Below are 60,948 nucleotides of genomic sequence, written 5' to 3'. Positions count from 1 at the left end.
TCTCCCCTATTGAAAATCTTGCAAACCATTCTTTCCAGAACTCATCCACAGCTCATCCTACCTTTTCATGGATCATGGCAATCCCATATTTCATAATTTTTGTGCAATGCCTGAGCATGTGGAATAGTTGATGACTAGTTTAGATAGATTGTAACCCCCATATTTAGTTCAAGATTTTTCTGTGAAGACGGGTACACCTGATATTTGTATAAATACATATCCTGCCTTAAGTGGCTCCTGGCCATTGCATACCACGAAAAGCTTCAACTGCCCATTTCCTCTATTAAAGGGACAAGACATTTTCCTCCAAAACTGTTGGCGACCCGAACTTCAGGCCATTTTGTTAGATGCTTGAAGAGGATTTACAGGCAGCAGAAACATATGCACAGGTGAGGAAAAGGGGGAAATGAGTTGCAATATCATGAAATGCAAGACTGAGTTTTTAGCATTTCTATGCTACTTATAATTATACAGGATAAGCACAGTGACCACTGACAACATATTTAAATTAAGCAGTGTTATGCCTACAGTAGCTGAGAAACAGTCTACTTTGTTTAATACCTGGCTGATACCTCAAACCACTGGAAAATTCTGTCCCAGCAATTTCTCTCCAGTTTTTCCATTTGAAGTTTCTCAAGGTTATCCTACTATATAAAAGGCTAACTATGTCCATGACAACTCACTATCTGCAATGGTGCACCTCAGGAGGGCACTGATGTGGAGGGAAGCCAAGATGAGGCAGCCAGACATCCAGAGACTGTGCCATGACAGGAAGTCCAGGCTGGGACCAGGAATGGAGCAGGCAGCAATGCCTGCCCCATGCCTTCAATCCAGGTGTGATCAGGAGCAGAGCAGGTGGCAATGCCTACTCCTTGTTTTCATCCAGCTGCGATCAGGAACAGAGTGGGGGAAATGCCCGCCCCTCATTTTCACTCAGGTGGGATCAGGAGTGGAGCACGTGGCAATGCCCACCCCCCACCTTCACCCGGCTGGGATCAGGTGTGGAGCAGGAGGCGATGCCCATCCCCCCTCACTTGGACAGGGACAGGATCAGGTGCAGAGGAGGTGGCCATGCCCACCCCCACCCCTGCCTTCATCCACTGAGATCAGTGATGAAGGAGGAGAGAATGCCTGCCCACCCTCCCCTTTATATAGCCCATTGTATTTTTTCTCACAATGGGCTTTGTTGCTAGTGATTCTGTAAGTATACTAGTCTGTAAGGTTTCACCAAATTATTTTTTGCTAAAACAGACTAGGATGACTATCCTATTTGTTAATTTCACTATATAGTGATTATGTCATAAAATGAAATCTAAAAGTTAAAGAGTATTTCTTAAAGAGGAGTTTGCAAAGCCTTTATACATATAAACATCTCTAACAATGTTATTTATGGAACATAAAACAAATTATATGCAGAATAGCAACAAAAACAAGTTGTGTGAAATTTTAAAAAAGGAGGTCTGCCAAATTATTGTATTTGGAATACTGCTCCAAACACTGATATGTTTTCACTTTATCTGACAACATTGACTGTCTGACATCATTTTCGACTGCTGCAGATACAGTCTATTGCTTGGAACACTTGGGACATTTAAATACACCACGAGGAGCTTGAGTTATCTCAAGGCAAGACAGATGGTACCAGTCCTGACATACTCCCTGACAAAGAACCATCGTGTCGTTTTCGGGTTTCTTACCTAAGTTACCCATCAAGCACAGAGACCAAGATGAAGAGTAATACTGTTGTACAGCTGAAGTTAGAAATTCAATTGTGGATGAAGATCCACAATTTCTTGCTTCGTTCTCTGACGTTTTTCCTGTGTGAAACTCGATGGTTGAAGAAATGGTTTCTGTCTAAGCAGTTCGGTGGCAATCCATTGCCGTACAGGAATCATGTCTTCTGGGAATGGGACTGCTGAACCACTGCACAATATGTGTACAAACAGACAAACAAAAATCCCACAGTTGAACGAATCCTTCTGGACAGGTATGTCACGTGGTGCATGAATAATCCATTCCGACCAATCAATTGCTGATGCTGCCTACATCTCGATACATGTTTGAAGCATGTCAGTATAGTCGGTGGAAAGGCCTTGGTTGGAATCCAGATATAGGATGATCTTCCACTTAAAGAAAACCATCATCAGTATCCAGTGACAGTCCAGAACATTTGTGGGAACGAGCCAGATGTCCTTTGCCATAACATGAGAATGTATACCAAAGTTATGCACATTTGTGGTATATCCATGCAATTCCATGGAACGCACAATAAATGGACTGAATACACTCACATCAACATCTGTGGAGGTCACCGTCGCCAGGGTAGTCCTAGTGAGTAGGAAGCCCTCAATGACGGTGTCAACAAGCCAGTTATTGTTCCAGAGAGATTTCATGTCCTCAACATTGATGAACGTTCTTTGTATATATGTGTTTCTCATGCATGGATAACTCTTTACGGAGTCCCATGGAACAAACTGGCATATTTGCATGTCTTGATTTGCTTTTTGTGGGGTGCTTGAAAAATGTGGGCCTTCTGGTTCAAATTCAAGAACCAAGGAGGATGTTTCCTTTCCTTTGACTGCCACTTCATTCTCATTTGCCCCCTTAGGTGTGACATCAATTGCCTCATTACCACTCATGAGAATGGAATCTGATGCTGCCAGTATGGTCAGCTCATCTGTTTGCCTTGGTTTCTTTCTTCCAGATTTTCCTTTCCTGGCACTCATCCTGAGTTTCTTTAAAGAGTACATCACCTTTTTTGGATGTAGACTGTTCCCTATAGCAATTTCTATTGCCATTATATGGTGGCCTGTTCTGGAACTACTGCAAGTGCATGTTTCTTTTGGGAATAGCTTCACTACATATTTCTTCTCACGTAATCCTCTGACAATGAAGCAGCCAAATTGTGCTTGCAGAAATATGTGATTCTGTTTTACTATTAAATTAGCTAGTATTTCAATTGTCTTAGATTTATGGTCAACTCTTTGTGATACAGTCTCTTGTTCTGTCTGCATCTTTCCTTGCTTTATAAGATACACAATTTCATCTAAAGGAATACAGTCTCCTGGAAAAGTCATATAAGTGCCCCCCCCCCCAAATAGCTCCATTTCACATATCATGGGAAACAACAGAAGTGTTGTGGAGCAACAAGTGTGTGTGCGGGGGGGGGGGCCTTCATGGCCTGAGAAGCCATTCCTCCTTGCAGGAAGCACTACAGAGAACACTCTGGTATGAGCAGCTGCTGAACTTGCGTGGTGGCAATTTCAGAAGGTTTTGTTCTGATGAGGGGAGCTCCCTGCAGATATGCAAGCACTAGGTCATGGAAGGGCTTTGTCTGTGATAACCAGCACCCTGTACTGTCCATGGAAACTAATCAATGGGATTTCAGAATAGGGGCCATATGGATAATCTGCCTCACAGTGAACCCGTGGCCTTCAGTACCAGCTAGAGTTTCAGAGCAGTCTTTGATTTCAACTTGTTTGCTTCCACCGCAGCAGCCAGACACTAGATCATGACTGCAACAGCAGCAGCAGATGGTCTCCATAAAGAAATTAAATGGCCTGCTATAAGAAAGCTAAATAGATGCCTAGGGCTTCTAAATGTATGCCTATATCTGAACCAGGCCTGACCAGAATCAGCCAGAACACTCTGACAATATAGGCTTTGTTTTGTACACTTCTGTATCTACTTTGAGGTTTCATAAACTTTGATGTCTAAGAAAAGACATTTCAAAAATTTTTCATCAAGCTGGAATCACAATGGGGAATAAAGTACATATACTGACTGAAGAATATTCCTCATGAGTTCTAAGATGGGAAATAAGGTTTTCACCCACAAAGAATGCTACTTACAGTCTAAGCAATTATATGGTTTCTCCCGTTTGTGTGGATTCTTCGATGGGAAACAAGACTTGAGCTGCGATGGAAGCTCTTTCCACACACTAAACATCTGTATGGTTTCTCTCCTGTGTGGATTCTTTGATGGGAAGTAAGGTGTGCACTCTGACTGAAACTTTGTCCACACTGTGAACATTGATATGGTTTGTCCCCTGTGTGAATTCTGTAATGGGAAGTCAGGTTTCCACTCTGACTGAAACACTTCCCACACACTGAGCACTGATATGGCTTTTCCCCCGTGTGGCTTCTTTGATGCTGAATAAGCTTGTCCTTTCTTCTGAAGTTCTTTCCACACTCTGAGCAATGATATGGCTTCCCTCCCGTGTGGATTCTTTGATGGGAAATGAGGTTTGAACAAGCATTAAAACTTTTTCCACATTCTGAGCATTGATATGGTTTGTCCCCTGTGTGGATTCTGTGATGGGAAGCAAGACTTGAGGTCTGCCTGAAGCTTTTCCCACACTCTGAGCACTGATATGGTTTTTCCCCTGTGTGGATTCTGCGATGTGAAGCAAGGCTTGAACAGTCACTAAAGTTCTTTTCACACTCTGAGCATTTGTACGGTTTGTCCCCTGTGTGGATTCTTTGATGGGAAGTAAGGCTTGAACGGTCACTAAAATTCTTCCCACACTCTGAGCATTTGTACGGTTTGTCCCCTGTGTGGATTCTGTGATGGGAGGTAAGGCTTGAGCTGTGCCTAAAGCTCTTCCCACACTCTGAGCATTGATACGGTTTTTCCCCTGTGTGGCTTCTTTTATGTTGTATAAGGTTGTCCTTCCTTTTGAAACCCTTTCCACACTGTGAACATAAATGTGGTTTCTCCTGTGTGTCTAATATTTCCTGTAAGGGAAGGTTTTTGCTCGCCTTAAACCTTGTGATCCACTCTAACTCTTCAGATGGTTTGTTTCCTTTATTAATTTGTTCTGGGATTGGAATTTCCTGAAAATCAGCACCTTCAGAAACAATGGATTTCTTGCTCCACTTTGATTTTCCTTCATTTCCTTTTCTCTGCTCTTCTCCCCTTCTCTGGTATTCCCACCCTGTACAAACGAACAAAGAAAACAAGGTGAGGGAGAAGTAGAGCCTCTTTGGTAAAAGGAAAACAGCAATCTAATGCCAGAATGTGGCCTCTCCCTGTGCAGCATCTGTACAAATTGCTGATGATGGCCACAGAATGGGAAACAAAATGTTGCCGTCATGTATGCCTGGCTGTATATCTACCATTTGTGTGTGTTTGGGACTATGTGTTGTCCTATACTGTACATTATACTGATCTTCTGAGAGAGTGTATATGCTGAACTGAAATGTACTCAGCAAGGGAGGGTTATCTCTTATCTGTTGAAGGTATTTACTTTCACTTCTACAGCAAATGTCCTTGACTGCAAGCCAGTGCCAACTCACAATGGGTCTTTTCTCAGAGACTGAAAACGATTTCATTCTCTACTACGTCTAGTCTAAACTAATCAGTTCCCATGTAACTCTTTGGGGTTTTTGAGCCAGAATGTTAACTGTCCTGAGGGCGGGAAGTGTCCCTATAATTAGCACTGCTCTTTTTTGAATGGGCACTTCTGCCAATGCATTAGCATAGATCACTTGGGTTGTATAGATCTCTAATAAAAGTTACTTCAACCAATGCACCTTAGTGCTTGCGGTGAGGGACTTGGGGATCTACCTGCCAAGGGCAGTTGCCTTCAATCTGTCCAGGTCAGTCTTGTCTCCTCTGACTGGCTGTGGCTCTCCAAGGCCTCGGGCAGAGGTCTTTCACCTCCTACCTGATCCTATTAACTGGAGAAGCCGGGGACTGAACCAAGGACCTTTTGCATGCAAAGCAGAGGCTCCACCCCAGTTCAGCACCAGCCCAGAAGGAACATCTCTCTCAGACCATCTCAATTCCTCCAAAAGCAAGACAGGAGGCAGCCTGTGACAGCCAAATCTGAAAACTCCCAATGCCGCTTCAGTCAAGGGGTACTACAGGGGGCTCTGTGTCTCTGCGAAGAGACCCCCCCACCCCCGGCAAATGTCAGGCTGGAGCTGATGAGTGCGTAAGAGCTGAAGGTCATGTTATTATTCTAAATGCATTACCCTATTAACTCCTGTTGGAATATCAGAAATTCAGCTCAATTAAGAGAGAAAGGCAAAGGAAACGGATCTGCTACTTGTGACCTCCCTGTGCTACATTGAGAGTGACTGTCCAGTGCATCAGTTCCTACTCTACGGACAGAGTAGCTAAATTCTGTGCAGCTGCCAGTGTCTACCAAGGTACAGCACTGATTTAGTGACCCATATTTGTTACTTTTAAAATATTCCCTAGGTCATGATTGTGCATACATTTTAACAACAATTCTGTTTATGTATGTTTTATTCTGTTGGCCTTTGAGTATAAAATAAAATCTATCGGCCGGCTCTCCATAGCAAGGCACGGAAAAGAGGGAGCCGTACCGAGGGAGGCCAGATTCCTGCAATTCTCCACCAGGACTTCCTTGTGCAGAGCCCTTTGGCCCGGATCCAGCAGAGCCCACTCCTCCTGGGTGAATGAGACAGACACCTCCTCGAGAGTCACCAGCCCCTGAAAGAGAGAAATGTTTTCTCCTCACAGATCAAGTCACAAACCAAAAAGAGAATGAGGTGAACACATGAAGCTGCCTTACGCTGACTCAGACCGTTGGTCCTTCAAAGTCCAATGGAGGATCTACAGCTTCATCTGTGTCATCCCTAGTGAGCCATTTCAACAGAATGGGGAAAGACGGGGTCCTCCTGGATTCAGGAGACTGGCAGAAGATAAAGGCCCCTGGGATGCCCCCCCCCCGCAAATTCCCCAACCTACCTGACTTAGTGGTTCAGAAGATGCTTCCAGGCCCCCACAAAGGCTTGAAGGTCCAGAGCCACCTGCTTGTGTCCTTCCACCACCTATGAAAAAAGCAAGGAAGGTGAGAAGAGACTGATCCTGCTAACTTGCCTGGCTTTGATTCTTACATTTCAAAGGCTAGAGAACTGCATACTTCAGAGAGCCCATTCTTGTGTCAGAAGGTCTTTGTTGTTTAAGGTGATCTGGACAGGTATCTGACAAAGGGAGCTTTGACTCACGAAAGTTCATGCTCTGGAAATCTTGTGAGTTTTTAAGGTGCTACTCGATTTGAATCTTGCTCTTCTACCGGAGACCAACACGGCTAACCACCTGAAACCGGAAGGCCTTTCTGCACATCCATTTATTGGCTATATATAGATCTCAGATGGTGCACATAAAGTCCTTGTGTTACACCATACACACACAGATACGCAAGAATTGAGAAATAGGATAAAACTAAGAGGCACAAGATGGCTTGCTCTTTAAAACAAATAAGAAGACAAGTTTGTTTCAGGAAGAGCACATGACTCAGCCGAAGGTAATGCTGAACTAGGAGTTGGGGAAGGTCTGCACAGGACATTTATTCTATTTTATTTATTTATTTACATCATTTACATTTTGCCTTTCTTACTGAGACTTAAAGTGGATTGCATAGTGTGAGCCAGTACAGTCAATACCAAAGACACTTCAATAAACAATGTAGTAGGGTACAGTCATGCAAATTTGCAAAGATTTAAAAACCAGCAGAAATCCAATACAGAGTTGAAGAAATGTTGAAGCAGAGCATAAGCAATGCCATGACTAGCATATTAAACAACATAGAAATACCTAGTAGGATAGCAATAATAGTGTAGCAATAATAGCGAAGTCTATGTTTTCTCAGTATTTATAGAATTTCATGCCTCCGGAAAAACCTCTCTCAGGCAGCCTGACCACCATGCAGCCCTCTGCTGCAGCTTTGCTACACCTCAGGCCGACCCGAAAAGCTACTGGCCTCTAGTCAAACCTGTGTTCCGTAGCATGGGACCCTTCTTTTTAACTCGTCCATAACACTAAAAGATTCTGGGACTCCCCAAGGTTCCATCCTGTCCCCCATGCAATTGAATCTATGTAAACCCCCAGCTGGTTTTGTTTCCTAGATACTGATGACACCCAGCTCTATATCCCTTTATCCAAATCTCTATGGAGATCTTGAACAGGTGCTGGACTGCCCTGGTTAAATGGCTCAGGGTGAACAATTTGAGATAAGATGGAGGTAATGCTAAAGGCTGAGGTCTTGATGTTTATGACTCACCCCACTTTCGATGGGGTCCAGGTGACACTCTGATTCCGTTCAGAGCCAAGGACTTATACTGGACTCAGCATTACTCCTGGAGAATCTAACTAAAGCAGTTTCAAATAAAGCTTTCAAGCAACTTCATTTAGCCTAGCAGTTGGCCTGCCTTGACTCAGCTGATCTGGCCCTGTAGATCCATGCCATGGATAGACTACTGTAATGAACTCTACTTGGCTCTTCCCTTGAAGTCAGCTTGAAAACTCCAGTTGATACAGAAACACCACAGCTTGATGAGTAATGGGTGCCTGGCAGAACATGTATTTCACACCCATCCTGCAGTCACCGCATTGGCTACTGATCGCTTACCAGGCTCAGTTCGAGGTATTAGTCATCACCCACAAAGCCCTTCATGGTCTAGAACCCACATACCTGCATGACCACCTCTGTTCTGGTAATCGGACAGAAGAGTCCAGACAGTTCTCTTCATATGAGTGCAGGGAGTGAGTGCTGCATTGCCTTGTTCCTTTGTCATCCCTGCACTGCTCACATTACGTCAGCCTGGGCACTTGGCTGTTCACACGCTCATTTAATTTTCTTTTCCTATGACTATTGCACTGTTCTTTGGAAGCCTACTGTGTGATTATGGTTTTTTTTCTTTTTTCCCTTATTTTTCTGTATTCTGTGATCCACCTTAACATCTAAGTCAGAAAGTTGTACTATAAATATACCGTATGAAAATTACCTGTTACACAGGTAATAGAGCTGTAGTATAATGAAATGACTGAGAAAGATGCTCTGAGAAAAAGATAGGGACTGAGGACTGTAATACTGTGTACTGTCTGTTAATGTAAATATGCTCTTACTAAGTAATTGTTGCATCATTTCATGTGTTATGCTTAAATACTTGTTTTTGTTTCAGTTTTCTGTGCTACATACCCTATTGCAGTTTACTGGATATACTATCTTGTTGATTGCATTTGACTTATCCTATCAAAATCAAAAAGAGTCCAGTAGCACCTTTAAGACTAACCAATTTTATTGTAGCATAAGCTTTCGAGAATCACGTTCTGACATTAGAAATGGAAACGTCCAGAAACGAGTGGGAGAACACTTCAATCTACCCAGACATTCCATTAAAGACTTAAAGGTCACTGTAGTTCAACAGAAACCTTTCAAAAACACAATCCAACGGGAAGCTGCTGAATTGGAATTCATATGCAAATTTGACTCTGTCAAGCTGGGACTGAATAGGGACTATGAATGGTTATCTCATTATCACAGGTAACTGATTTCCTTTACAGAGGCGGGGTCAGGGGGAGTCCAGTGGCACCTGGCGTGGGATTTCGAGGACCACGGTTCTCTTTGTCAGATGCATCTGGCGGGGAGGACTGTGGTTATTGAGGGCTTGTGCTGCAGTGCTGCTGAACTCTTTTTGATTTTGCTACTACAGACTAACACGGCAAACTCCTTTGAACCTTACACAAGCAAACTGATCCCCACACCGAAAGGAGCTGTCTGCATCTCCATATCAAAGGAGTTGTTCACATCCCCTCTCTCCTCCTCCCCCCTTCCTCTATATCTGACCAGTTTCTTCTTACCCTCCATGCATCTGACGAAGAGAACGTGATTCTCGAAAGCTTATGCTACAATAAAATTGGTTAGTCTTAAAGGTGCTACTGGACTCTTTTTGATTTTGCTACTACAGACTAACACGGCTAACTCCTCTGACTTATCCTATGTAATCCATATTAAATCTCAGTGAGAAAAGTGGACTATAAATAGTGTGAACAAACAAATAAAGGAAGTTAAAACATTTTCAAGGCAGCTTTAGGAGAGATCTGATTCCGAGGCAGAATTTAAATTCATGATCTTCTTAGACTATCCCCTTCTCTCTCTAACCCAATTCCTCAGTTTACCAAACCGAGTTTCTTTAGACTAACAACCTTCTCGTATCAGTTCTAAACTATCTTCCAGTACAGAGTTCCTATTGGCTGATTCAGAGCAGTGCCCTGATTGGCTTCTGTGTCTTGGGGTACATTTCCATTCTCTGCCTATCAGAGGTTCGTACACAAATATTTTAAATAACGAGTTAAGTGAATGCTTTCATCCCCCTTTGCTTGAGATCAAGCAGAAAGGGGCAACAGAAATCCTTACCCGGCAAGTTGGCATCTCCATCATTCTCCCATGTGGTCCCCCAAAAGAACAGCCTCTGTCCTGGATCGGATGATGCCTTCTCAGCTCCAGGGAAATCATTAACTCCTTTGGACAGCCTCTGAAACTGCAGACAAGGGGACAGGAATAAGAATAGGAAGTGGGCAGGCAAACACCTGGGAAGGGACAGAGGAGGGGATATTTCTAGACTGATTTCTTGAAACGTTTGGGTGCTTGAAGAGGAAGGATTTTTTGAATAGTCTTTTGAGTATTCTGCTCTTTGGAAGTCTCAGGATCAAAGACCCTCACCTGTCCTCCTTGCTTCGCATCCTCTGCCTGGCTCAGGAGGAAGCCTTCTGCCAGGGCCACCGCCTGGGAGCTGCTCTCCGGCTCGCATTCCCTGACCCAGCTCTCCATCTCTGGGGGCAGGACAGCCAGGAACTGCTCCAGGATCACCAGGTCCAGGATCTTATTCTTGGTGTGCCTTTCTGGCTTCAGCCACTGGCAGCAAAGCTGGTGGAGTTGGCTGCAAACTTGTCGGGGGCCTTCAGCGTCCTGGTAGCGGAAGTGCCTGAGGCACTGGCACTCTAAATCCCAGCTGGTCATGTCTTTGGCCAGAATCTTTCCCAGGGATCTTTCCTAGAATTCCTCTCTGCTCCCAGCCTGGATGGTCACAGAGCCACTTTCTGCTTCTGGCCCAGCTGAGCTTTGCTTTCCCATCTGAGCCCTGAATCCAATAAGGTCAGAGGATCTCCTTGCTTTGCTGCTATGTCCTTTTCAGAAGGTCACAGCGGGAAAAACAGGTGGAGCTCCTAACCCTGCAAAGCCAAGAAAATGCTTTGTTAGCAAAGGCAGGAGAACCATGAGGTATCATGCTCTCTCCACTGTGACTTTTCTCTCTCTTCCTTTTAAGACATCTTACAGAAAAGGCTATCACCATGTCCTGAGACACTTGGGTGGATATGGCCATCTTCCAAGCAGACGTCCTCCAGTATGAGCAGCTCTTCCTCTAATGGAAGAGCTGCTTCAATCAGGGGAAGGTTCCTCACAGGCCAAAAGTAAAGGTCATGGATAATTTTCTTTTTATAAACGAAGGAATATACATCCTTTGCTCAGTGGAGTGGTAGCATATGGGTAGAATCCACTCCACTGAATTCTGTAAATTTATTTTGTCAAACGCTTTCACGGCCGGAGAACAATGGTTGTTGTGGATTTTCTGGGCTCTATAGCCATAGTCTTGGCATTGTAGTTCCTGACGTTTCTCCAGCAGCTGTGGCTGGCATCTTCAGAGGTGTAGCACCAAAAGACAAAGATCTCTCATTTTCACAGTATGGAAAAGATGTTGGCAGGTCATTTATATCTACTCAGGAAGGTGGGGTTGGGCTGAGTCATCCTGTAAGAGTTTCCTATGGTGTGGAATGCTAATGGAGGGCACGAATATATGGACTCCCTAAAATTCATAAGGATTCAGTCCCACTCCGACCCATCGTGAGTGCCATTGGTTCACCAACATATGAATTAGCTAAACATCTGGCCAAACTTCTACAGGACCACATTGGAAAAACCATGTCTTACATCAAAGATTCAGCACATTTCATCAACAAAATCAGTTCTCTGAAACTCAGTCCACAGGACATACTCGTCAGTTTTGATGTTGTATCCCTGTTCACCAAGGTTCTGGTAAAAGACACAATTGCACTTGTGAATCAGATTTTTCCAGAGGATGTAACAGCCTTATTCCACCATTGTCTGACAACCAGTTACTTCCAGTGGGATAACGAATTCTATGAACAGATGGATGGGGTGGCCATGGGAAGCCCTCTCAGCCCAGTTATAGCAAACTTCTACATGGAACATTTTGAAAAAAAGCTTTAGAATCAGCACCCCACAAACCTACAGTCTGGTTCTGGTTTGTGGATGATACCTTTATCATTTGGAGCCATGGGGAGGAAGAATTGATGGAGTTTTTAAACCACCTTAATAATATCCACCTGAACATACAATTCACCATGGAGAAAGAAAACGAGGGTAAACTTCCATTTCTAAATACCTTGGTCATCCACAAAGCAAACTTTCAGTTAGGTCACAAGGTCTGCAGGAAACCAACTCACACAGATCGGTACTTACACAAAAACTCCAATCACCACCCTCGACAGAAAAGAGGAATAATAAAAACATTAGTAGACCGGATATGTGAACCGCACTTTCTCAACGAGGAAATTAATCATCTAAACCATGCACTTCAAGCAAATGGCTACTCCAGAAATGAAATCAGAAGAGCGAGTAAACCAAGGATAAATCAAACAACTAAGGAAAAACAGTCTCCTACAGGAATAGTGTTTTTGCCATATATCAAAGGAATCACTGATCAGCTTATGAAAAAGCACAGCCTACAAACAGTATTCAGACCCACCAGAAAAATACAACAGATGCTACGTTCAGCAAAAGACAGTAGACACCCCCTCACTTCTGCAGGAGTATACCCTGCAGCTGTGGACAAGTTTACATCGGGACCACAAAGCGTAGCATCCAGACAAGAATAAAAGAACATAAAAGACACTGCAGACTTGGCCATCCAGAAAAATCAACAGTGGCTGAACATAGCCTAACTCAAACAGAACACAGTATCCTATTCCAGGATACTAAAATACTTGACAACACTTCCAATTACTTTGTCAGATTGCACAGGGAAGCCATTGAAATTCATAAGCATAAGCACAATTACAACAGGAAAGAAGAGACTTATAACAACAACAACAACAACAATAACAATAATAATAACAATAATAATTGATTTATATACCGCCCTTCAGGACAACTTAATGCCCACTCAGAGTGGTTTACAAAGTGTTATTATTATTACCCCACAACAATCACCCTGTGAGGTGGGTGGGGCTGACACAGCTCCAGAGAACTGTGACTCACCCAAGGTCACCCAGCTGGCTTCGTGGAGGAGTGGGGAATCAAACCCGGTTCTCCACATTAGAGTCCCATGCTCTTAACCACTACACCAAACTGGCTCTTAACAATGAATAGAGCATGGTTTCCAGTCCTGAAAAACACCAGGCTAACAAAACACTCTATACCCAACAATAGCCCTGCAGAGAAGATTAGCATATCAAGCACCAATCCATATGCAAAAGAACCTCCTCAGGACACAGTGAAGCCTCCCTCCATTAGCATTCCACACCCTGGGAAACTCTTACAGGATGACTCAGCCCAACTCCACCTTCCTGAGTAGATATAAATGACCTGCCAACATCTTTTCCGCACTGTGACACTGAGAGATCTCTGTCTTTTGGTGTTACACCTCTGAAGATGCCAGCCACAGCTGCTGACGAAATGCCAAGACCACGGCTATACAGCCTGGAAAATCCACAACAACCATCTGTAAATTTATTGTTTATTGAGTGAAGACGACAGAGGTCCTCGGATTTAATTCACCATGATTGCATGAGGCAAATGTTCATCATCTGGGCACAGATTACAACAGAAATTTCAAATTTCTCAGATGAGTCGTGAGCGTCGGAGATTAAGACTCCCGTAGGAACAAAGTACACAGTAAACCACAGATTACTGCGCATTTGGGAATAGCCCCAGCTGCTGTTGGTCGAAGGAATGATCGGGGCTGTGATATTGGCTGCTCTTTCTGAAATGAAGGAGCAAAGAAGTGTCTTTTGTTTTCCCCTCTCAAATCAGTTGCATCGGGAGCCTTAGGAATATGGGAAAGGGAAAGAAAGGTGCTCCACTTCTAGGCCCAGTTCTCGCCTTCACAGCCCTTTATGGTCGGGCTGCTCCACGGATCGGCTCCCATACCTCCCCTGCGGATCAATTTGCCTGGTGACAAGCTTTTCATGTTTTTGGGCAACTGTCTCGAAACAAGGATCGAGATTCATTTAAAGCGGTCAGTGTTTTAATAGTGTAATATCTCACCTTCTTTGTACCACTCAAGTATACTTACAGCAGCTTTGTTTACTTTGTCATTGTTGTGGATGCTGGAATTATTGTTATTATTGGATGCTGGTTTCTCTGTTAGTATTTATGCTGCTGTTCATGATTTTTTTTATTTCAGTGTTACAAGATTTCCGCAATGCCCTTATATAAGTTCTATTAAGATTGCATGGCTGTTTCTGTCACAAATAATATTCTCTTTTCTTTTTTGTTTATTACAAAATCTTGTTCTCTTTTCCCAACTTTGCTCTCCCAGAACGCTAAAAGTAAGATACCAGCATTATGTGTGTCCCCAATACTCTTGGTAGAAAACTAAGGAACTCTTCTTACTTCCTGCGGCGGTGGAAAGTGCCATCAAGTCACAGCTGACTTACAGCAGCCCCTGCTGGGGTTTTCAAGGCACGAGAGGCGGTTGCCATTGCCTGCCTCTGCACAGCAACCCTAGACTTCTGAGGGTTCCCATCCAACTACTAAGCAAAGCTGCCCCTCCTTAGCTTCCAAGATCTGAGGAGATCAGGCTTGCCTGAGCGACCCAGGTCAGGGCTCTTAATTCCGAAAATATGCCAAATAGTGCAGTTTAATATGCAAAATTAGAAACTGTACACTGCATGCTGTCCAAGCAATAACACAACTGGGGATGTGATTAGAACTGGTGAGGTGTGCGTTTCCCCACAAAAGCCGGGGGATTAAAAACAAGCAACTCATTCCCCCTCCCCTTGGTTCAGACTTCCAATAACTTTGACATCTCTCCTGCTATCATAACTGTGTTTGGGCCCTGGGCCATGACTTCCGACGAACCTCATATTGTTCTCTTGGGAGCTCTTTGCTGGGGGCTTTGCCCTCCTGAATGACTGGTGATCCTCTGCAGGCTCGGTCATCTGGATCGGCGTCATTTAGGAACAGAATCAAAAAGAGTCCAGTAGCACCTTTAAGACTAACCAGTTTTATTGTAGCATAAACTTTCGAGAATCAAGTTCTCTTCGTGGTACTGTACCATGCATCTGACGAAGAGAACTTGATTCTCGAAAGCTTATGCCACAATAAAATTGGTTAGTCTTAAAGGTGCTACTGGACTCTTTTTGATTTTGCTACCACAGACTAACACGGCTAACTCCTCTGCATCTATTTACGAACAGAGTAAAGGCTGCTGTTCCTAAGGCAGGACCTGGGCCTGGGGGGAACGCTAAAGAGGAGGCTACGCGTATCTTCCTGCCCTCAGATTCCTGCTCCCGAGCCAGCCACTCGCCCCTGCGGGAACCCACCAGGGTCTGGCCCTAAAAGCTCCCTCACTCCATCTAGCCCCCTTTCCCGCTTGCCTTGCCCCACAATCCTGCCTCTCCATCCCACCCCGGATCTGAGCTCCTTCCCTCTTCCCACCCCACATCTCCCAGCCTTGCACCCCCCTTAACTGCCCTGGGATCTACCCGTGACTCGCCTGGGATGGAGGAGGCGATGCTGCAGCAGGCAGGCAGGCAGGGGGTGGGAGGAGACCACTTTTCCGCAGGGGTGAAGGGAACGGAGTGGGGAGCGACAGGCAGGAAGTGACCTCGCCATTCCTGCTCTTTCCTCACTGCTGCTGTTCTAGGATTTCGGGCTCAGTCCCCTTAACCATTCCACGCCTGTTGATCAGCAAGAAGCTGTTCGCAGCCGTGCAAATCAACAACCCCCAACACAACCCACACGGCACCTTATTAACTAGGACCCACCTGAGGACAGCCAGCAGGGCACAGGCTGCTGGGAACCCGGCTGACTTCGCACCTGCGTGCCTGCCCAGCGTGTAACACGCAACATTGTTTTTAACAGGGCTTAGCGTTATGTCCTGAGCAATCCCCCCTCCAGCCCCTAGTTTGCCTAGTCTCCTTCTAAAGCCTCACTAGCATTCTGTCGGACTCCTCCAATCTTGTGGCGGTGAGTTCCGTAAGCAATGCTGCCCATCAACGTGATCTCAACCCTGCAGTAAAGGGAGGAGATTTTCTTTCTGTCCACTTTCTCCTCTCTCTCTCTCTGGCCAGCTCCACATGATATATAAATGTTATAGAGATGTAACCCCACTCAACCCAGATTAGAAGTGACTTGTTTTTTATATGGCTATGAAAAAGGAGTTATGCAGTCTCAGCACCATCCTGAAAGGTGCTGAACTAGAAGGAAAAGGGAGTACATAAAACAAACACACCCATTTTACATCTACAATCGAAGGGGTTTGGAAATGTTCAGCTTCTTGTACTGTAAAGAGAACACCAAAATAAAGTTTTGGACCGTACTGTGTAGGTGTGTGTATGTGTATGCGCACACCTGGTGAGTGGGAAAGAAATCCTGGTTTTTAAGGAGCGCATTGTTGGGCCAACATACAGCGCATTACGTAGACATATCAGTGCATACATATGAAGTGTGGAATTATGTTTGGAGAGATGTCTAAATTTGAATGATGCATCACTAACCGAGTTCCTAAAAACTTTTAGCTGCAATGCCTGAGAGCAATTCCCACATATTTCTTTTTGCGCATTACAGTCTGAATGTAGATTCTCATTCTTCAGACTGCATCTGAAGAAGGGAGTTCTGAGTCATGAAAGCTTATAATAAATGTGACGTGTTTGCTGGCCATCAGATTGTGATTCTATTTCTGCCCTATGGATAGCAACAGAGAGTAAACCCTATTTCTGAAAGGGAATGTGGTGACGGAGGTGAGAGAGGTCAACTCCTCCTTGTGGTCTAGAAGCCTGAGACATTTCCTCCTTTCCTCACTGCCAGACGATTTCAGGATCCACGTGGGCTCCTCCCTTTCTTTCCACCCTTCTCATTCAATTCTGGCTGCTGAGAGAGAAGTACAGCCCTTTCCCCCTCCAGACAAAACTCTAGCTTGGATACTCTTGTACCATTGTGGTTAATTGGATCCTGCCCACTTTGATCCCTGTCCAAATTTGTTGTTTCCTCAATTTCCTTGCTCTAACTTGCCCTCTTGCTCTAGAGGGCTCTAACTGAATTTGGGGAGGGGGTTTACAATATCCCTCAGGTTGGACATCTCCTCGCCTGGTGATGGGCTCAATTGCTCCAGGTTCTTTCTGAATACTTCCCAAAGAAATAATGCCTAGGGGTTATAGTCATGTCTAATATTGACAACTTTGCAGGGAAGCAAAACATACAGAGAGCCAGAAGGTCAGCCTGCTTTCCCCCCACTGCAGCCTCCTCTCCCTTCCTCTCACGGCCTGATCCAGCAGTAGTGAGTGACAAGGATGCCTGGCTGTTAGTGAAGTCAGCCACCGAAAAGAGGAATCTTCCAGTTATCTTCCTCCCATAGCTGGCCCTTGTGCTAAAATGTCTGGAAAGTGTCAGGCTCTTTTCCTTGGATTCTTCTTCTATGCTTTTGCTGCCTCCTCTGAAGAGTTTTGAGGATTACCTGCTTTGGTTTGGCCTTCTTGACTAGGCCAAACTGTTTTTAATTTCTTGAATGCATATTTTAGTGTCTGGTTTTCTTTTGCCCATATGTGTCCTGTTATGTTGCCATCTGTCTAGTTTCAGATGGCAGGGGCACCCAAAACTGAACCTCCAAAGATGACCGTAGTGGACAGGTAGGTTCATATGGGAGAAGGCAGTCCTTAAGGTATGTGGCCCCAAACCATATAGGGCTTTAAAGGTCTATACCAGCACCTTTAATTGGGCCATCTAGTCTGTTCCATCCAATCTAGATGGAACAAGAATGGAATGACATGGTCCCTATGACCCACTACACTCAACATTCTGCCTACAGAATTCTGTACCAATTGTAGCTTCGGGACAGTCTTCAAGGCCAGCCCCACAAACAGCTCATTGCAGTAGGGGCATATATCTATGGACTGTGCCCAGCAGTATAGTCTACAGTCCCTGTTCTTTTATCTGTCTAGTCTGAGTTGAGGAAAGGACTTTTTTTGCAATTGCATTTACTTGATTCTCTAGCAGCAATGCTGGAACCAATATACTATATAAAACTGGAGAGCTAGCTACCTAGTTATCTCTTTTTGGCATCCATTTGTTGCTGATCTCATCCATCCATCCATTAGAATGCGAACCCTCTTCCATGTCTAGCAGGTTCGGCATAGAGGCAGGGTGAGGTGATGAATAGTATGCAGCTTCTAGCTTCTCAGTGGCATACTTGCACCACGGTCTGAGCTTGGTGAAAGAAAGCTAATTCAGGGAGGAAAAGACTCGGTTCATCACAGGGCAACTCAAGAGCCAATCAGGGCTGAGCTGTTATTTGGTGTTTCAGCTGTGAGACAATCTAGGGAATGACCTTAGAGCATCTCTGAGAACAGCCTCCCAAGGTTGAGTCTCTGGGGAATGCAGAGACTGCTCCGCAGGAGTTATTAATCAGCCACATAACTGACCTAGGCCACAACCTGACTATGCTTACAATCCTGAACCGAAGTCCAGCCATTTTTACCAAAGGCTTGGTTTTAGCTGACAATTTCCTGGCATGCATCCACTGCCACATCATGCACTATCTAGTGGTACGAGATCCAGTGGTCAGTTTTAGATAGTATATTGGTTCCAGCATTGCAGCTAGAGAATCAAGTAAATGCAATTGCAAAAAAAAATGGCTTTCCCAGACTAGCTGGAATCTTAAGGTAAAGGATAGGGACTGTAGACTGTAACGCTGCATGCAGTCCCTTGATATAAATATGCCACTTCTGGGTAGTGTTTGTGTTATTAAATATGTCATGTCAAATTTCTTCTGCTTTGTTCCAACAATGTTTTCTGTCTTTATTTGGATTTATGCTTAGTTTTAGGTGGGGAAACCATGTTGGCCTACAGGGTAGAAGAGCAGAATTGGCGTCCAGGGGCACCTTTAGAGACCAACAAGATTTTTAGGATGTACGTTTTCGAGAGCGAGTCGGTGTCTGAGGAAGGGATCATGTGGGTTGTGTTTGGGATTGTTGGTTTGCAGGGCTGCAAACCCCTGCTTTTTATTCTCCAGCACGGCAATAGTTAAGGGAAGCGAGGCCGAAATCCTAGAGCAGCCGCGAGGAAAGGGCGTTGGCGAGGTCACTTCCTGCCTGCACCCCGCCTCCCCGGTGGGAAAGTGGCGTTGGTTTTTCCCACGCTTTCCGTAGGGTGGCCTCGTTCCTCCCGGGGGCTGCCAGCCTGGGCAATCGGGGTGGGTCGAAGGGAGATGCCGGGGAGGGGACGCAGGTCAGCGGCGACCCTAATCCGGGAGGGGGAGCGAGAGCCTCCCTGGCGCTCCTGAAGGGGAGGGAGATTTGCAGGGTGGGTGGAAGGAGGGAGCGCGGAGCCCGGAGGGGGCGGGCGGGCCAAGGGGAGGCGGGAGGGGGGGGGCAGCCTTTTAAGGGGCGGAGCCTGGTGGGCTCTGGGAGGGTCCGGTGGCTGCCTCGTGAGCAGGAGTCCGAGGGTGGGGATATCTGCACAGCCCTCCCCGGGGAGGGGAGTGAGCAGCGGGGCTCCCCAGCGCCAGCAGCGGCGTCGCGTAACGCTTTAACCGAGGCGCGCTCAGCTGGCTGGCCGTGTCTGCAGAGGGTCTCCAGTGGCTCCGGACGGCCGAGCCTCTAGCAAAGAGCTCGGAAGGGCTGGCAGGAGGTTCTCCAGGCGGGAAAAACGGCTCCCCGCGGCCCCGAACCTCCCCTGCTCCTTTTTTTCCAAACATTTATGCCGTCAGGAGAGAGGTCGGAGTTACTAAAAGTTTGAACCAATCGGATGACGAGTTGCTTATTCACCCCCTGACTTTTGGGAGGGGTGGGCAGACGTCTGTGGGTAAACTGAAATACATTTAAGCCTAGTCACATCTACAATTGTGTTATTGCTTTAATAGCATGCAATGTACAGTTTAGAGTTTTGCCTGTAATAGACAGTATTTGACATACTTTTGGAATCAAGAACTGTGTCTCATGGGACAGCAACAGTCATGCAATCTTAACAGGACTTGTGTCCTGATACAAAATCATGACTAGCAGCACAAAAACTAACAGGGAAACCAGTGTCCCATAATAAAAACGGTTGAGGCAGCCACAGCAATGTTCTAAGGTTATAAAGATGGCATAAAAGATGCTAAGATACTTGGGTGGTACGTGAAGGTGATATATTGCCATCTTAAACACTGGCCAGATAAAATAAATGTTAACTATAATCCTGTTTCCACATGGTTCCCCAAAACATAAAAAGGCCTTTCACCTGGCAAATAGATGGGGGTAGGGTGAGATCTGGGAGCCCGGAGGCCACAGCCACAAAAGCCCTGCTTTTTCATTCAGAATCTGGACCTGTCTGGGCAAGGCCTCTGAGGAAGGACTCAACTCGTGAGGGAAGGGCCGGTCCTTGAAGAAGCTAGATGGTAAAGATTTGTGAAGGTAAAACTTGGGCCTGAAAGCAGAGCTGCCTTTCCCTTTCCCAGAGGGAATATAAAAGACCTCTCTTCACTGCTTCATTTCAGAACTAGCACCCAGTATCTTAGCCTCTGTTCCTTCCTTCAGCATCTGGGGCTTTTCCCCTGTTCACATTTATCTCTGGCTCCTTGTGGCAGTTGGTGCCAGCCTTTGCCCCTCCCCCATCAGGGAAGATGTTCAGTGCGGGAGTCTAAGGGTCAAGCTACGAGTGACGAATGACACTTGCCTGGCAAGGGAACTGACTGACGTGTATTCCTCCCTGTTCACTTGCCATTCACTTGCTCTTCACTTGATCAAGTGTCATTCGTCACTTGTAGCTTGACCCCCAGTTTCCAACACCCCCAGCTCAACTGGGAAATTTCCAATGACCTTTATAAGCCTTGTCGAAATTATGAACTTTTGCCTGGCAGTTATTAAAAATTAAATGCCGGTACCTCTGCTGTCTTTACTCAACAAACTTCTTACAAGAGTCAGAGAGGCACCTTCTCATATGCAACCATTCCACTAAATACAGTATCAGTTCATCCCCCACCATTTCCTTGGGCCTAAATGTGAAGCCTTCTGCTGGTCTCAGGAGCTTTCCTTCACCTTAAGTGGCTCTTCCATTGGAGGAAACCTCAGGCCAGATTATGGCTAGTTGGAGGATGGTTGGATCCACCCCAGGATCTCAAGACGCGTTATGGCCATTTCTTCAGATGTCTTGAAAAGGAGGCTAGACAAAGTCACAGTGGAGAGAGTGTGGTACTTTGTTGTTCTCTTACTTTTACTAACAAAGTATTTTCTTGCCTTTGCAGGACTTAGGAGCCCTCAGAAAGGACTTGGCAGCTGAGCAAGAAGCTCTGGGGTCAAGATGGGAAATCAAAGCTTGCCTGGGCCAGAAGCAGAAAATGGCCCTGAGGCCATCCCAGCTGGGAGCAGAGAGGAATTCTGGGAAAGACCTGTGGGAAAGATCCTGGCTGATGGCAGCACCAGCTCAGATGTCCGTTGCCTGCACTTCAGGCAGTTCCGCTACCAGGAGGCCGAGGGGCCCCGAGAGACATGCAGCCGACTCCACCATCTTTGCCAGCTGTGGCTGAAACCAGAAAGGCACAGCAAGAAGGAGATGCTGGACCTGGTGCTCCTGGAGCAGTTCCTGGCCGTCCTGCCCCCAGAGATGGAGAGTTGGGTCAGGGAATGTGGGCCGGAGACCAGTTCCCAGGCGGTGGCCCTGGCCGAAGGCTTCCTCCTGAGCCAGACAGAGGATGCAAAGCAAGGAGGACAGGTGAGCGTCTTTGATCCTGAAAACTCCAACGAGCAGAATATTGTGAAAAGACAATCCCGAAACTCCTCCCTGTCTAAGTGCACAACCTTTTCAAGGAATCAGCCTATGGATATTCCCTTCCCAGGTGTTTCTCTGCCCTCCTCCTGTTCTAATCCCTCTCCTCTTTCTTTGTCTGGAGTGCCAGGACCCATCTAGAGGGGCTGATGCTTTTCCTGGAGCAGAGAAGGCGCCATCCGATATAAGGCAGAGGCCGTTCTCCTGGGGAACCAAATGGGACAACGATGGAAGTGCCAACTTGCTGGGTAAGGCCTCCTCTAGGACTCCTTCTTTAAGCTGTCCATTTCTGGGCTACTTTGGTATTTTCCTGGGAATTCTCCATGGAAAAAAATGTTTCATTCCAGTCTCAGTTCTATCTTTCGAGCTTTAGCCTAGGTGGAATCTAGGCTAACGAAAAAGGGAAGAAAATGCTCTCATTGATTTAAACTATTTGTATACACGCTTGTGACAAGCAGAGAAAGGAAAAGTACCCCTGAGACAAGAGCCAGTGAGGGCAGTTCTGTGAATCAGCCAATAGGGGCCAGGTCCTTGTTGTGGTGGTGCAGAGTAGGAGAGGTGGTGTGTAAGGAAATTGTCAGCCCCAAACGAGGTCTTTGGCAAAAATGGCTGGACTTAAGTTCAGGACTGTAAGTGTTGTCAGGTTGTGGCCTAGCTCAGAAATGATGTCTTTTAAGAGCTTTACATAGAAATTCAGTCGGATGGCGGACAGGACGGAGTCTTGGGGAAGCCCAGAGCCTCTTCCTGGCACCAATGAGTTAAAAAGAAGGGTCCCCTCCTAGGGAACATACATTTGAATGGAGTCCAGTAGGTTTTTGGGTGGGCCTGAGATGTATCAAAGGTGCAGAAAAGGGCTGCATGGGTCTGTGGTGAAGCTGCCCAAGCGACTTATTTCCCAGCCATGTCCTGTGCATACATCCCCCAATTCTGTCACCCCCTCCCTTTTATGTGACCTTGTACATTGTTGCCTCTCTGATGTCCTTGGCATTCTGTTAGATTTTCACTTCCACCAAAGGTTTTTTGCCTTCGTTCTCTTTCAGTATGACTTTTATAATGGACCTCTGTGCTATTGCTAGTAGGATGACAGAACAGTCAGTTTGTGGGGCGGTTGTGAGGTAATGGATATTCTTTTTGCCAGATGAAATAGAGGTTTTACTTAAACAAATATTGTGTTTAATATATTGTCGAAGGCTTTCATGGCCGGAGAACAATGGTTGTTGTGGATTTTCCGGGCTTTATAGCCGTGGTCTTGGCATTGTAGTTCCTGACGTTTCGCCAGCAGCTGTGGCTGGCATCTTCAGAGGTGTAGCACCAAAAGACAGGAATCTCTCAGTGTCACAGTGTGGGAAAGATGTTGGCAGGTCATTTATATCTACTCAGGAAGGTGGGGTTGGGCTGAGTCATCCTGTAAGAGTTTCCCAGGGTGTGGAATGCTAATGGCGGGAGGCTTCACTGTATCCTGAGGAGGTTCTTTTGCATATGGATTGGTGCCCTGCAGCTGTGGACAAGTTTACATTGGGACCACAAAGCGTAGCATCCAGACAAGAATAAAAGAACATGAAAGACACTGCAGACTTGGCCATCCGGAAAAATCAGCAGTGGCTGAACATATCCTAAATCAAACAGGACACAGTATCCTATTCCAGGACACTAAAATACTTGACAACACTTCCAACTACTTTGTCAGACTGCACAGGGAAGCCATTGAAATTCATAAGCATAAGCACAATTTCAACAGGAAGGAAGAGACTTTAAGAATGAATAGAGTATGGTTTCCAGTCCTGAAAAACACCAGGCTAACAAAACACCCTATACCCGACAATAGCCCTGCAGAGAAGATTAGCACATCAAGCACCAATCCATATGCAAAAGAACCTCCTCAGGATACAGTGAAGTCTCCCTCCATTAGCATTCCACACCCTGGGAAACTCTTACAGGATGACTCAGCTCAACCCCACCCCTCCTGAGTAGATTTAAATGACCTGCCAACATCTTTTCCACACTGTGACACTGAGAGATCTCTGTCTTTTGGTGCTACACCTCTGAAGATGCCAGCCACAGCTGCTGGCGAAACGTCAGGAACTACAATGCCAAGACCACGGCTATACAGCCCGGAAAATCCACAACAATAAGCATATTGCTGATTTCAAGTTACGTGTAGATCTTTAAAAGTTATGTGCTGAGTCATGAAGATTAATTATCTTCGCAGTTGCTAGTTAGGCTAGAAATAAGAAGCTGATCCAGTCACAAAGAATATTTTCCCTCAGTTCTTCACTATCCAAATAAACACTCTTCTCATCCTCACGGACATAAATTCACTCAGGCTTTTCTGCACCAAACCACTGAACCTGACAGACTCTCTGACCGAGTGAACTTGACTAAGCTTTCGCTCTGTTGCCCCTTAGGCTGTGTTCATCCACAAAGCAAAACACTCGGACTTCCACAGAGATGAACGGAGCTTCAGATTAGACAGAATTAGACTCGCTCTGGCTTCCACACAGTTTGACCAAATTAGAAAAATGAACCCTTTCCTCAGCACTCAGACCAAAAACTGCAGTTCCTTCGGCTCCCTCAGATACAGCCACCATATAGTTGCAGCATGTTTCACTCACCCATCCACCATTCCCCTTCTCATGTCAGGAGAAAACCTTTTAAACAACAGTAAACGTACTTTCAAAACTGCACGCTAACAATCTAAAATAAAATGCCCATACTATGTACATGGCAAAAATTACATCCCACTTCAGTGTTAATATTTAGCTTAGGTTTGTCTTCTTCCTGAAATACGATTTCCTTCTTGTTCATTTTAAAAAGCAAGTTGTTTGGGGTCTGATAGTTTTACCTCAGATTAATCTAGGCTTGGGTGGATTAATATCCAGCCCCAAATCCAATCCCCTCAGACCTGTACAGTATGGGTGGGATGGGAGTATTGAAATCCTATTGTGAAGGAGGTGAAAAGTTGTTTGTGTCTCGCCTCCAGGAAATCCCATCGCTCCCAATTTTATCCCAACCCTTTCTGGACCTGTGATGGGCCTTGTTTCTCCTTTAGTAACTCTTGGTGCAGTCAGTAAAGATCAGCTGAACCCCACCAAATTTGGGGAGTGACATCCTCCAGGGCTTCACCTCCAGCTTGCCCAGATTCAGTGAGGACTTCTTTTCCCTCAGCCATTTAATTGCCATGCCCAGACAGTGACTCAGAGCTGCTAGACCAACCCCAGACATATTTACTGATGTAATAGCAACAAAGAGAAAACTAAGCCCCAGGGGACAAGTCCTGCTCTGTGGAGAATTGGTCTGCGACAGGAACCCTCTGAGACTGAGGCGTAAGGAATGATCAAAAACATTCCAGAGCACATCCTTCAAAACCTGCTTGTGACTCTGGGTGTCTCAAAAAAACATATCCCTTGCGGGGGTTGGCTGTGTGAGGAAGTTGTCAACCTAATCTAAAGGAGGGGGAAGGTAGGTGTTTTTGTGAGAGAGAATGTGTGTGATGTAACATAAGGGCTTAATCAGGAGTCTCTGAGATGTCAATATATCCAATTGCTGAATGTGCAGTAAGGTCTTCTAGTCTCAAGAGGGTAGCCATGTAGGTCTGAAGTAGAACAACAAGATCTGAGCCCAGTAGTACCTTAAAGGCCAATAAGATTTCCAGCGTATGAGCTTTGGAGAGCCAGAGCTCCCTTTGTCAGATACCTGTGCGGATTACCTTAAGCCGCAAAGAGGAGCTTATGCTCGGATGCATCTGAGGAAGAGAGCTGTGGTTCTCGAAAGCTTATGCTACAGTAAAGTTGGTTAGTCTTAAAGGTGCTACTGGACTCTTTACTATTTTGCTACTGCAGACTAACATGGCTAACTCTTCTGGATCTACACTAGGATGGGCTCTCTGAAGTACACTGTTAGCAACCCTACCCTCCCTCACACAGAAAGGGCATTTTATGAATATGCCTATATCATAAACCCCTTTTCCGTATATGCTCCAACTACATGACATATTGCCTGGCTAGGCAGAATTATTTCCAACTCAGCTAAACGGAAAATTACTGTAACATGAGTCATGAGGCAGGGCTGGGTATCAGCCCCACACCTCGGAGATGTGCAAAATCTTCCAACAGTGCATGCTAATCTCATTAACACCCTTCCAATCTTCCTAACTCTTCCTTCCCAAATAGAATTAATCAGAGATCTGATAACTCTTCCCTTCCTCTAATTGCAGGGCATGAATCACCAACTATATACCATCCAGGTATATTCAGTCAAGCTTTCCCAGTATTACTGTCTCACCTCTGGAGACAGCCATTAAGATGCAATCCTGCCCTAAATTACATTCCACAGTATAACTGGACTGCCCTCTGCCATTGTGTGCAATATAGGTCTTTCCCCAAATCTCTCTCAACTTTTCCTCACTGATTTTCTTGTCAACCTTGTATGCATTTTGTGTGTTACTGCTTTTTCTGCCTTGTGGATTTAAACAGAAATGTTTTTTTAACATGTTCCTTAGAGAGTCCTCTGAGGGAACGATCCTCATATACATAGGTGGAAATCCCAGTTACACCCTCTCGCTAGATCGTCTCCATGCATGCTAATTCTCCTGATTCGCAAGGACACCCATAATTAGGGTAAGAACACAGATCTCTGGTGTTTGAAATGTAATCCTATGTTTTTCTCACAGGCAGTGGAGGGACACTGGTAGGTCGTTCTGGACCTTCGAGCCTTTGTGGTGGACTGGAAGCTGCCTCCGAGCCACCGGATCAGGTAGGGGAGGAACCCTTGGGGGCATCCCAGGGGCCTGTATCTTCTGCCAGCCCCCTCGTCCGAGGAGAACCCTGTCTTTTCCCGTTCTGTCAAAATGGCTCATTAGGAATGGCATGGCTGAAGCGTTGGATCGTCCCCTTGACCCACTGGAGAGCCACTGCCAGTCTGAGTAGACGATACTGTCCTTGATAGTCCAGCAGTCTGTTTGGGCCTTCTCTCTGTGGGATGCTGGTTGTTTTGATGCTGCCTCCAGAGACCCCCATCTTTGAGACTCGTAATTATAGCCATCCCTGAAACTGCTTTCTCCCCTCTCCTCTGAGTTAGCCTTGCATGTGTTCTGTGTCTGTTTGTAAGACTGCCCATTTATATCTCCTCTAATATAACCTTTCTGGCAGGACTTTGGGCTGATTTATTTTGAGAGATCTCTTAAGGGAAAAATCCCCGTAAATATTGATGGCGAATCCCAAGTAGCCCCTCTCGCTCTGTCTCCTTTAAGCGTTACCACAACTAATTAGGAGACTGCCTTTTTGGCTAACAATAAGGCCGTTTCATGTGTTCAGAAGAACTCCCTCGCCCCTCTGTTTCACTCCCTTTTTGGACTGTGTCTTGATCTGTGAGGAGAAAACATTTCTCTCTTTCAGGGTCAGGTGACACTAGAGGAGGTGTCCGTCTCTTTCACCCCGGAGGAGTGGGCTCTGCTGGATCCGGGCCAAAGGGCTCTGCACTGGGAGGTCATGGTGGAAAACTACGGGAATCTGGCCGATCTTGGTATGGCTCCCTCTTTGCCTTTTGCTGACCGAAAGGGAAAGGAGGAATTGATGCTCTTGTTGGTCTCTCTCAGTGCACCACAGGGAGATCACGAGTAACAGATCTGCCTCCTTTGCCCTTTCCTCTTAATTGAACTGAGTTGCCGATATTCCAAGTGGCTCTCAAAGGGCAATGCATTTAAAACTCTTCACGAGAACAAGGCATTACTTAGACAGCTTCCAGCTCCTGCCCACTCTTGCTCTGTTCCAACTCTTCCCACCCCTTACTGAGTTGGGGGTCTCTTCACAGAGACAAGGGTCCCCTCTAGTACCCCTTGATTGCATCTACATTGGGGCACTTTAGATTCGTCTGTCGCAGGCTGCCTCCTGGCTTGCCTTTGGTGGAATTGGGGAGCTGAGTGAAGGCATGGGGGACTGCATTGCCACCTGATCTGCTCCTGATCTAGGCTGGTTAAAGGGGGACAGGCATTGCTCTACTCCTGCTCCCATCTGGGTGAAGGGGGAGCAGGCATTGCCGCCTGCTCCGTGCCTGATCCTTGCTGTGTGGAGGAGCAGGCTTTTCTTCCTACACCACACCGGATGCCAAGCAGGTGAAGGCAAGGATGTGGGTTTTGTCATCTGATCTGCTCCTGATTGCAGATGGATGAATATGGGTGGTCATTGCCACCTGCTCTGCGCCTCATTCCAGCTGGCTGAAGGATGGGTGCACATTTTGCCTGCTCTGCACCTGATCCTAACTGACTGAAGGGAGGAGGAGAGCATTGCTGCCTCCTTCGTGCCTGATTCTGGCAAGCTGAAGGGTTGCTGGGCATTACCACCTGCTCCGCTCCATATCCGGGCTGGGTGAAGGGGGGAACAGTGACCCGAGCCGGGTGAAGGCAGAGGCAGGCATTGGTACCTGCTGCGCTCCTCATTCCAGCCAGTTGATGGGGACGGGCATTGCCACCTGCTCTGCTGCTGATCCCAAAAGGGTGGGAGTGGGCGGTAGGCATTGCCACCTGCTCCATTCCTGATCCTAGCTGGGTAAAGTCAGGGGACGGACATATCCACCTGCTCTCTTCCTGTTCCCAGCCTGGGTTTCCTGCTGTGGCATGCTCTCATAGAGAGACAAACTGCCTTGCCTGGGTTTCCCTCTGCAGGAGCGCCCTCTCGTGGTGCACCAGAGTAGGAAGTGAGTTTTCTAGAACACATTTACTCTTTTAAATAGTACATTTCATCATAACAAAGTCTATTTTAAGAGTGGTTACAAGTTTTCCATACATACAAATACCTACTAGCTCTCTTCTCCTGTTGAACTGGTAAGAAAAGAAATGCTGCACCTGAAAAATTTGTGGAGACCCCTACTCCTCTATTGTACTGGAAGGGGAGAAAGAGAGAGAATGCTGAAGATTTTGTTCCTAAATTGTTGTGTGCCCTTCTGAGGAGAGGAGAATATATCATTCCAGTTCTGGCCGGAGGAACTGTGTGAGTCAAACACCTCAGGCATACAATCCACACTGCCTTTAGCAGCAAAGACCAAATAAGCAACCACTCCGTGGTCTAAGTACAAATTTAGTGGTTTTTAACTACATTTTGGGGCCGTTCCTCTGACTTGGAATTCAGGCCAAGAAGGATCTCTATGTCAATCACTATTGCAGTGAAATGGTATTTTCCATGTAATTGTCACAACCTAGGGATCTGTCCATACCATCAAGTATGTCACATGACTAGAATCCCAACCTGAACTTTTGAAAGTATGTCTAGACACCAAGCCTTTGAATTCTTGTGTTCTCTGTGTTAGTTGGTTTAGTTGGTTCCCTACTATTAGGTAAAGGTGTGCAAGCACCGAGTCATTACTGACCCATGGGGGGACATCGCATCACGACGTTTTCTTGGTAGATTTTTTACAGGGTGGTTTGCCATTGCCTTCCCCAGTCATCTACACTTTACCCCCAGGAAACTGGGTACTCATTTTACCGACCTCGGAAGGATGGAAGGCTGAGTCAACCTTGAGCCGGCTGCCTGAACCCAGCTTCTGCCAGGATTGAACTCAGGTCGTGAGCAGAGCTTGGGCTGCATTACTGCAGCTTACCACTCTGCGCCATGGGGCAGAGTAGTAACCCTTTACCTCCCTACTATTAAACCCTGGCGTGTGTGCGCGTGTGTCTGTTTGTATTCATGTTGAATTTCTTTTTCTTTCAACAGGTGCAGTGTGGGAGTCAGCAACTGAATATCCAGTGATAGAAAGAGAATGCCTATATTCAGATGAGGAGGAGAACATTGAATATTGTGATGTATTGAGGACGGAGGAGGAGGAGGAGGAAAAAACTCTTAATGGGAGGGAAAATCCTGATACTTTACAAGATGAAAGTTCTCAAGAAATTTTGGCCCTTCAAAAACTATACAAAAAAGACTATAGGAATGAGAGCACTGGAAGTGGGGGGAAAGTATCTGATATTAATATGCAATTGAACACCCATAACACATGGAAAATATTTAAATGCCTGGAGTGTGGGAAAGCCTTTGGGAGGAAAGATACTCTAGTTTCCCACCAAAGAATTCACACAGGGCAGAAATCATATAAATGCCTGGAGTGTGGGAAAGCCTTTGTGCGGAAAGATAATCTAGCTTCCCACCAAAGAATTCACACAGGGGAGAAACCATACAAATGCCTGGATTGTGGGAAAAGCTTCACTGAGAATAGAAGCGTTAATTCCCATCAAAGAAGTCACATAGGGGATAAACCATATAAATGCCTGGATTGTGGGGAAAACTTGACTGGGAAAGGAAGTCTTAATTCCCATCAAATAATTCACACAGGAGAGAAACCGTACAAATGCCCAGAGTGTGGGAAAGCCTTTGGGGGGAAACATAATCTAGTTATCCACCAAAGAATTCACACAGGGGAGAAACCCTATACATGCGGGGAGTGTGGGAAAAGCTTCACTGGGAGTACAAGTCTTAATTGTCATCAAAGAATTCACACAGGGGAGAAACCATATGTATGCCTGGAGTGTGGGAAAGCCTTTGGGCGGAAAGATAACCTAGTTTCCCACCAAAGAATTCACACAGGGGAGAAACCATTTAAATGTCTGGATTGTGGGAAAACCTTTGCTCGGAGAGGAAATCTTAATTCCCATCAAAAAGTTCACAGAGTTGAGAAACCATATAAATGCCATGAGTGTGGGAAAAGCTTCAGTGAGAGTGGAAAACTTACTGTCCATCAAAGAAGCCACACAAGAGAAACCGTGTAAATTCCTGGAATGTGGAAACCCTTTTGGGTAGAAAGGAATTCTAACTTCTCACAAAAGAATTCATTTAGAGGGAGAAACCGTGTAAATGCCTGGAGTGTTGAAAAAACGTCTTTTGGAGTGAACACCTAACTTGCCATCAGGGGAGATGGAGATGGCGGAAAAGCTGTAGCAAAATAAGAGTTAATCTGAATCCATATGAGTCCGCAGACTCAATTATCCTTGTTTATAGGATTTCTTAGGAGTTGGGGGGGGGCATCTTGTCCCCTTGCCTAAAACTGAGGGGGGGGGGGATGGGAAACGAGCTATATGTAGAAATGGCCTCCACTCCTCTACCTCTCCCCTCCCAGGTTGTTGGCTCTCTTCTTTGACTAAGAAAATGATCCCAAGGTGTCAGTTGGGGTGAGTCAAGAGCTCTCTTTCAGGCTCTGCCTTCTTTTTATTCTCATGCAGCTGTCCTCAGGTATACAAAAAAACCTTACAGTTGGTATTACACTTATTGTTACATAGTACGGTGTTAAGTGCAGGAATGTATGTTTGTAATCCCACTTGATTGAATTATTGAATGAATACATTGTTTTAAATTGTGTCATCCACCACGAGCAGAAAGTAAATAAATAAAACTAATTCATTTTTACTTCTCGGATGTAGCTTAGAAGGCCCTCATCCTGTCCCCAGAGTGCAGGAAAATCAGCCCTGCTTGCCTCCCCCAAGACCAAATTTATGGATATGCAGACTGCAAGAGATCAGATTATCTACATTTAAAATTAGCAGACATCACTCCCCCCACCCCTGGATGATTTCTCAGATGACCTTGACTAGGTGGCTGTGCTAGTCCTTCACAGGGAGAGCACAGACCGAGGCCCACACATTTGCTCGTACTCAGCTCTTTTAGCCCTCCTTGTAGAATAACAAGACACCCCTCCCATGGAATGCCCTACAAGCAGGCAGCATATAGTCACCACCTGGAGTGCACCACACCAATGCCTGCAGAGCACAAAGCTCCAGGGGGGTGATGTCGAGGTACAGACTGTAGATGAGAATGCCATCTGTGTGGTGGTGGGGAGACACCAGAGAATGAGAAAGTAATAAAGAGTGGTGATTCTGTGCGTCTATCACCAGCTTTTTCTTTTGAACAGACAGTGAAGCAATTTTAGAGCCCAGCCGTTTTGCACTCTAAGCCAAGCACTAGCCCACTCTAGGATCCGCCTCGCCATTTTATTTATTGGGGTTACCCTCTACACATGCTCCAGAGTCTGCCCTGCTGGTGGAAGCCTGTCAGAAGGAAACCTACAGGAGATGAGTCTGAAGCTCTTCACTGTGCCCATCAGAGAACGCGGAGCCCACCTCCAGTGCAGGAGCACCTTTGCACTTACTTGTCTGCTCCTGCCAGTAGCAGGGAGAGATGTTTGACTACAAGTCCCCAGGCTGTGGTGGGGGCTCGTGTTCCTTTTACAGGGAGGAAGGTTCTCTTATGAATCAGATGCAATGTGAAGAACTGAGACCTGCCCTGTGAAAACTTCTGCTATGTTCATTCTGTCAAGAGTCTTGCTTGGTTCTGCTAAAAGCGGAGCATTTGCAAAACACAGGCCAGAAAACTGTGCAGGGAGGAAGAAGGGGGACTTCCCCTTTTGAGGCTGTTTTGCCCAGCCCCCTCGCTCTTCTAGGGGAATTATCTCCCCTAGGCTGTGAGAGCCAAGCTACAAGTGACTCCTGACACAGGATGGACACTTGTCAGCTTCCCTCAAGTTTTGATGGGAAATGTAGGCATCCTAGTCTTGCAGCTGTAATGGAGAGCCAAGCTGTAAAACCAGGACACCTACATTTCCCATCAAAACTTGAGGGAAGCTGACAAGTGTCCAACCTGTGTAAGGCGTCACTTGTAGCTCTGAAATGGATGGGATGTTCATATCCGAGCTCAAGAGGAGAGACACTTATTTCAGAAGCAGCGGCTTCCCTGCCTGGCAACTGATGACTTGGCCAGACGCAGGGCATGTGATTGGCTCAAGTAGCTCAAATTCTGGTTCAAAGAAATTTCCAGCCAAACCCAAATCCGCAACAAAGAATGCAAACTGTAATCAAAGAAAAAAAATAATCAAAGGGGAGGGGAGAGCAACCTCGAGGGAAATCCCTGGCATGAAGGAACACGTTCTCATCTTTGGTGGACTTGTCCTAAAGTAAAAAAAATAATGAAATATGTGTGGGTTTTTTGTTTTCTATTTTATTTTTGCTCTTCTGTCTCCGTTTCTATTATTTTTTCCTCCTTGCTTTGTTTCTTTCTCTCTACCCTTTTTATTGGACATTTATTCTTATTAATAAAACAATAAACTGTTTTTTTTTAAAGGAAAATCTTCAGCATGATTCCAGCACGTAAGCGATACACATTCCCACCTGGCTGTCATAGCCCAGTCTGAGAGTGAGGTCTCCTCTGGAGGAGAGGAGCCTCGTGTAGCCAGCCAGGACTCCTCAGGAGAAGAGGAGTTCTGTGTAGCCAGCCCTAGCCCTGACTCAGCAGAAGCCAGCAATCATGAGCAGCAGCTGCTGGCTGATCAAGGCTCACAGCTAGCAGCTGAGACACCAGCACCCTCTAGCCCCAATACCACAGGGGAAGCTCAGCCAGGAACTTCCACAGGGGAGGCTCAGTCAGGGACTGCCAGCACCACAGGGGAAGCCCAGCCAGGGGCTTCCACCCCCCCAGGCTCACCCACACCTAGAGAGCGCCGCAGGCAGCGCCAGAGACAGGAACTGCAGGAGAGACGGCGCAGTGCTCGTCTCCTGAGCCAACGCCAGCTGCTGGAGAGTGATGATGAGTAGCATCAGGATGGAGCCCCAGCAGCTGGCTGAAAATCACGCCTGGCTATAAAAGCCAGTCAGGAGCAACTGCCAGGCGTGGAAGCAACGTGTCAACTACCTGCAACCACTCCCTGGTACCTTGTGTCTTGCTCTTGCCTGCACCTTGACTTGATACCCTCGTGCTCTGACTTACGGACTGGACTTGGCTTGGCTTTTTGGATCCTGGAGGCAACCCTGGCATTAACCTTGTGCTCTGACTACGGACTGGACCTGGCTTGTGACTTTTGAACACCCCTTGGCTTTGTGCTAGTACCTGGACTCCCAGCTTGGGCGGGCCCAGCCCATGACACTGGCTTTGGATCTAGTATTATGGAACTCCTCCAATTCAAAGCCTCACGGGAGGTGCCGTCACAATATGCAGGTCACATAAAGAGGGCAAGATGCCTCATTGAGGAGGACTTTTGCTTCCCTCCTGGGTTCAGTTGGAGTCTCTAGAGTAACTGTTACACGTAGGGAATGGAGGATACAGCAAATCTGAAGAGGGACTGAAATGGGCAGGATCCTATTAACCACAATGGTGCAGTGGAGAGGCAATCCCAGGGACCATGATAAAAGGGTGACCTCCCCTGAATCAAGCAGGCATGTCAATGGTCCAGAACGGACAGGGCAACAATCCAGCTGTGGCTGCAAAAAGAAAAGCCAAGACTTCAATTGAAGGTGGATAGCCTGAGCACATCAATGGACCTCAGGAAAACGGGGAGCAGCCCGAAGATTTACAAAGACTTCTTTCCTTCTAAGAACACATCCTTGGCAATATTTCTTTGCCACTCTTAACCCAAGGAGGCTAATATCAGTCCAATTCAGATATTACATTAAATCCAGGAGTTACATTACCAGTTCCACAAAAACTTTAAAAATGCCAATTTTGGTTAGATCGCTTACTAGCTTCTCACCATCTCCAAATTCTGGTGGAATAAAAAACTTTAAAAAGCTTGAGAGGAAAGGAAATTCTGCAGCCTTGGGGCCTTCACAGGAAAGGCAGTGCTCCCAATATATTGTTGTGGTACTATAAGATCTTTAAGTGACAGCACTTGGTGTCAGGGCCCATTAGATCATCTGAATGCACAGAGAACCTCATGATAGGAGACACTGAGGCCTAAATGCAAGTCATGGCGGGCTGTAAAGGTTCACACAAACACCTTTGCGAGACCACTGGCACTCGTACCACCAGATAGTGTGTGATGTGGCAGTAGATGCATAGCAGGAAATTGTCAGCCCCAAACCAGGTCTTTTGGTAAAAATAGCTGGACTTTGGTTCAGGATTTTAAGTGTAGTCAGGTTGTGGCCTAGCTCAGATCTGTAGCTGATTAATAACATCTGCGGAGCAGTGTCTGCGTTCCCAGAGATTCAGCCTTGGTAGACTGTTCTCAGCACTGCCGGTGCCAGGGTTTCTGGCGCCTGTGGCAACCCCCACGTGCATACGCACAGCGCGCACGTGCCACGGACTGCACAATGATGTCATCACACGATGACATCATCACGCAGCGCAAGCTAGGGGCATTTGCCGGTGGATGGCTGGGATGGCAGGCAGAGGCTGCTCTGCACTCTGCATGCCGCCCTGGCAGCGGCTCGTGGCTGCTGCACCCGGCTGGGTTGTGTGGAGGCGGCGGCGGCACGGGGCTGGCTGGCTGCAGCAGCTGTGGGCCAGCCACGCCAGCTCCGCAGCACACGACTCCACCCCCAACACCCCCTCCGGCGCCTCTCCAGTGCCCTCGCGCCTGAAGCCACCACCTACCTGGCCTCTATGTGCGCGCCGGCCCTGGTTCTCAGAGAGGATTTATGGTCACACCTTAGATTTATTTGAGAGCTGCTGCAGCACATTGGTTAAGTAGTTTGGCACCAAATCAGCACTCTTCTGGTTCAAATCCCAGTGCCACCATGAGCTCAGTAAGTGGCCTTGGTTAAACCACTCCTCTCAGCCCGAGCTCCCCAGCTTCATTGTGGGGATCATAACAACAGTAACTTGTTCACCACTCTGGGTGAGGCACTAGTCTATCTAGAAGAGCAGTATAAAAGTGCAGTTGTTATTATTGTTATCTTCTCACAGATGAAACAATAAGTAACAGCTCAACCCTGATTGGCTCCTGAGTTGCCCCATGATGTACTGAGTCCTTTCCTCTCTAAATTAATTTTCTTCCACTATGCTCAGACTGTGGTGCAAGTATGCCACTGAGAAGCTAGAAGCTGCATACTATTCATCACCTCACCCTGCCTCTATGCTGAACCTGCTAGACATGGAAGAGGGTTCACGTTCTAATGGTGGATGTATGAGATCAGCAACAAATGGATGCCAGAGATAAGTAGGTAGGTAGCTCTCCAGTTTTATATAGTATATTGGTTCCAGCATTGCTGCTAGAGAATCGAGTAAATGCAATTGCAAAAAAAGTCCTTTCCTCAACTCAGACTAGCCAGAATCTTCTGATAAAAGAACAGGGACTGTAGACTATACTGCTGGGCGCAGTCCATTGATATATGCCCCTAGAGAGTAGTGTTTACTGAGTAGTGTTTGTGTTATTAAATATGTCATGTCAAATTTCTTCTGCTTTGTTCCAGCAATGTTTTTATGTCTGTCTTTGAATTTATGCTTAATTTTAGGTGGGGAAACCATGTTGGCCTACAGGGTAGAAGAGCAGAATTGGCGTCCAGGGGCACCTTTAGAGACCAACAAGATTTTTAGGGTGTACGTTTTCGAGAGCAAGTCGGTGTCTGAAGATGGGATCATGTGGGTTGCGTTCGGGATTGTTGATTTGCACGGCTGCAAATCTCTGCTTTTTATTCTCCAGCACGGGAATAGTTAAGGGAAGCGAGCCCGAAATCCTAGAGCGTGGAAAGGGCGGTGGTGAGGTCACTTCCTGCTCGGTCCCCCCTCCTCCCCGGTGGGAAAGTGGTCTTTGTTTTTCCCACGCTTTCCAAAGGGTCGCCTGGCTCCTCCCGGGTGCGTCAAGGGGGCTGCCAGCCTGGGCAATCGGGGTGGGTCGAAGGGAGATGCCGGGGAGGGGACGCAGGTCAGGGGCGACCCTAATCCGGGAGGGGAGGCGAGAGCCTGAAAGGGAGTAAGGTGGGAAGGAAGTGGGCGGAAGGAGGGAGCTGAGAGCCCGGCGGGGGGTGGCGGGCCAAGGGGAGGCGGGAGGGGGGCAGTCTTTTTAGGGACGGAGCCTGGTGGGCTCTGGGAGGGTCCAGTGGCGGCCTCGGGAGTCCGAGATTGAGGCTGGGAATAGCTGCACAGCCCTCCCCGCGGAGCAGAGGGAGCAGCGGGGCTCCCCAGCGCCAGCAGCGGCGTCGCGTAATGCTCTAACCGAGGCGCGCTCAGCTGGCTGGCCGTGTCTGCAGAGGGTCTCCAGTGGCGCCGGACGGCCAAGCCCCGAGCAAAGAGCTCGGGAGGGCTGCCAGGAGGGTCTCCAGAAGGGGAAAACGGCCCCCCGCGGCCCCGACCCTCCCCTGCTCCTTTTTTTTCAAACATTCATGCCGTCAGGAGAGAGGTCAGAGTTACTAAAAGTTTGAACCAATCGAATAACGAGTTGCTTATTCACCCCCTGACATTTGGGAGGGGTGGGCAGACGTCTGTGGGTAAACTGAAATGCATTTAAGCCTAGTCACATCTACAGTTGTGTTATTGCTTTAATAGCATGCAATGTACAGTTTAGAGTTTTGCCTGTAATACACAGTATTTGACATACTTTTGGAATCAAGAACTGTGTTTCATGGGACAGCAACAGCCATGCAATCTTAACAGGACTTGAGTCCTATATGGCATTAAAATAAATCCTGTAACGCAAAAATACAAAATCATGACTAGCAGCACAAAAACTAACAGGGAAACCAATATCCCATAATAAAAAGGATTGAGGCAGCCACAGCAATGTTCTAAGGTTTTTATAAAGATGGCATAAAAGATGCTAAGATACTTGCGTGGTAAATGAAGGTGATATATTACCGTCTTAAAATAAACATTAGCTATAATCCTGTTTCCACATGGTTCCCCAAAACATAAAAAGGCCTTTCACCTGGCAAATTGAAGTGGGGGTGGGGAGATCTGGGAGCTTGGAGGCCACAGCCCCAAAAGCCCTGCTTTTTCTTTCAGCATCTGGACCTGTCTGGGCAAGGCCTCTGAGGAAGGACTCAACTTGTGAGGGAAGGGATGGTTCTTAAAGAAGCTAGACGGTAAAGATCTGTGAAGGTAGAAATTGGGCCTGAAAGCAGAGCTGCCTTTCTTTCCCTTTCCCGTAGGGAAAATACAAGACCTCTCTTCACTGCTTTATTTCAGAAATAACAGCTAGCCTCTTGGCCTCTGTTCCTTCCTTCGAACTTCAGCATCTGGGGCTTTTCCCCTGTTCACATTTATCTCTGGCTCCTTATGGCAGGTGATGCCAGCCTTTGCCCCTCCCCCATCAGAGAAGATGTTCAGTGCGGGAGTCTAAGGGTCAAGCTACGAGTGACGAATGACACTTGCCTGGCAAGGGAACAGACTGACGTGTATTCCTCCCTGTTCACTTGCCATTCACTTGCTCTTCACTTGATCAAGTGTAATTCGTCACTTGTAGCTTGACCTCCAGTTTCCAACACCCCCAGCTCAACTGGGAAATTTCCAATTTCCAAAGCCGTGTCGAAATTATGAACTTTTGCCTGGCACAGTTATTAAGAATTAAATGCCAGTACCTGTGCCGTCTTTACTCAACAAACTGCTTACAGGATTCAGTGAGGAGGGTCCTTCTCGTATGCAACCATTCCACTGCGGAAAGTATGTTTGTTCTTTATTGGTTTATTACAATCAATTCATCCCCCCACCCACCCACCATTTCCTTGGGCCCAAATGTGAAGCCTTCCGCCAGTCTCATGAGCTTTCCTTCACCTTAAGTGGCTCTTCCATTGAAGGAAACCTCCTCAGGCAGGATTAGGGCTAGTGGGAAGATGGTTGGATCCACCCCAGGATCTCAAGATGTGTTATGGCCATTTCTTCAGATGTCTTGAAAAAGTGGCTAGACAAAGTCACAGTGGAGAGACTTTGAAACTTCATTGTTCTTTTGCCTTTGCTTACAAAGTATTTTCTTGCCTTTGCAGGACTTAGGAGCCCTCAGAAAGGACTTGGCAGCTGAGCAAGAAGCTCTGGGTCAAGATGGGAAATCAAAGCTTGCTTGGGCTGGAAGCAGAAAATGGCCCTGAGGCCATCCCAGCTGGGAGCAGAGAGGAATTCTGGGAAAGACCTGTGGGAAAGATCCTGGCTGATGGCAGCACCAGCTCAGATGTCCGTTGCCTGCACTTCAGGCAGTTCCGCTACCAGGAGGCCGAGGGGCCCCGAGAGACATGCAACCGACTCCACCATCTTTGCCAGCTGTGGCTGAAACCAGAAAGGCACAGCAAGAAGGAGATGCTGGACCTGGTGCTCCTGGAGCAGTTCCTGGCCGTCCTGCCCCCAGAGATGGAGAGCTGGGTCAGGGAATGTGGGCCGGAGACCTGTTCCCAGGCGGTGGCCCTGGCGGAAGGCTTCCTCCTGAGCCAGACAGAAGATGAGAAGCAAGGAAGACAGGTGAGGGTCTTTGATCCTGAGAACTCCAACGAGCAGAATATTGTGAAAAGACAATCCCGAAACTCCTCCCTGTCTAAGTGCACAACCTTTTCAAGGAATCAGCCTATGGATATTCCCTTCCCAGGTGTTTCTCTGCCCTCCTCCTGTTCTAATCCCTCTCCTCTTTCTTTGTCTGGAGTGCCAGGACCCATCTAGAGGGGCTGATGCTTTTCCTGGAGCAGAGAAGGCACCATCCGATCCAAGGCACAGGCCATTCTCCTGGGGAACCAAATGGGACAACGATGGAAGTGTCAACCAGCTGGGTAAGGCCTCCTCTAGGACTCCTTCTTTAAGCTGTCCATTTCTGGGCTACTTTGGTATTTTCCTGGGAATTCTCCATGGAAAAAAATGTTTCATTCCAGTCTCAGTTCTATCTTTAGAGCTTCAGCCTAGGTGGAATATAGGCTAACGAAAAAGGGAAGAAAATGCTCTTATTGATTTAAACTATTTAAAGAAGTTAAAAAGAAGGGTCCCCTCCTAGGGAACATACATTTGAATGGAGTCCAGTAGGTTTTTGGGTGGGCCTGAGATGTATCAAAGGTGCAGAAAAGGGCTGTGTGGGTCTGTGGTGAAGCTGCCCAAGAGACATATTTCCCAGCCATGTCCTGTGCATACATCCCCCAACTCTGTCACCCCCTCCCTTTTATGTGACCTTGTATATTGCTGCCTCTCTGATGTCCTTGCATTCTGTTAGATTTTCACTGCCACTAAAGGTTTTTGCCTTCTTTCCCTCCCAGTATGACTTATAGTAATGGACTTCTGAGCTACTGCTAGTAGGATGACAGAACAGTCAACTCGTGGGGTGGTTGTGAGGTAATGGATATTCTTTTTGCCAGATGAAATAGAGGTTTTACTTAAACAAAAATTGTGTTTATTCATAAATACAAATACATAGTGGTTTCAGAATAATTTGTAAGCAAATTGGTTTCAGAACAGTTCATAAGCTTGGTGGGTTTAAAATCTGTTTTTGTGTAAAGGGCCATCAAGTCACAACTGAGCTATGGCGCCCCCTGCTGGGGCTGTCAAGAGAAGTGAGGAGCAGAGGTGGTTTGCCATTGCCTTCCTCTGTAGAGTCTTTCTTGGTGGTCTCCCATCCCAGTACCGACCCTGCTTAGCTTCCAAGATCTGATGAGATCTGGCTATACCACGCTGCATTCCTTCCTTTCAAAACAGGTACAGATTTTTAAATGTTTGCACAGGGGCCCAGTCACAAAGACTGGTTTTCCTCACAGTTGCCATTTAGGCTGAAACCATCCGCCAAAGAGAAGAACATGGAATGCTCTGAGTTCCCAGAAGTTCACTGGCTCATAGGCTGATCCACAAAGGAAAAATACGGAGCCTTGGCCTGTTTTTCTGCCCTTTTGTGACCTGTATATTGCCACTCCTCACAAGGCCCCTTGCTATACAGCTGTGAAATGGCCTGTATTACGCTGCCTTCCTTCCTTCTGCCTTTGTGTTTCAAAATGGTTTTTTGTTGCCTCCAAAGGCTTTGGCCTTTGGGGGCATCTGTGAGGTAAAAAAGAAGTTGTGATCGTGTATTCCGGATGAAACAGGAGTTTTGCTTAACCAGAAATATATGTGCCAAGTCATGAAGATTAATTATTTTCGCAGTTGCCGCTTAGGCTAGAAATAAGAAACAGATCCAGTCACAAAGATTATTTTCCCTCAGTTCAAACATCAAAATGTGACAATATCATGCAGTATACATTGGTCTCCCATCTAAGTTAACTAGGTGGCTCCAATTGGTGCAAAATGCTGCAGCTCGACTGTTAGCAGGAGCGAGCAGGAGCATGAACTTCACTCCCATCCTACGGTCACTCCATTGGCTACTTACCGTGTTCAGTTCAAGGTATTAGTTATTACATATGAAGCTCTTCATGGCCATGGTCCAGCATACCTACGAGATTGCCTCACTCCTTAAGTCCCTCCATGGCAGCTTCACTCATCTGAACAAGGACTCTTGCAGGTGCCAGCCTGCATGTGGGCGAAATCAACAGTGGCCCACACACAGTCTTTCTTGGTGATGGCTCCTACCCTGTGGAATGGCCTGCCTGAGGCAGTCAGGAAAGTTCCCACTCTTCTGGCTTTCCGCAAATGATGCAAAACCGATGTATTCAAAAAGGCTTTTTACTCAAATAGGATGGAGGTATTGTAGGAAGGGGGTCTCAAACGCTTCGGTAATGAGTTAGGGACCATAAACTTCATCACTATGTTGCCTTGCATATTATCTGTTGCTTGAATATATACTTATATATACTACCTGTGTTTCATGTTATCTAATGTCAGTCCTAGAATTGATTATGTTCTGTTTCAGCAATTCTTCAACTCTCTATTGGATCCTTGCTAATGCTACGTCTTTGTAAATCCCTAACTGAATAAACACTCTTCTCATCCACAATGATACAAATTCACTCAGGCTTTTCTGTGCCAAACCTGACAGACTCTCTGACCTTGTGAATTTGGCTAAGCTTTCCCTCTGTTGCCCCTTAGGCTGTGTTCATCCACAAAGCAAAACACCCGGACTTCCACAGAGACACACTGAACAGATCTAGACAGACTCTCTCAGGCTTCCACACAGTTTGACCAAACTAGAGAAAATGAACCCTTTCCTCAGCACTCAGACCAAAAACTGCAGTTCCTTCGGCTCCCTCAGATCCAGCCACCATACAGTTGCAGCACGTTTCACTCACCCATCCACCATTCCCCTTCTCAAGTCAGAGGCCGACCACTTAACAGTAAACATTCTTTCAAAACCGCACACTAACAGTCAAAAATAAAATACCCACACTATGTACATGGCAAAAATTACATCCCACTTCAGCGTTAATATTTAGCTTAGGTTTGTCTTCTTCCTGAAATATGATCTTGTTCATTTTAAAAAGCAAGCTATATTGGGTCTGTTAGTTTTACCTCAGATTAATCTAGGCTTGGGTGGATTAATACCCAGCCTCAAATCCAGTCCCCTCAGACCTGTACAGTATGGGTGGGATGGGAGTATTGAAATCCTATTGTGAAGGAGGTGAAAAGTTGTTTGTGTCTCGCCTCCAGGAAATCCCATCACTCCCCATTTTATCCCAACCCTTCCTAGACCTGTGATGGGCCTTGTTTCTCCTTTGGTAACTCTTGGTGCAGTCAGTAAAGATCAGCTGAACCCCACCAAATTTGGGGAGTGACATCCTCCAGGGCTTCACCTCCAGCTTGCCCAGATTCAGTGAGGACTTCTTTTCCCTCAGCCACTTAACTGCCATGCCCAGACAGCAGCTCGGAGCTGCTAGACCAACCCCAGACATACTGAGGGTTGCAATCGCAGCAAAGAGAAAACTGAGCCCCAGGGGACAAGTCCTGCTCTGAGGAGAGATGGTCTGCGACAGGAACCCTCTGAGGCGTAAGGAATGATCTAAAACATTCCAGAGCACATCCTTCAAAACCTGCTTGTGACTCTGGGTGTCTCAAAAAAACATATCCCTTGCGGGGGTTGGCTGTGTGGGGAAGTTGTCAACCTAATCTAAAGGAGGGGGAAGGTAGGTGTTTTTGTGAGAGAGAATGTGTGTGATTTAACATAAGGACTTAATCAGGAGCCTCTGAGATGTCAATATATCCAATTGCTAAATGTGCAGTAAGGTCTTCTAGTCTCAAGAGGGTAGCCATGTTGGTCTGAAGTAGAACAACAAGATCGAGCCCAGTAGTACCTTAAAGACTAACAAGATTTCCAGCGTATGAGCTTTGGAGAGCCAGAGCTCCCTTTGTCAGATACCTGTGCGGATTACTTTAAGCCACAAAGAAGAGCTTACGCTCGGATGCATCTGAGGAAGAAAGCTGTGGTCCTCGAAAGCTTATGCTACAGTAAAGTTTGTTAGTCTTAAAGGTGCTACTGGACTCTTTACTATTTTGCTACTGCAGACTAACATGGCTAACTTTTCTGGATCTACACTAGGATGGTCTCCCTGAAGTACACTGTTAGCAACCCTACCCTCCCTCACACAGAAAGGGCAGTTTATGAATATGGCTATATCATGAACCCCTTTTCCCCATATACTCCAAGTATACGGCATGTTGCCTGGCTAGGCAGAATTATTTCCAACTCAGCCAAGTGGAAAATTACTGTAACATGAGTCATGAGGCAGGGCTGGGTATCAACCCCACACCTCGGAGATGTGCAAAACCTTTAAGACAAAAAGAGGTCTTCTAGGAGTGCATGCTAATCTCATCAACACCCTTCCGATCTTCCTAACTCTTTCTTCCCAAATAGAGTTAATTAGAGATTTGATAACTCTTCCGTTCCTCTAATTGCAGGTCATGAATCACCAACTATTACCTATAGTTCCACCCAGGTATATTCAGTCACGCTTTCCTAGTTTTATTTTCTCATCTCTGGAGACAGCCATTAAGCTATTTTTTGGGGCAGAAGATGCAATCCTGCACTAAGTTACATTCCACAGTATAACTGGACTGCCCTCTGCCATTGTGTGTGTGTGTGTGTGTGTTCTGGGACCCATTGACACACCCTCAGACCATGGCTGATCCTACTTCTTGTGGCTGAAAAGCACTCGTAGCTCTAACTGCCATTCTCTGTGGATATTCTCTGCTCCTCCTAGACTGGTCGATATAGGTCTTTCCCCAAACCTCTCTCACTTTTCCTCACTGATTTACTAGTCAACCTTGTATGCATTTTGTGTGTTATTGCTTTTTCTGACACGTTAAAAAAAACATTTCTGTTTAAACCTACATGTTCCTTAGAGAGTCCTCTGAGGAAATGATCCTCGTATACATAGGTGGAAATCCCAGTTACACCCTCTTGCTAGATCATCTCCGTGCATGCTAATTCTCCTAATTCGCAAGGAGACCCATAATTAGGGTAACAACACAGGTCTCAGGTGTTTGTAATGTAATTCTTTGCTTTTCTCACAGGCAGTGGAAGGACACTGGTAGGTCGTTCTGGACCTTCGAGCCTTTGTGGTGGACTGGAAGCTGCCTCCGAGCCACCGGATCAGGTAGGAGAGGAATCTTTGGGGGCATCCCAGGGGCCTGTATCTTTCGCCAGCCCCCTCGCTCGAGGAGAACCCTGTCTTTTCCCATTCTGTCAAAATGGCTCATTAGGAATGGGATGGCTGAAGGGTTAGATCCTCCCCTTGACCCACTGGAGAGCCACTGCCAGTCTGAGTGGACAATACTGTCCTTGACGGCCCAGCGGTCAGAGTCAGCATAATGTTAGCAGTCAGGCCCCTCCTCTCACTGAAGGGCAGTTTGTAGATAGGAAATCATAAACACCGTTCCTCAAAGATCATAAGCACGAGGCACTGTCTGGCCCAAAATGGGTGCCAGTCAGGTAAGATAATGGAAAAATATTTTAGAAGGAGAGTCAGAGTGGCTGACTGACAGTCCAGTCCATGCTCTGGTGAGACTCTTAATTTAGGACAATGTGGTCTCCCAAGAAGCTCTTGACTAATCTCGTCAATGCCCAGCCTATCTTCCCCTCACCCATTTCCCCTAATCAGGGTATTCAGCAAACCTGGTAGCTTTTCCCATCAGGTACTTACAAGGTTATCAAGTACCGTTTACGCTTATAGTTCTCCTGAGGTAGACCCATCCAGCTCCTTTGGAAAGCCCATCTAATTATTGTTTCTGAGTCAAATAAGTCAGCTTGCCCCATGGAGCATTTTGCCCTGTATCTAGAACCCCTAGCAGCCAGTGTGTGTGTGTTTCTTCTGGGACCCATACGTACATTCCAAAATCTGTTTGGGCCTTCTAACTGTGGAATGATGGTTGTTTCGATGCTGCCTCCAAAGACCTCCATCTTTGAGACTTGTAATTATAGCCGTCCCTGAAACTGCTTTCTCCCCTCTCCTCTTAGTTAGCCTTGCATGTGTTCTGTGTCTGTTTCTAAGATTGCCCTTTTATTTCTCTTTTAATAAAACCTTTCCGGCTGAACTTTTGGCTGATTTATTTTGAGAGATCTCTAACGGGGAAAATCCCCGTAAGTATTGGTGGAGAATCCCAGGTACCCCCTCTCGCTCTGTCTCCTTTAAGCATTACCGCAACTAATTAGGAGACCGCCTATTTGGGTAACAATAAGGCCGTTTCATGTGTTCAGAAGAACTCCCACCCACCTCTGTTTCACTCCCTTTTTGGACTGTGTCTTGATCTGTGAGGAGAAAACATTTCTCTCTTTCAGGGTCAGGTGACTCTAGAGGAGGTGTCCATCTCTTTCACCCCGGAGGAGTGGGCTCTGCTGGATCCGGGCCAAAGGGCTCTGCACTGGGAGGTCATGGTGGAAAACTACAGGAATGTGGCCCATCTCGGTATGGCTCCCTCTGCCTTTTGCTGACTGAGAGAGAAAGGAGGAATTGATGCTCTTGTTGGTCTCTCTCAGTGCACCACAGGGAGATCACGAGTAACAGATCTGGCTCCTTTGCCCTTTCCTCTTAATTGAACTGAGTTGCCGATATTCCAAGTGGCTTTCAAAGGGCAATGCATTTAAAACTCTTCACGAGAACAAGGCATTACTTAGACAGCTTCCAGCTCCTGCCCACTCTTGCTCTGTTCCAACTCTTCCCACCCCTTACTGAGTTGGGGGTCTCTTCACAGAGACAAGGGTCCCCTCTAGTACCCCTTGATTGCATCTACATTGGGGCACTTCAGATTCGTCTGTCGCAGGCTGCCTCCTGGCTTGCCTTTGGTGGAATTGGGGAGCTGTAAGAGAGATCTGCCGTGTGAGATGGTGCTGGACCAGGCGTGGAGCATCTGTTGGTTCCATCCCTGGCATCTCCAGGTGATAGGATCCGGTAGGAGGTGATGTGAAAGACCTCTTCTCGCAGAGCCATAGCCAGTCAGAGGAGATAAGATTGACCTTGAGAGGCTGATGCTTAGACTCCAGGCAGCTTCCTGGGTTCGTTTCCTTCTCTGTTCTGACCTTATACAACATGAAAGAATGCATAATGGGACGAAACCATATACATGCTCAGAGTGTGGAAGGAGCTTAAGAGAGAATGGAAAACTTGCTTCCCATCAAAGAATCCACAAAGGGCCGAAACTATATAGTCCTCAGTGTGTGGAAACTTTATTTCCCATCTTAGAACTCTTGAGGAATGCTCTTCAGTCAGTACACACTTTTTACAACCCATTAAAATTCCTGTTGGTGACAAATCATGAAAATCAATGTGAAAAATCATGAAAATTAAGATTAGGAGGAATACTAATAATAATAACTGCACTTATATACCACTGTTCTAGAGAGGTTAGTGCTTCACCCAGAGTGGTGAACCAGTTAGTATCATTATTATACCCACTATTCAGCTGGGGAGCTAGAACTGAGAGGAGTGGCTTACCCAAGGCCACATACTGAGCTCAGGGCAATAGTTATAACTGAAAACACCATAGAAGGTTATCTTCTATGGCATTGCCACCTGTTCCACTCCTGATCCCAGGTGTGTGAAGGCGAGTGGCGGGCATTGCCACCTGTTCCACTCCTGATCCCAGGTGTGTGAAGGCGAGTGGCAGGCATTGCCACCTGTTCCACTCCTGATCCCAGGTGTGTGAAGGCGAGTGGCGGGCATTGCCACCTGTTCCACTCCTGATCCCAGGTGTGTGAAGGCGAGTGGCGGGCATTGCCACCTGCTCCACTCCTGATCCCAGATGTGTGAAGGCGAGTGGCAGGCATTGCCACCTGTTCCACTCCTGATCCCAGGTGTGTGAAGGCGAGTGGCGGGCATTGCCACCTGTTCCACTCCTGATCCCAGGTGTGTGAAGGCGAGTGGCGGGCATTGCCACCTGTTCCACTCCTGATCCCAGGTGTGTGAAGGCGAGTGGCGGGCATTGCCACCTGTTCCACTCCTGATCCCAGATGTGTGAAGGCGAGTGGCAGGCATTGCCACCTGTTCCACTCCTGATCCCAGGTGTGTGAAGGCGAGTGGCAGGCATTGCCACCAGTTCCACTCCTGATCCAAGGTGTGTGAAGGCGAGTGGCGGGCATTACCACCTGTTCCACTCCTGATCCCAGCTGGATTAAGGCGGGGGGTGGGCATTGCCACCAGCTCCACTCCTGACCCTGGAAAGAAGCAATGACTGTGCCTTCGCCATTGAGCAAGCTGCCAGTGTGCATGAATTGTGGCTGTGACTTTCTTTGATGTTCTGTAACTGCCAGGAAGAAGGGGATGCCTGAAACGGGATTCCTTGCTAGCCAACCCGTTGCGGTTACACCTGACTGTATTTTCAAATATCTATATTTATTGGTTAGTCACTTGGTTTATGCCATGTAAAATGCTGTATATGAATTCTGATGTGTAAGCTTGTATAGCTACTGTAAATTTTTGTTCATATACTCTGTGGTTACTCAAGGTGACTTTGTGGGGTGAGCAAGCATTGAATTTGCAATTTGTAGCTGCAACTCACTCCCACAGGGCACGTGTCAGCAATTTGTGCCAGCTTTTGACCACTTAGAGTTTATTTTATATTCTATTAACTTTCTTATAAAGTAACTTTTGCATGATTACTTTGAAGTTGATTTTCATTACTCCTTAGTTGGTTGGTCACGTCTATTGCTTCTTTCCTGGGTTATTTACCGTGACACTCTCCCTATTCTGCGGTGCCACTCCTGACCCTAGCTGGGTGAAGTCGGGGGATGGGCATATCCACCTTCTCTGTTCCTGGACTGGGCTTCCTGCCGTGGCATGCTCTCTGGGGGGACAGGCTGCCTTGACTGGGTTTCCCTCTACAGGAGTGCCCTGTCGTGGTGCACCAGGGTAGGAAGTGAGTTGTCTAGAACACATTTATTCTTTTAAATAGTAGGATCCTTGCTACATTTCATCATAACTAAGTCTATTTTAAAAGAGTGATTACAAGTTTTCCATCCATACAAGTGTCTATTATCTCTCTTCTCCTGTGGAACTGGTAAGAAGATTTTGTTTCCAAATTGTTGTGTGCCCTTCTTAGGAGAGGGGGGTATGTCATTCCAGTTATAGCCAGGGGAAACTTTGTGAGTCAAACACCTCAGGCAGATAATCCACACTGCCTTTAGCAGCAAAGACCAAATAAGCAACCACTCAGTGATCTAAGTACAAACTTGGTGGCTTTTGACTACATTTTTGGGCAGCTCCTCTGACTTGGAATTTAGGCCAAGAAGGATCTCTATGTCAATCACTATTGCAGTGAAATGGTATTTTGCATTTAATTGTCACAACCTAGGGATCTGTCCGTACCATCAAGTATGCCACATGACTAGATTCCCAACGTGAACTTTTGAAAGTATGTCCAAACACCAAGCCTTTGAATTCTTGTGTTCTCTGTGTTAGTTGGTTTAGTTGGTTCCCTACTATTAGACCCAGGCTTTTGTGTGTGTGTATGTGTTTGTGTTATTCTTGTCTTTCTTTTTCTTTTAGCAGATGCAGTGTGGGAGTCAGCAACTGAATATCCAGTGACAGAAAGAGAATGCCTATATTCAGATGAGGAGGAGAACATTGAATATTGTGATGTATTGAGGACGGAGGAGGAGGAGGAGGAAAAAACTCTTAATGGGAGGGGAAATCCTGATATTTTACAAGATGAAAGTTCTCAAGAAATTTCACCCCTTCAAAAACTATACAAGGAAGGTTATAGGAATGAGAACACTGGAAGTGGGGGGAAAGTATCTGATATTAATATGCAATTGACCGCCCATAACACATGGAAAATATTTAAATGCCTGGCATGTGGGAAAGCCTTTGGGAGGAAAGATAAACTAGCTTCCCACCAAAGAATTCACACAGGGGAGAAACCATACAAATGCTTGGAGTGTGGGAAAGCCTTTGGGCGGAAAAATAATCTAGCTTCCCATCAAAGAATTCACACAGGGGAGAAGCCATATAAATGCCTGGAGTGTGGGAAAGCCTTTGGGTGGAAAAATAATCTAGCTTCCCACCAAAGAATTCACACAGGGGAGAAACCATATAAATGCCTGGAGTGTGGGAAAAGTTTCAATATGAGTGGAAAGCTTAATTGTCATAAAAGAATTCACACAGGGGAGAAACCATATAAATGCCTGGAGTGTGGGAAAAGCTTCAGGCTGAGTGGAAATCTTAATTCCCATCAAAGAATTCACACAGGGGAGAGACCATATAAATGCCTGGAGTGTGGGAAAGGCTTCACTGAAAGTGGAAGTCTTAATTCCCATCAGAGAGTTCACACAGGGGAGAAACCATACAAATGCCTGCAATGTGGGAAAAGCTTCACTAAGAGAGCAAGCCTTAATTCCCATCAAAGAATTCACACAGGGGAGAAACCTTATAAATGCCTGGAGTGTGGGAAAGCCTTTGGGTGGAAAGGTCATCTAGCAACCCACCAAAGAATTCACACAGGGGAGAAGCCATATAAATGTCTGGAGTGTGGGAAAAGCTTCACTAGGAGTGAAAACCTTAATTCCCATCAAAGAATTCACACAGGGGAGAAACCATATAAATGCCTGGAGTGTGGGAAAGCCTTTGGGCGGAAAAATAATCTAGCTTCTCACCAAAGAATTCACACAGGAGAGAAACCGTATAAATGCCTGGAATGCTGGAAAAGCTTCAGTGAGAGTAGAAGCCTTAATTACCATCAAAGAATTCACACAGGGGAAAAACCATATAAATGTCTGGAGTGTGGGAAAAGCTTCACTAAGAGTGGAAGCCTTAATTACCATCAAAGAATTCACATAGGGGAGAAACCTTATAAATGCCTGGAGTGTGGGAAAGCCTTTGGGCGGAAAGGTCATCTAGCTTCCCACCAAAAAATTCACACAGGGTAGAAGCCATAAATGTCTGGAGTGTGGGAAAAGCGTCACTGAGGATGGAAGCCTTAATTTCCATCAAAGAATTCACATGGGAGAAACCATATAAATGCCTGGAGTACAGAAAAAGATTTAGTAAGGGTGGAAACCTTAACTACCATCAACAAATTCAAGGAGGGTTCAAACCACATAAATACATACAGTGTGGGGAAAGTTTCAGGAGGGCTGGAACCTTTAATTCTCATTGAACAGATCACATGGGAGAAACTGTATAAATACCCAGAGTGTATGGAAAGCTTCAGTGAGATTGGAAAACTTACTGACCATCAAAGAAGCCACACACGAGAGACCATTTAAATTCCTGGAATGTGGAAACCCCTTTGGGTTGAAAGGAGTTCTAACTTTTCACAAAAGAATTCATTTAGAGAGAGAAACCATGTAAATGCCTGGAGTGTCGGAAAAACGTCTTTTGGAGTGAACACCTTACTTGCCATCAGGGGAGATGGAGATGGCGGAAAAGCTGTAGCAAAATCAGAGTTAATCTGAATCCATATGAGTCCCCAGGCTCAATCATCCTTGTTTATAGGATTTATTAGATGGGTGGCCATCTTGTCACCTGGCATAACATGGTGGGGGGGGGATGGGAAACGAGCTGGATATAGAAACGGCCTCCACTCCTCTATCCCCACTCCTGGGTTGTTGGCTCTCTCCTTTGACCAAGAAAAAAATCCGAAGGTGTCAGGTGGGGTGAGCTGAGAGCTCTCTTTCAGTCTCTGCCTTTTTTTGGTTCTCATGCAGCTGTCCTCAGGTATACAGATAGCCTTAGAGTTGGTATTACGCTATTGTTATGCATTACACTATTAAGTGCAGGAATGTAAATTTGTAATCCCATTTCATTAAATTGTTGATTGTATGTCTACATTGTTTTAAATTGTGTCATCCACCACGAGCAGAAAGTAAATAAATAAAACTAATTCATTTTTACTTCTCGTATGTAGGTTAGAAAGCCCTCATCCTGTCCCCAGAGTACAGGAAAATCAGCCCTGCTTACCTCCCCCAAGACCAAATGTATTGGTATGCAGACTGCAAGAGATCAGATTATCTACATTTAGAATTAGCAGACATCACTCCCCCCACCCCTGGATGATTTCTCAGATGACCTTGACGAGGTGCCTGTGCTAGTCCTTCACAGGGAGAGCACAGACCGAGGCCCACACATTTGCTTGAACTCAGATCTTTTAGCTCTCTTTGTAGAATAACAAGACACCCCTCCCATGGAATGCCCTACAAGCAGGCAGCATATAGTCACCACCTGGAGTGCACCACACCAATGCCTGCAGAGCACAAAGCTCCAGGGGGGTGATGTCGAGGTACAGACTGTAGATGAGAATGCCATCTGTGTGGTGGTGGGGAGACACCAGAGAATGAGAAAGTAATAAGAGTGGTGATTCTGTGTGTCTATCACCAGCTTTTTCTTTTGAACAGACAGTGAAGCAATTTTAGAGCCCAGCCGTTTTGCACTCTAAGCCAAGCACTAGCCCACTCTAGGATCCGCCTCGCCATTTTATTTATTGGGGTTACCTTCTACACATGCTCCAGAGTCTGCCCTGCTGGTGGAAGCCTGTCAGAAGGAAACCTACAGGAGATGAGTCTGAAGCTCTTCACTGTGCCCATCAGAGAACGTGGAGCCCACCTCCAGTGCAGGAGCACCTTTGCACTTACTTGTCCGCTCCTGCCAGTAGCAGGGAGAGATGTTTGACTACAAGTCCCCAGGCTGTGGTGGGGGCTCATGTTCCTTTTACAGGGAGGAAGGTTCTCTTATGAATCAGGTGCAATGTGAAGAACTGAGGCCCACCCTGTGAAAACTTTTGCCATGTTCATTCTGTCAAGAGTCTTGCTTGGTTCTGCTAAAAGCGGAGCATTTGCAAAACACAGGCCAGAAAACTGTGCAGGGAGGAAGAAGGGGGCTTGTCCTTTTGAGGCTATTTTGCCCAACCCTCTCGCTCTTCAAGGGGAATTATCTCCCCTAGCCTGTGAGATGGATGGGATGTTCAGAGCCGAGCCCAAGACAGGCACTTATTTCAGAAGCAGCAGCTTCCCTGCCTGGCAACTGGTGACTTGCTAGATGCAGGGCTTGTGATTGGCTCAAGCAGTTGAAAATCTGGTCTGAGGAAATTCCCAGCCAAACCCAAATCAAAAGCCTTGGAGTCTCTGCGACAAAGAATGCAAACTGTAAACAAAGGAATAAAAAATAATCAAAGGAGAGGGGAGAGCAACCTCAAGGGAAATCCCTGGCATGAAGGAACATGTTCTCATCTTTGGTGGACTTGTCCCAAAGCAAAAAAAAGTGGGTCACAAATTCATATGATAATACAGAAAATTTTGAAGATCAATATAGAATTTAAACCATAAGCCTTTTTGTTGGGACTAATGGACAAACAGTTCAAAAATAAACATGGTATCCTATTTCTATAAATGACAACGGCGATTAGGCTTTTATATGTGCAAAAATGGAAAAGTACAATATTGCTGCTAGAGATTCAAGTAAATGCAATTGCAAAAAAAAAAAAAAAAGGCCATCCCAGACTAGCTAGAATCTTATGTTAAAGGAACAGGGACTGTAGACTATACTGCTCTGTGCAGTCTGTTGATATAAATATGCCACTTCTGGGTAGTATTTGTGTCATTAAATACGTCATGTCAAATTTCTTCTGCTTTGTTCCAGCAATGTTTTATGTCTTTATTTGGATTTATGCTTAGTTTTAGGTGGCGAAACCATGTTGGCCTACAGGGTAGAACAGCAGGACTGGCGTCCAGGGGCACCTTTAGAGACAACATTCTTGGGGTGTACGTTTTCAAGAGCGAGTCAGTGTCTGAAGATGGGATCATGTGGGTTGTGTTTGGGATTGTTGATTTGCACGGCTGCAAACCCCTGCTTTCTGCTCACCAGCACGGGAGTGGTTAAGGGAAGCGAGCCCGAAATCCTAGAGCAGCAGCTAGGAAATGGGGATGGTGAGGTCGCTTCCTGCCTGCACCCCGCCTTCCCGGTGGGAAAGTGGCCTTTGTTTTTCCCACGCTTTCCGTAGGGTGGCCTCGTTCCTCCCGGGGGCTGCCAGCCTGGGCAATCGGGGTGGGTCGAAGGGAGATGCCGGGGAGGGGACGCAGGTCAGCGGCGACCCTAATCCGGGAGGGGGAGCCAGAGCCTCCCTGGCGCTCCTGAAGGGGAGGGAGATTTGCAGGGTGGGTGGAAGGAGGGAGCGCAGAGCCCGGAGGGGACGGGCGGGCCAAGGGGAGGCGGGAGGGGGGGGCAGCCTTTTAAGGGACGGAGCCTGGTGGGCTCTGGGAGGGTCCGGTGGCTGCCTCGTGAGCAGGAGTCCGAGGGTGGGGATATCTGCACAGTCCTCCCCGGGGAGGGGAGTGAGCAGCGGGGCTCCCCAGCGCCGGCAGCGGCGTCGCGTAATGCTGTAACCGAGGCGCGCTCAGCCGGCTGGCCGTGTCTGCAGAGGGTCTCCAGTGGCGCCGGACGGCCAAGCCCCGAGCAAAGAGCACGGAAGGGCCGCCAGGAGGGTCTCCAGGCGGGGAAAACGGCCCCCCGCGGCCCCGAACCTCCCCTGCTCCTTTTTTTTCAAACATTCATGCTGCCAGGAGAGAGGTCGGAGTTACTAAAAGTTGGAACCAATCGGATGACGAGTTGCTTATTCACCCCCTGACTTTTGGGAGGGGTGGGCAGACGTCTGTGGGTAAACTGAAATACATTTAATCCTAGTCACACCTATAATCCTGTTATTGCTTTATAGCATGCAATGTACACTTTATAGTTTTGCCTGTAATACACAAGTATTTGGCATACTTTTGGAGTCAAGAACTGTGTCTCATGGGGCAGCAACAGTCATGCAATCTTAACAGGACTTGTGTCCTATATGGCATTAAAATAAATCCTGTCTTACAAAAAAAAATACAAAATCGTGACTAGCAGCACAAATACTAACAGAGAAACCAATACCCCATAATAAAAAGGATTGAGGCAGCCACAGCAATGTTCTAGGGTTACAAAGATGCCATAAAGATGGATGGCGGAAGAGCCCTGTAGCACAGAGTGGTAAGCTGCAATACTGTAGCCCGAGTTCAATCCTGGCAGAAGCTACATTCAGATAGCCAGTTCAAGGTTGACAGCCTTCCATCCTGCTGACACAATGGCAACCACCCCGTAACAAAAGTCTGCCAAAAAAACATTGTGATGCGATGCCCCCCCATGAGTCAGTAATGACTCGGTGCTTGCACAGGAGACTACCTTTACTTCTTTACCTACTTGGGTGGTACATGAAGATGAGATATCACCATCCTAAAGGCTGACCAGTTAAAATAAATCTTAGCTATAATCCTATTTCCATGTGATTCTCCAAAACATAAAAGGCCTCTCACCAGGCAAATTGATGGGGAGGGCGGAGATATGGGAGCCAGGAGGCCACAGCAACAGAAGTCCTGCTTTTTCTTTCAGAATCTGGACCTGTCTGGGCAAGGCCTCTGAGGAAGGGCTCATCTCATGAGGGAAGAGATGGTCCTTAAACAAGCTACACAGTAAAGACTTGTAAAGGTAAAAGTTGAGCCTGAAAGCAGAGCTTTTTCTCTCCCTCTCCCTTTCTCTCCTCCTTCCTCATTTCAGAAATAACACCCAGTATCTTGGCCTCTGTTCCTTCCTTCGAACATCAGCATCTGGAGCTGTTCCCCTGTTCCCATTCATCTCTAGCTCATTATGGCAGGTGATGCCAGTCCCACTCCCACCGAAGATGTTCAGTGCGAGAGTCCCAGTTTTCAACACCCCCAGATCAACTGGGAAATTGCCGATGTCCTTTATAAGCTGTGTTGAAATTATGAACTTTTGCCGTGCACAGTTATTAAGAATTAAATGCCGGTACCTCTGCCGTCTTTCAGTGAGGAGGGTCCTTCTCCTATGTTACCATTCCACTGAGGAAAGTATTTTGTTCTTTATTGGTTATTGAAATCAATTCATCCCCCCCACCATTTCCTTGGGCCCAAATGTGAAGCCTTCTGCCGGTCTCAGGACTTGTGGCTCTTGCGTTGGAGGAAATCTCCTCAGGCCAGACTAAGGCTAGTGGGAAGATGGTTGGAGCCACCCCAGGGTCTCAAGACGTGTTATGGCCGTTACTTCAGATGTCTTGAAAAGGAGGCTAGACAAAGTCACAGTGGAGAGAGTGTGATACTTTGTTGTTCTCTTGCCTTTGCTAACAAAGCATTTTCTTGCCTTTGCAGGACTTAGGAGCCCTCAGAAAGGACTTGGCAGGTGAGCAAGAAGCTCTGGGTCAAGATGGGAAATCAAAGCTTGCCTGGGCCAGAAGCAGAAAACGGCCCTGAGGCCATCCAGCCTGGGAGCAGAGGGGAATTCTGGGAAAAACCTGTGGGAAAGATCCTGGCTGATGACATTACCAGCTCAGATGTCCGTTGCCTGCACTTCAGGCAGTTCTGCTACCAGGAGGCTGAGGGGCCCCGAGAGACATGCAACCGACTCCACCATCTTTGCCAGCTGTGGCTGAAACCAGAAAGGCACAGCAAGAAGGAGATGCTGGACCTGGTGCTCCTGGAGCAGTTCCTGGCCATCCTGCCCCCAGAGATGGAGAGCTGGGTCAGGGAATGTGGGCCAGAGACCAGTTCCCAGGCGGTGGCCCTGGCCGAAGGCTACCTCCTGAGCCAGGCAGAGGATGCGAAGCAAGGAGGACAGGTGAGGGTCTTTGATCCTGAGAACTCCAACGAGCAGAATATTGTGAAAAGACAATCCCGAAACTCCTCCCCGTCTATGTGCACAACCTTTTCAAGGAATCAGCCTATGAATATTCCCTACCCAGGTGTTTCTCTGCCCTCCTCCTGTTCTAATCCCTCTCCTCTTTCTTTGTCTGGAGTGCCAGGACCCATCTAGAGGGGCTGATGCTTTTCCTGGAGCAGAGAAGGCACCATCCGATCCAAGGCACAGGCCATTCTCCTGGGGAACCAAATGGGACAATGATGGAAGTGCCAACTTGCTGGGTAAGGCCTCCTCTAGGACTCCTTCTTTAAGCTGTCCATTTCTGGGCTGCTTTTGTATTTTCCTGGGAATTCTCCATGGAAAAAAATGTTTCATTCCAGTTTCAGTTCTATCTTTAGCGCTTCAGCCTGGGTGGAAAGTGGAAAGACTTGGGATAACGAAAAAGCTTTTAAGGGCTCTACATAGAAATTCAATCGGATGGGGACAGGACGGAGCCTTGAGGAAGCCCAGAATCTTTTCCTAGCAGCAACGAGTTAAAAAGAAGGGTCCCCTCCTAGGAAACATACATTTGAATGGAGTCCAATAGGTTTTTGGGTGGGCCTGAGATGTATCAAAGGTGCAGAAAAGGGCTGCATGGGTCTGTGGTGAAGCTGCCCAAGAGACTTATTTCCCAGCCATGTCCTGTGCATACATCCCCCAACTCTGTCACCCCCTCCCTTTCATGTGACCTTGTATATTGCTGCCTCTCTGATTTCCTTGGCGTTCTCTTAGATTTTCACTTCCACCAAAGGTTTTTGCCTTCGTTCCCTCTCAGTATGACTTATAGTAATGGACTTCTGAGCTATTGCTAGTAGTATGATAGAACGGTCAGTTTGTGGGGTGGTTGTGAGGTAATGGGTATTCTTTTTACCAGATGAAATAGAGGTTTTACTTAAACAAAAATTGTTTACTGTTTCTTGTTTTATAAATTATTTTTTATTAGGTTTTTAAAATGGGAAAGGGAATTATAAAAAACATTTCAGTAACGGAGTTGTGTGCAAGACCTTCATTGTGTAATCCATATTTCAAAATTTATATAACCTTCAATCTAACCTTCCCTTTCAATCTCTCCAAGCATTATTTAATTTCTTTGCTTTTTTATCCACTTATTCCATTTCTTATCTCATTTCTTACAATTTTTTTTTTAATATTGTTGCGTCCCCGGGTGCCCCCTAGAGGCAACAGCGGGTACGGGTCCTAGGGAGACATCTGAGGCGGATCCGTCCTGGGTGGCCTAGATGGGGCCGCCTGGTCGGTCTGGGCCAGGGTGTGGTCCCGGGCCTGTGAGGGCTCCCCCTTTAGGCCTCAGAATGGGTGTGCCGGTGACTGAGCTGGCTTGGCTCTCCTGCACTGGGCTCCACCAGCCAGCTGCCCCTTCAGCATCGAGGACAGACTGACCTTCTCCTCCCCAGCCTTGGTTTGGAACCCTCCTTAAATAACTCCCTCCCTTAGGGTCAGCTCCACCCCTTCTCCCACGACCCCGTCCCAAAGGCTACCCCCACCACCTGGGCCAGGTGTGGCCCCAGCCGTTTGTGCCACTTGCCCCCAGGTGGTTGGTTATCTCACCTGGGTACTTCCCCCTTCCTCGCCCTGCCGCTGTCCCCCTGCCTGACGGGCAGGTGGGCGAGGCTGGGCTGGGCGGCCTCTGGCCAATGAGGGGGCCGGGCTGCCCCACCCCCGCCTCCCTAGCGGGCTCTCTGGCGGGCGATGCCCGTCCTGCCCCTGGGCACCTGCGTCGGCATCCCACTGTGGCGCGGCGCCTCCTGTGGCTCCTTCCAGGCTCCTCTCCGGCCGGGGGCCACAGCAGTGGTGGGGCCAGGGGCCGGTCCACTTGTGTGGCTGCCGCCCTGCTGCACCACTGCTCGTCTCTGCTCCATTGGCCCGCCATGGGGCAGCAGCAGTCACAGCAGCAAGCTTCGGCCATGTTGGCGGGCATGCGGCCGGGCCACCAGGTGCAGCGGCAGCTCCCCCTCTTCCCATGTCTGGCTGCCAGGTGGGGTAAGTGCCATTGGGCCGGGGTCCTGGGTTGGGAGGGGGGTCCGGCCAGTCAGAGGGTCGCTGGTGCCGCCCCTCAGACAAATATATATTATGTATACATCATCTTAAATCACATTTTCAATCCTTTAGATTTTAAACCAAGAGTGTTAATCCCTTAGTCATTCCAGGGACAGAACAGAGAAAAAGGACAGAGGAAAAGAGCAGAAAAATAAGTGACCATTGCTATATATCATTATATATATAAAAAAACATTTTTAGACCAGTCTTCCCTCAATCTTTCACCTGTCTAATCCAAGCCATGTAAAATTATGCACTTGCATTTTCATTGTAGTGAGGCTGGGAAAACAAAATAAGTATATAAAAGGATTTGGCTTAGACACTAGTTTATGCTCTAGAAAATAAAAAATTTATAGAGCTCCTTCTATCTCTCCGGTGTTTCTCCTGTTTTACTTATAAGTTATCTCATCTTTTGTTTAAAAAGAAAACAGGTGATCTGAAAGGGAAAGTAACTAAAAGATAGGAATAATAGCAGAAGACTCCAAAGACCCAATTGGCACATTTTCTCTAGTCCTTTAACAATAAATATACGGTATCTAACATGTTATAGAACATCTAAACTTGCATTCAGTCTGTGTTAAGCTTCATTAAGCATAGAGAGGCATATGAGACCAATTTTCTTTCGCTATTCTTTGACTTTTTATATCTATACAGTTTTAATCCTATTCAAAACCTAAAAATTTAAAGCAAAGGAAAACAAATCAAAATATATTTCATATACCATCTTATCTCAACAAGCCCCTGGATCATAATCTGAATTTCATTATGTTTTCTTCTCCTTTCTCTCTCTCAAAAGATAATAGTGAGGACAGGAGACTCTAAAGACCCATCTGTCACCCTCTCCCTAACCCCTCTAGAGCACATCAACAATATAACAAGTTAGAAAGAAAAAATAAACATAGGACATTGTATTAAGCCTGTATTGTTGGATCGTAATCTGAGTTTCATTCTTGTTTCTTCGTCTTTCTTCCTCTGGAGTGGTACTGCAAGTCCTTCTTTCCAGTGCTCAGCCATAACTCAGTTGCTGTACCGGCACTACTCCATACTGGAAGTCAAAATTGTGTTTATTGTTAAATACAAATATATAGTGGTTTCAGAATAATTTGTGAGTGTATTGGTTTCAGAATGGTTCATAAGCTTAGTAGTTTCAAAATATTTGTGGGTGTAAAAGCCCATCAAGTCATAACTGAGTTATGGCAACCCCTGCTGGGGCTTTCAAGGCAAGTGAGAAGCAGAGGTGGTTTGCCATTGCCTTCCTCTGCAGAGTCTTCTTTGGTGGTCTCCCATCGAAGTAATGAACCTGCTTAGGCTCCAAGATCTGATGAGATCTGGCTATACCATGCCACATTCCTTCCTTTAATAATAATAATAATAATAATAATAATAATAATAATAATAATAGCAGCAGCAGCAGCAGCAGCAGCAGCAGCATTTGATTTGGTAGTTCTGAGCAACCTCATGGACAGACACTATCCCAAACCGAGTGGGTCCCATCGAGGCAGTAGTGCGAACCCGGCATTGCCAACAGCCGCTGCAGACCCGAACTCCTGGCCTCAGGCGATCCGCCGGCCTCAGCCTCCCGACATTTGATTTATATACTGCCCTTCAGGACAATTTAATGCCCACTCAGAGCGATTTACAAAGTATGTTGTTATTATCCCCACAACAAAACACCCTGTGAGGTGGGTGGAGCTGAGAGAGCTGCAGAGAGCCGTGACTAGCCCAAGGTCAGCCAGCTGGATTCAAGTGGAGGAGCAGGGAATCAAATCCGGCTCTCCAGATTAGAGTCCTGTGCTCTTAACCACTATGCCAAACTGGTATACAGATCTTTAAATGTTTGCACAGGGACCCATTTACAAAGACTGATTTTCCACACAGTTGCCACTTAGGCTAAAACCATCCGCCAAAGAGAAGAACATGGAATGCTCTGAATCCCCAGAAGTTCCTCGGCTCATAGGCTGACCCACAAAGGAAAAAAACAGAGACTTGTCCTGTTTTGCTGCCCTTTTGTGACCTGTATATTGCCACTCCTATTATGTGACATGTCCCCTTACTATACAGCTGTGTAGTGGCTTGTGTCATGCTACGTTCCTCCTTCTGGCTTTGTGTTTCAAAATGGTTTTTGGTTGCCACCAAAGGCTTTGGCCTTTGGGGCTGTCTGTGAGGTAAAAAAGAAGTTATGATCATATATTCCAGATGAAACAGGAGTTTTGCTTAACCAGAAATTGAACTATATGTGCCCAGTCATGAAGATTAATTGTCGCAGTTGCTGCTTAGGCTAAAAATAAGAAACAGATCCAGTCACAAAGATTATTTTCCCTCAGTTCAAACATCAAAATGTGATGATGTAATGCACTATACACTGGTCTCCCATCTAAGTTAACTAGGTGGCTCCAATTGGTGTAAAATGCTGCAGCTCGACTGTTAGCAGGAGTGAGCAGTAGCATGAACATCACTCCCATCCTACAGTCACTCCATTAGTTCCATCCAGGTATATTCAGTCAAGCTTTCCCAGTATTACTGTCTCACCTCTAGAGACAGCCATTAAGCTATTTTTGGGGGCAGAAGATGCAATCCTGCACTAAGTTACATTCCACAGTATAACTGGACTGCCCTCTGCCATTGTGTGTGTGTGTGTGTTCTGGGACCCATTGACACACCCTCAGACCATGGCTGATCCTACTTCTTGTGGCTGAAAAGCACTCGTAGCTCTAACTGCCATTCTCTGTGGATATTCTCTGCTCCTCCTAGACTGGTCGATATAGGTCTTTCCCCAAACCTCTCTCACTTTTCCTCACTGATTTACTAGTCAACCTTGTATGCATTTTGTGTGTTATTGCTTTTTCTGACTCGTTAAAAAAAACATTTCTGTTTAAACCTACATGTTCCTTAGAGAGTCCTCTGAGGAAATGATCCTCGTATACATAGGTGGAAATCCCAGTTACACCCTCTTGCTAGATCATCTCCGTGCATGCTAATTCTCCTAATTCGCAAGGAGACCCATAATTAGGGTAACAACACAGGTCTCAGGTGTTTGTAATGTAATTCTTTGCTTTTCTCACAGGCAGTGGAAGGACACTGGTAGGTCGTTCTGGACCTTCGAGCCTTTGTGGTGGACTGGAAGCTGCCTCCGAGCCACCGGATCAGGTAGGGGAGGAATCTTTGGGGCATCCCAGGGGCCTGTATCTTGTGCCAGCCCCCTCGCTCGAGGAGGACTCTGTTTTTTCCCGTTCTGTCAAAATGGCTCATTAGGAATGGCATGACTGAAGGGTTAGATCCTCCCCTTGACCCACTGGAGAGCCACTGCCAGTCTGAGTGGACAATACTGTCCTTGACGGCCCAGCGGTCTGACTCAGCATAATGTTAGCAGTCAGGCCCCTCCTCTCACTGAAGGGCT

At 46.6% G+C, this 60,948-nt stretch overlaps 4 protein-coding genes across 7 annotated transcripts in view; 3 read left to right on the top strand and 1 right to left on the bottom strand.

The window, feature by feature from the left end:
- Nucleotides 1-1,340: 1,340 nt before the first annotated feature.
- On the bottom strand, nucleotides 1,341-10,963 carry LOC129327081 (zinc finger protein 586-like). Its single transcript, XM_054975517.1, has 5 exons — nucleotides 10,478-10,963; nucleotides 10,172-10,295; nucleotides 6,721-6,803; nucleotides 6,336-6,462; nucleotides 1,341-4,936 (listed from the first exon to the last, which is right to left on the bottom strand). Exons 1-5 carry the CDS (start codon nucleotides 10,772-10,774, stop codon nucleotides 3,855-3,857), a joined length of 1,713 nt encoding a protein of 570 aa, XP_054831492.1. The 5' UTR covers nucleotides 10,775-10,963; the 3' UTR covers nucleotides 1,341-3,854.
- Nucleotides 10,964-19,162: 8,199 nt separating this feature from the next.
- On the top strand, nucleotides 19,163-31,152 carry LOC129327077 (zinc finger protein 391-like). 4 transcript variants are annotated; one of them, XM_054975505.1, is made up of 7 exons: nucleotides 19,163-19,247; nucleotides 20,353-20,448; nucleotides 21,279-21,745; nucleotides 21,930-22,047; nucleotides 26,469-26,551; nucleotides 27,193-27,319; nucleotides 29,503-31,152. In XM_054975505.1, the coding sequence occupies exons 3-7, from the start codon at nucleotides 21,335-21,337 to the stop codon at nucleotides 30,549-30,551; spliced, it is 1,788 nt and encodes a 595-aa protein (XP_054831480.1). In that variant the 5' UTR covers nucleotides 19,163-19,247; nucleotides 20,353-20,448; nucleotides 21,279-21,334; the 3' UTR covers nucleotides 30,552-31,152. The 4 variants fall into 4 exon arrangements, with proteins under 4 accessions (XP_054831480.1, XP_054831482.1, XP_054831481.1 ...); XM_054975506.1 differs by lacking the exon at nucleotides 19,163-19,247 and adding an exon at nucleotides 19,283-19,357; XM_054975504.1 differs by lacking the exon at nucleotides 19,163-19,247 and adding an exon at nucleotides 19,639-19,770.
- Nucleotides 31,153-36,285: 5,133 nt separating this feature from the next.
- LOC129327110 (zinc finger protein 420-like) overlaps nucleotides 36,286-60,948 on the top strand; it is a 35,882-nt gene continuing 11,219 nt past the window's right edge. Inside the window, exons 1-7 of the mRNA XM_054975545.1 lie at nucleotides 36,286-36,336; nucleotides 37,483-37,562; nucleotides 38,460-38,925; nucleotides 39,104-39,227; nucleotides 43,873-43,955; nucleotides 45,137-45,263; nucleotides 48,339-49,679. Of these exons, the coding sequence (XP_054831520.1) occupies nucleotides 38,515-38,925; nucleotides 39,104-39,227; nucleotides 43,873-43,955; nucleotides 45,137-45,263; nucleotides 48,339-49,679 (2,086 nt within the window). The 5' untranslated portion in view covers nucleotides 36,286-36,336; nucleotides 37,483-37,562; nucleotides 38,460-38,514. The remainder of the gene's footprint in view (nucleotides 36,337-37,482; nucleotides 37,563-38,459; nucleotides 38,926-39,103; nucleotides 39,228-43,872; nucleotides 43,956-45,136; nucleotides 45,264-48,338; nucleotides 49,680-60,948) is intronic.
- Nucleotides 52,748-60,948, top strand: part of LOC129327101 (zinc finger and SCAN domain-containing protein 30-like) — a 17,670-nt gene continuing 9,469 nt past the window's right edge. The window contains exons 1-5 of the mRNA XM_054975538.1: nucleotides 52,748-52,829; nucleotides 54,198-54,293; nucleotides 54,971-55,436; nucleotides 55,615-55,738; nucleotides 60,616-60,698. Coding sequence (XP_054831513.1) covers nucleotides 55,026-55,436; nucleotides 55,615-55,738; nucleotides 60,616-60,698 — 618 coding nt within the window. The 5' untranslated portion in view covers nucleotides 52,748-52,829; nucleotides 54,198-54,293; nucleotides 54,971-55,025. The remainder of the gene's footprint in view (nucleotides 52,830-54,197; nucleotides 54,294-54,970; nucleotides 55,437-55,614; nucleotides 55,739-60,615; nucleotides 60,699-60,948) is intronic.

This window comes from Eublepharis macularius, chromosome 4 (genome assembly GCF_028583425.1).
Source record: "Eublepharis macularius isolate TG4126 chromosome 4, MPM_Emac_v1.0, whole genome shotgun sequence".
NCBI lineage: Eukaryota > Metazoa > Chordata > Lepidosauria > Squamata > Eublepharidae > Eublepharis > Eublepharis macularius.
This window is presented reverse-complemented; position numbering and strand designations above follow the sequence as displayed.

Coding starts and splice junctions, on each gene's coding strand:
- LOC129327081 (XM_054975517.1), bottom strand. CDS start 10,774: ATGACCAGCTGGGATTTAGAGTGCCAGTGCCTCAGGCACTTCCGCTAC. Junction 6,804..10,171: donor TGGAGATGCCAACTTGCCGG/GTAAGGATTTCT, acceptor CTTTTTTCATAG/GTGGTGGAAGGACACAAGCA. Junction 6,463..6,720: donor CTTCTGAACCACTAAGTCAG/GTAGGTTGGGGA, acceptor TCTCTCTTTCAG/GGGCTGGTGACTCTCGAGGA.
- LOC129327077 (XM_054975505.1), top strand. CDS start 21,335: ATGGGAAATCAAAGCTTGCCTGGGCCAGAAGCAGAAAATGGCCCTGAG. Junction 26,552..27,192: donor CCTCCGAGCCACCGGATCAG/GTAGGGGAGGAA, acceptor TCTCTCTTTCAG/GGTCAGGTGACACTAGAGGA. Junction 27,320..29,502: donor CGGGAATCTGGCCGATCTTG/GTATGGCTCCCT, acceptor TTCTTTCAACAG/GTGCAGTGTGGGAGTCAGCA.